We start from the raw sequence: 65,414 nt of genomic DNA on the forward strand, positions 1-65,414 counted from the left end.
GCATTCAGGTAGTATCAGAATTTAAATATCTTGGAATCACACTAGACTCAAACTAGTGTGATTTAAAAAACAGATTAAAAATGTAGCCAATAAAATCAAATTCAATCTATCTAACTTCAGACACATACGACCCTAACTCACAACAGACGCAGCTAAAACATGCATGCTATGATTTTTTTCACACATAACCTACTGTTTCACAACCTGGTCACAGACAAATCAGACAACGTTAAAACCCATAGAATCACTTTACAAACAGACAGATTAAAACTCATTCTTATTCTCATTTTTTATTAATCCATATTTTGAAAATTCCTCTAATCTGGTGTGCAGGTGATGATATGCACATTAAATGCACAATATAATTACATTTTCTTTAATTTATAATGGGCTTCAGTGGCAACCAAAACTGGTGTCCACCATGTGGGACTGAATGAGTAACACTGGACCAAAAGCACAACCGTTAACACCATTGCCATATAGTTAAAAGTACAACTTATTTACTTTTGACAGCTTCAATTGCAGATGCTTGTCTCATTTTTTTAATCTTAAATGGACCTCCACCACTGAAACAGTTCTTAGATCGAAGGGACAGTGGTGACAGAGCAACAAGGGCAACTACCAGAGGAGACTGAAGTGCCAATCAGACGTAGTGAGTTTGGTAAAACAGTCTTCTCTGTTAGAGCCTCCCATCACTGGAACAGTCTCCCTACAGAAGTAAGAGAGACCTCCAACTATTTGTAATCATGAGTAACTATCAGCACTATATAGTATTCATCACCGGTGTCAATTTTCACTTCACTTTGCAGTTGTTCTATCCCCTGTACCATGTTGATCTGTTCCTGTATTGTATTGTGTTTTTGTATGGATATAGTGTTGGGTGCTTGCACATATGCGCACATGGCATCAACGCATGGTGTTGTGTGCTGGCTATACACTGTCTTTCTTTTATCATTCATTTTTTAAGAGCCTGCTTAGGGACTACAGATGAAATGTAGCTTTGGCTAACTCTGGCTTATTTACATTGAGGTGAAAACTGACATGTTGATTAATGAGCTTTGTCCCTGTCAAATAAATAAATAAATAAATAATCATGGGTCCCATGGGTCGACAAAATAAGGTTTCTGATGTTATAAACCAGTCCCATTCAGGTATGCGGTTAGGCGCAAGCTTGGCTCAGGGAGGACGACGCCCCTGCCATGCAGAGTCCAAGGCACTTTGGATAATAACATCATATCATGTGTTTGTAAAACAGGCAACATAATTAATACCCGGCAATCAGTGTTAGTACAAAGTACAAAAACAAAGGAGGCAGGGAGACTTCTCACCGTTGTAGCACTGTGATCAACCCAGAGGGGCTTCTGCGCATGGGAGCCCAGTATCATCTTCCCAACACACCAGTTGTCGTGGAGAAGGTCTTCACATACGCCGATCATCCTGTGTCGATAGGAAAACCACCGAAACACGTCCGTGTTCATCTGGGGTGCAGCTATCAGAAGTCAAAGCCAAAAAGGAAACACATTTTATATACAATATATACTGTACATGTAATATACTTCAGAACATACAGAGCAATCTTCAAGGGGCATGCCCTCAAGCCTGTGTACAGTGTGTCTTTCTCAGCTGCAACAGGCATTGAGCACCGCCCCCTCCCAACTAGAAGTACATCCCTTCTTTCTCATTATTTTGAACCATGCGCATTATTTTGTCAAGTTGTATCCACGAGTGTTTCTATCTTTAAAAAAATTAAATAAGTCTCCTCTCTAATCTGTGGTATAAATTAGTCTTGGGCTAAAACATTGTGCATCCAGGGAACACATCAATAGCCATATTAAAGCGTCCCTTTGGAATAATCAGACGCAGGACAATGCAGCTAACGACACTGATATTGCAACACTTTTTGGATGCAATTTGTTTAACATTTGGCACTACTGGAATAGATTTTGCATAGAGAATAAGGCCTTCTGTGTGGCTTCATAGTATATTTCCAAATGCAATTAACGCATATACACATGGCACATGAGTGTACCAACAAACTAATTCAGCTAATAATAATAATATGTTTATGGAAACACTCGTAATCTGATTATATGCAAATTATTGTGTCACACACACACACACACACACACACACACACACACACACACACACACACACACACACACACACACACACACACTTCTGTTCCTTAAGTGTGAACATACCCTTGCAACTTTACGCTAAATGAAATCTTGTATTGGTAGTTAATTGCATCCATTATACAACAAAGCCATTTATATCACTTAAATAATAAGGTCAGGACATTGAATAACAATCACACATTTGCTTACTCTTCACAATGGCAGGCCAGCAGATGCTGAACCACTTGGTTAGGTTTTCCTCATCCCTGGCCTGCAGAGCCACCGGTGCAAGAGGAAACACACACAACTCTGTGGCAGACAAGGCTGAATGGATCACAGACAATGGGAGACCTGAAAGAAGCAAAACCGTGTTAAATGGCCTTTCCATTAGGCTATGCAATTATGTCAGAACTCAGAAGGTAGATACATGCATGTCTAGCAATTGTTTGACATGGTAGATAAATAAGTTAATTATTTTTTTACAATACTTAAAACGTACATGTATCCTCATAAGCTTCCAGTGCAATCATAGAGGATGGTCCACTTATGAAGCCTTGTACCCTGTGGGGAAGGAAGCAAAAAAATGTTTTCAATACACCAATTTACCATCCATGACATCATAACACAGCCCTGCACTTCTATGAAAAGATAATGTTGTGAAAGAGGGCGGAGACAAACTCAACTGCAGCATTTCTAAAAAGCTGTGCCAACCGTAATAGAGATTGACATATTCCCAGTTTTTTAAAATAGCGTTGCTACTACCTTATGACAAGCTCTACTCTGCACTGTCTGCAGTATGTATTGTGAGATTTCCAGTTTAACCCATTTTGGGCGGGAATCCCTTTTGGTGTTTCAAGCATTATGTTACACTTTAACAAATGAAAAATAGCAGATCTACAACTTGTAGGTCTACTATTTTTGAAAAATCATGAAAATGTGGCTCAAATCTTTGAATATATATTATTTCACAGCAAACTTTTTTAACTCAAATGTTTGCTTCTGGGGGGGTGGGGGGGGTCACTGGAACATATTTCCAGATGGTGGTCGGTGGCCAAATACAGATGTTTGGGGTACTTGACATGAAATATTGAGCACCACTGATACAGAAACATGAGGAATTTCAGAAAACTGTCCGAATTTAGAAGTCATTTTTAAAATTCAAGCCAGGCTGTACATCAGTGCAGCCTAGGGCACTAGGAGTCAGTTTGAGTTTGGCAAATATGGATCAGGCTTCGGGTCAGGCTGAACTTGTCAGGCTGGGTAATTTTTTTTAGGCCTGATTAAAGCTCTACTGTACAGTAGTATCTCTACCAAGACTATGCAAGTTTTAAAATATGCCATTTTCTACACAAGATGACCATTTCATTTCAACCATAACCCTTTTCACCAGAAAGTTCATCTTAGGGCAGCCTGCTGCAATCAAGGACGTGACTGAGAACAAGAAATGTTAGCGCAGGCAAGGTTATGAGCAAGAGACGCTTACTTGGCAAAGGAAACCGCCGAGGTGCTGTTTTGGAAGGAGTTGTTTTTGGAGGGCCCGCATTCTGCAGAGGTTTCTGTAATGTCTGTGGTAACAACGTCTACAGAAGGACACTCTCTGACAGCGAAGCCTGTCAGAGAAGCCTCTGACAGCGAAGCCTGCTCCTTCTGGACAGGGAATAATATTTTACCCTGTAATTTCGCATGTTTTTTTGTTGTTTTCTTCTTCCTGATTTTGGGGCTCTTGAAATTGGGTTTCTGCACTTGGATGGCTGGGATCTCAACATCATTCTCGGGCACTTCACTGACTACAGCTTTCTTTTTCGGGGTGTTCCGTGATTCAACATGATCTGGAATAGTTTTGGGCGCATTGGAGGCTTGCTTGTTGAAAAGGCAATCTCCTGTAAAGTATAACAAAAAATGAGTCATTAAATCAATTCTCCTGACGCCTCATGATAAATCTGTCAACATAAGAGTACAGTAAATCCAGTTCTAATCAAGTGATGAAATTTAAATAACTTGGATCTGACATTTAAAATGCTTGACAGTCTAAAAGACAGCCTCAATGAAAGGGTCACCTGTCGTGATGCTGGCCTCACCAAGTGGGCAACCCAAGGATTTAGACTGTACAGGGTCAAAGTTGAGATAGTCAGCATGCTGCTGCAGATCCTCCGGGTTCTGGTTCTGCTCCGATAAAGCTGCCATTGTCTTTCCTGTGGTACGAGGCTGCTTCTTCCTCACTTTGGTCGGAGCATCTTTCTTTTTGTTAGCTTTCTGCCCAGGCTCTGGTTGCTTCTTTTGTGTTCTCTCAATTTTCCCACGCTGACTGATCTTCATGGCGTCTATGTCCTGTGCTTTCACTGCGTTCCACCGAGTGTCCTCCAGACCATGGCTCAGCCACCATTCTCCAGGTGGTTTCCTCTGCCTTTTTCCTGCCACAACTGTGTCTGGAGATGAGGCCCATTTTCCTGCCACAACTGTGTCTGGAGATGAGGCCCTTTTTCCTGCCACAACTCTGTCTGGAGATGAGGCCCTTTTTCCTGACACAACTGTGTCTGGAGATGAGGCCCTTTTTCCTGCCACAACTTTGTCTGGAGATGAGGCCCTATTTCCTGCCACAAATCTGTCTGGAGATGTCGCATTTTCAACACGGTCTATTTTTCTCTTTTGGGTCCTTCCATTTTTTGTCTTTCCCGCAGCAACATCTTTGGACGTACGTTTTCGTCCCCCACCTGGATTCCAGATTTCCTCAGCTATGGGACAGAGGCAACAGAAAAAAGGCTTTATGTGATGTTATTCAACACCGCAAGGGTTATTTGGAACAATACAATTACATGAGACAGACAAACACAAATTAGAGCGTAACCTACCTAAACTGACATCAGTCTCTGTGTGCAGAGTCTCTCCATACTTGTTGCCAGGTGGCTCCTGGCTTTGCAACTCTACAGAATCATCAGGCTCCTGGATCCTTTCTCTGGCATCTTTTGTGGACTTGATTCTGGTCTGAACACCAGTCTCTTTTCCAGGTGGCTCCTGGATCCTTTCTCTGGCATAATTTGTGGACTTGACTCTGGTCGGACCACCATGCTCTTTTCCAGGTGGCTCCTGGCTTTGCAGCGCTACAGCATAGTCAGGCTCCTGGATGAATTCTCTGTCCTTGACCGGTCTGTCTTTGCCAGCTTTTGATTTTGGACCCCTCTTTTTCATTTCCAAGAACTCTTTTCCATTAGTGGTACGGTCTTTAGGTTGTTCCTCTGCTGCCGTGCGCTCTTTAGAAGGGATCTTGCGGTCTGTGCCTGCTTGACCAGACACTTGTCGTTTTTCTGCCTCCTCTGGTTGAGTCTTTTTTGAAAACTTGTCTGCTGATCCTTTGACTTCGGCATTTGAGGTTGTCCCCTGCTTTGGCCTACTCTGTTTTATTCTGGATAGCTGAATACGAGGGGGGGGCTCCGTTATCCAAAACTCGTCTTCCTCAAGAGGAGGTGTTGGAGCCCTTATTGGCAAACATACCTTCATTGGGCTGTGAAGACAAATAAGCAGATTAGGCCACCAAGTGGCGCGCTACGAGCTTGTAGGTCTGCTATTTATTTTTTTATCGTGAAAATGCGGCACAAATCTTTGAATATATATTCCTTCAGAAGACTTTTTTTCCCTTTTTTTACGTCATGCCTAAATGAGTTAAGCTCTCAACTATCAATGTTGATAATTTTCTGAAATTCAGGTGCCTTCTGAAATGTACATAAAACTACAATTGGCGCTTGGCTCGTGTACGGCCCCTGGTACGGCCATTTCAACTCACGGTGCAGGTTTAGACGGTCGAGCCTCTTTAAGCAGGACGGTGTAAAAGTTTGCTTCCCCACGGGAGCTCATCTCTACCAGTAGATCTTGAGTCTTCTGTCTTGGACCAGTTTCTTTACTGCAGAGGGACCGTCAACACAAAAATGAGCACCAATATTAATTCCTGAGAAGCAGTACATTTACTGTACAATTGAGGTATTTGTTACATTACTGGAGTGGTTCAAATTTAATACTTTTACTTCCACTCTACTACATTGTCAAATATTGTGCTTTTACCCCATTACAATTATTTGAACATTTTAAGTTGCTAGTTACTTTGTGGATTTTCATTATTAATAATACAAAACAACCAGCAACCAGTTCTGCCTTAACATATACCTCGGCTATTCAGGGGGAAATCTGTTCTACGAGCCCACAACACATTGTGAGCTTGTAGATCTGCTATTTTCAAAAAGATTTTCATGCATTTTGAAAACTTCTGTGAAAACAGTCTGTGAAATGGGACATTCTGCACAGTGAATAATTTTATTTTTGGTACTTTAAGTACAGTTTGATGCCACTACTTTTGTACTTTTAGTAAAGTACATTTTGAATAGGGAACTTTTACTTGTAAAAGAAAACCTGTATTTTTTACATTGTGGTATAGAGGGTATGCACGTGACTCATCATACCCGGAAGTTATGCAGGAACACCTACTGAGTGGCCTATCTGTTTGCGTTAAACTCACTTTGCCACTGACTTTATGCATGCTCTATTACTTTTCCTTAAAGGGATTGTGACATTTAAAACACATTTTTGTAGATTTTTTGGCTTTTCTTGACATCAATTTCACCAATTCACATTCACATGAATTCACATTCAGTGTATTCTCTGCCGTCTGGACTTTTGTGAATAATTATGCAAAAATGTCTCATCTGGTTGGACGGCAGGGATATACGTAGATCTCCGCTAAACCTCCGCCCCCTCCCCTCTGCCCCCTGCCTACCCTCTCTTCTCCGCCCCTCTCCTCTCCTCCCTACTTCCTCATTGTGACCGCGACTTTGTTTCTTTGTAATACTTACTAATAATGGCTTCTAGAGAAAAATCAATCTGCTCTGTTGTTGGCTGTGTCAATCAACACAAGTCATTACACTGGATACCAACTGGCCTAGATGACTCTTTTATTTTTCTCAGGATGCAGATTACACATACACAAAAACCCCTGGCAAGAAATACTGGAGTGGAGTTGAGTGTTCAAACTTTTTAGACACGTTTGAAGGACCATGGCCAAGACTTTTAATGTTGTTAAAATTATGTTATAAATAATGTCATAATACCTTTAAGTAAAAAATGTGAATACTTCATCCACCACTGCATAGATGACGCTTGGTTTGAGGAAAAATAAAACTTACTCCGATGCTGCCACATTCTTCGAGGTGGCAGGAGTTTCTTTTAACTTCTCCTGAGCAGTGTTTTGTGGCTTCTCAAGTCTTCCTGCCATTACTGGTGGGTGTCCATTCTCCTGCCTACAATCAAACATGCATGCTCTATTACTTTTCCTTAAAGGGATTGTGACATTTAAAACACATTTTTGTAGATTTTTTGGCTTTTCTTGACATCAATTTCACCAAAAAAAAAACGAAGTTTGAACATTCAGTGTATTCTCTGCCGTCTGGACTTTTGTGAATAATTATGCAAAAATGTCTCATCTGGTTGGACGGCAGGGATATACGTAGATCTCCGCTAAACCTCCCCTGCCTACCCTCTCTTCCCCGCCCCTCTCCTCTCCTCCCTACTTCCTCATTGTGACCGCGACTTTGTTTCTTTGTAATACTTACTAATAATGGCTTCTAGAGAAAAATCAATCTGCTCTGTTGTTGGCTGTGTCAATCAACACAAGTCCTTACACTGGATACCAACTGGCCTAGATGACTCTTTTATTTTTGACGGTGACGTTCCTACCACGTTGTCAAAGAAGTGCATCTTGGGTTGACAGGAAAGGTGGAATTACCGACATCTACAGGCTAAAATAATGTGTTTTTCCATGGCTTCTCAGGATGCAGATTACACATACACAAAAACCCCTGGCAAGAAATACTGGAGTGGAGTTGAGTGTTCAAACTTTTTAGACACGTTTGAAGGACCATGGCCAAGACTTTTAATGTTGTTAAAATTATGTTATAAATAATGTCATAATACCTTTAAGTAAAAAATGTGAATACTTCATCCACCACTGCATAGATGACGCTTGGTTTGAGGAAAAATAAAACTTACTCCGATGCTGCCACATTCTTCGAGGTGGCAGGAGTTTCTTTTAACTTCTCCTGAGCAGTGTTTTGTGGCTTCTCAAGTCTTCCTGCCATTACTGGTGGGTGTCCATTCTCCTGCCTACAATCAAACGTGGACATTACAATTAAGTTATGACAGTCAATTACAACATTCAGTCCTAAAAACAAATTGACCATACTTCAGTTTAAGGTTGCATTCACACCAGGATGCTTTACTGCGATTAAAACGAATCCTGCTGCGTATTGTCGGAAATTGCGCTTCCTTTGGCAGGTGTGAAGGCTCATTCGAATCTTGCTGCGAATTAAAAAAGCCGATTCTAGTTCGCCAAAAATAAACTGGGGTTTTGCTTCACTTCCAATCTCATGATCTATAAACTGTATAGCTAACATGGCATATGCATAATAATGTTATATCGGCTCATCAATGGGGCTCTGGGAGTACAGATTGTAAACTTCAGATCCACACACACACACAGCAACTTCTCCGGCCAATCGCATCAAGTCTACCGAGGTGAATGCGACCTAAATTAATAAAATTAATAAAACGTACTGTGGTGCTGCCACTTTCTTAAAGAGGGTAGGAATTTTAGATGGATTCTCTAGAGCAGGGGGTTGAGGCTCCCGACTTGGTGCCGACACTTGTTTGTCTCCATTATTCTGCCTACAAGCAAACATGGATAGAATTACTTCGCATTCAGAATTATTCAAGTGACTAGGCACTTGGCCCATTTTACAAAAAATGCCACAAGTCATGGGAGGGGTCTATATTAGTCTATTATTATTAAAAGATAGCAAGGAGGTCTCACTTTGTCTTTTCTCTTCGGATCTCCGCAGGCATTTTGGATTCTTTGAGTGTTTTTGATGCACCTGGACGAGTCTCTTCACTGAAAAGGGATCATCAAAATAAAACGTACAATACACCAAAGTTGGATTTATTTTCTTGAACAATATTATTAGGCTCCCAAGATACTGCTGACACTACTGGTATGAGTCCATTCCCCTTCCTACAATAATTTAACTTATTGCTATAATTGGAGAGGCCAAGACTTTTTTGTCAGGGGATGGCCAGCGTCAACACTCAAATTCAATGCAGTTTTCGCCCAAAATATCCCCCAGTGGTCTGGCCACGGGATAGGCTATCCCCCAGAGGTCTGGCCACGGGATAGTCTACCTTCCCTATCTTGAATGGACTTACATAATGTATAATTAAAAAAATTGCATAATTATTTTAGACCCATATCAAAATAATGGTCAAATTGTAGCAGTTAATTCAATGGACTTTCTGTAACCTTTTCTGACCCAGTTGTGATTGGCTGAAAAGTATCTTATGGGTAGGGAGTCGGACTCTTTTATGCCGGAAAACAAATCCCTGCACCCAGTAAGATGGCGACAACACCATATTCATTCCTGAAATCAATGATCATATGACATTTGGGATGAAAAAAAAAAAAGATTACTTTGGTTTTACCAACTTCTTAGAAGGGGCAGGATTTTCTTTTAACCCATTAGATTTCTTCTCTGGAACTTTCTTTTGAGGCTCCAGACTTACTACTGACACTGCTGGTACGTGTCCATTCCCTTTCCTACAATCAAACAATTGAATAGAGTTCCATAGCATGGTTAACAAGTCAACTTTGTTTTCCTTTTAATAATTAACTTATTACAACATTGTATTAATTGAACATGTTGGCAACAATATATAATTATGATATAACAGCAAGTGAGAAGCAGAAACACTTAATTGTAGGACAGTCAAAACACAAAACTCAGTGCAACAACTATAGATGAATACACAGGAGGTGCCCTAGCCCTGCAGCCTTGCCCTCAATGCCCTCATACCTTTTTAGAGATATTGTTTTTGGGGCTTTTTGCCTTTATTGATAGACTAACAGTAGTTTGACAGGGAGAGAGATGGGAAAACACAGCAAAAAATTATCCTTCTACAGCACTGCCACCCAACCGTGGTATGCCCTGACCCCCTCCCCAAAACAAAATAATGCGGTTCACTTGCATCTTTTAAAACAGGCCTGAAAAATTCACCTTTCAGCAGGCCCCATCCCGTCTAATAAACTATTCAATCAATCAAAAAAACAGGGCACTGCTCCCCAGATTTGTCTGTCTATATGTAAAACACTTCTGATAACGGCATTTAACATTCCCGAGTATTCCCTGGTAGAGGGGCCGTCGGATAAATATTCATTACTGAAAAAACAAATTCACAATAGGACACTAGTTTAAAAAGACTTACTGTGGTGGTGCTATCTTCATCAAGGGGGCAAGGTTTTTTTTTCTCCTTTCTGGAGAGGGCTCCACCTCAAATGTATGCATCCTATAGGAAACAAAGGCACTTAAGGAAAACATGGCACAGAAAAAAGGTACAGACTTCTGTCGACATTCTATGTAGTACATTTTACATTAGAATTTGGCTGCTTATCCAAAACAAGTCATCTTCGTGGTGTTAACAGAATCCTACATAAATTCTACCTAAAATAAAATACTTAATATTCCTTACAAGTCTGTGGGCTTCTGTGGCACCTGCTCTGGCTCTGCCTCCTCTTCAATGTTAAATGGAATTGGAGAAATTCTTTCCATGTCATGATGCACATCGCTCCCAGTATCATCATTATCTATGGGACTCGAGGTCTTAAATGATGCAGGGTTTTTAAATGGGCTGTTTAACACTACATTGAGAGAAGGGGGATAAAAAAAAGAAACACTTAAACAAAATAGAAAAAAAAGGGACAACAAGCAATTTTCCAATATTTCATAATGACAAAGGCATTGTGATTTTCATACCAATATCCAGATCTTTTCCTCTGGGCCGCTAAAAAAAAGGATTTAAAAACATTACTTTACAGTTACAGTTGATCCAAGAGAGCAAATATATCTAATTTCAAGGGACAACAACCCCTGTTGAGCCTTCATGAAATATTTGCCAATTGCTAAAAGCAAGGAGTAGACCCATAGTGGTCAAGTGATTTCTGCCATGGATAGAAAACAAGTTAAGCACAAAAACTGAATTAAGCATAAAGATAATCCAATCAGCTCAAATGTTCGCAAAACAAAACACCATAGACAAGGTGTGTTGCCGTTGGTAAAGAAAATATTCTGATCCGTCCATCTTCAACCGCTTATCCGTAGTCGGGTAGCGGGGGCAACAGCTCCACCAGAGAGCTCCAGACATTCCTCTCCAGAGCAACATTAGTAACTTCCTCCTGGGGGATCCCGAGGCGTTCCAAGGCCAGTGAGTCGATGTAACCCCTCCATCTGCGCCTTGGTCTGCTCCGAGGTCTCCTCCCAGTGGGACGTGCATCGAGGACCTTCCTAGGGAGACACTCGAGAGGCATCCTAACCAGATGCCCGAACCACCTAAACTGGCTACCTATATTGGCTCCAATATTCTGATGCACTGCATAATTCCACTTTAGCTAGGGCAGCAGTGAGTGGCTCAGAACTCAGGAGGTAGAGTGGGGTTGTCTGGGCCCAAGAGTTCAAAACATTTCCAAAACAGCTCAAGGATCAATTTGAAATTGGATCTTTGCAAGTTTTTGTATGTGATAATGTTATAAAGGGTCAATACTCATAACGTGCATGTCTCTCTCTCTCGCTCGCATGGAGGCACAACGCTGAGCGCACTGAGAACAGACAGACGCAAAATGTTTACAAGTTTATCGAGATGAAAGTCCCTACTCCCCAGTCCCCACACAGTGACAGCACTCCATGTTTACGCACAGACAGAATATTCTGTAGCCTCATTAGACCACGTCTATCCACGGGACATCTTTGCGCTGCGTAAAATATACCTTCTCCATTCTCTGTCTCCAACTGTGTTTAGCTCCTCACCCGCCACATTGTTTGCTTCATTTCCTTTATTTGCTGCGGATTGCATTCACACCTGCACCGAATCGTAATCAAGTGCAATTGGAAGCGAAGCGAAACACACGTTTTTGGTCGGAGTAGAATGCGGTTCTTTGATGCGCATTAGGATTCGAATGATGTTTTACACCTGCCAAACGAAGCGCACTTTCTGACAATGTGCAGCAGGATTCGTTTTAATCGCAGTAAAGCTTTCTGGTGTGAATGTCACCTAAATCAGCTGCGGGGGATGTCATGTGGCTCACTCTTACTCATCAAGCTAATTCAACTGAGGAGAACACTGTCTGTCTTGACTTTTTAGCCTTTATGAAACAGCATATCTATTACTGTATGCATAAGTTGTACTTTGTTCAAATAAGTGTTCTTGGCTCTATATTCTGATATGTTAAAAATCACCAGGGGTCTCCCTGGTACAGTACCTGTGCAGCCCTTGTCTTTTCCGTCTCTTCTACCGGAGAGGGGGGAATTAGGTCTTCATCATCATACGAGGAGTCTGAGTTTTAAATGAAAGCATAAGTCAATGATATCATGGAAAACTTAAAGTATGATAAAAAAAAGTAACAATTCTAGTGAATAGTGATACAAATTCATCTCACTTACCAAAGATTTCATCAAGATCTTCCATACTCAGCTTTGCTGCCCTTTGTATATATGGGCTGAGAAGAAAATGGCATGTCATTTGACTAATTTCTCAATAAGTCAAGTGGCTGAAAGGCAACTTTAATGTACAGAATACTTTGGGAACGACTATGCGTGTGTTAGCTGTGAGCGACAGACAGAGCGAGTAGGGGAGGGGCTGCATGCAGGGATTCTGAGGGCAGCGCTGCTCCTGTGTACGTTTTGAAATATCTTTGCACCACTGCACACCGCACGAAAATATATTTTGGGGGTCCTCAATGGTGGTCTGGTTAGTCTGCTGAGCCTCACATATTCAAATTGAATAGTACTCCCTAGGTCTGCAACAGTTACACAAATCAATATAAACTATCGTTTAAAATTATAAAATATGAAATGAATGAATCCCTATTTTCAATCAATCAATGGGTGAAAATTTGCAAACAAGAAGAATTCACACTTCACAGTAGTGACAATTATAGGCAATCTACAAGCACAAAACACATCTTTTGTACACTTGTAGAATGGCCATTTTCTCTCATAAAATAGTGGTTAATCAATGTATTAAAAGGGAAAATGCACTTCTCGGTTCATGGAAAAGGTTAATAGATAGAAAATACAAGCCATAGTATTCCGCAAGTAATGTTGCCATTTTTATAGCATACCTTTTCTTGTGAAGGACATAATGGCGGTTCTGAGGCCTCTTCTGCAAATAAACAATAGACATTGGACAGTTAGTACTACAGAACACGTTTTAATGAGTTAATTTGTTTTGGGGAATAATTAGTTAAACAAAAAAACATCATGACTTAAATCCTGATTTAGAAAAGCAGAGTGCATTGCTATAGCCAAAGAGAAGGAAAAGAATATAGCTGCAGAAGACAATAAGCAATAAGAACAATATGCACAAACAAGATTTCAAACTTATTTAGCCCAATAATTAGTGTTTTTTTGTGCAAAACTAATGCTTGGAATGGATTCAGAATCATGAAAACCCCCTAGTTTGACATGTCACATGCTACTTAAAGCATAATGAAATTTGGGAAATGTAAATGTTGCCATATATATGTCGTCTATGGTGTGGTTAGTGGTATACAAAAATGGCCATAACTTTTTTTAGCGATGTTTCTGGCAGAGCAGGCCTCTTAAGCGTTATTCATAGTCTAATATTTTCGGTGGTGAGGTTATCATCGAACTAGGAGCCGCGGTGAAGAGCAAACCACCGCTCTCCCCAGCCCTTCCCTCTGTTTTACTCACCACCGCTCAGCGTTATTACAGCTCCGGTGGTCACCTCACCACTGGAGCGGTGGTCACCTCACCACCGAAAATCCAGACTATGAATAGGCCTTTATTCTGTGGACCCTAATGACCCAATGAGTGTCCTCATCTCCCCAAATGAGTGCAACTGGCTGCGCAACCCTGGCCGCCAGGGGCGCAGTTGCAATGGAGGACAGATCAAGATGGATCACAGATTCCAAGACACTTAAAACACTTTTTTATTGACTACAGAAGTCCGGGTTATAAACGCATTGCGGACCGTAATCGGACAGGTGGGGCAGTCAGGTAAGCACCTTAGATTTAGCATTTGTACATGTTCAGAGTATCTACGGAGACAGGCGATTTCAGGCTCAAAATCATGGGCAATGAGTCTTTAGACTCTCGTAGATTGAAAATGTCAGAATCGATAAATACATATCTACGACCATCTACATTACATCATCTACCCATAGCCCTCCTATGAGACAGACTGAGTAGAAAAATGGTTCGTAACGTATATTATCATGAAAATTAGTGACCAATTATATGAAGATATTGAAAAGTGGTCCTTTAACGCTACGGCCAGAGCTAATTAAAACATGGCAACATTGGCAAGCTAATAAACGACAGTTGAAGACATCAAATGAATATCGGTTGGGTTGCCAATTGCAATTAACACAACCCAACAATAATTGCCGATTAGCTGCAGCTGTGAAACAATGTCACTGATCAGTTCTAGCCCAAAATGTAGACTCTGGTAGATGTATTACTATTTATTTATAGATTGACATTTTATTGAAAATGTCAGAATCGACAAATACATCTACGAGAGTCTAAATTGTGGGCAAGGTCAGTTCTGTAGTTTCTGTGATGATTGAAAACAAGACAAAATCGAAGTGCCCCCGCCCTAAACGCTGTTATTTATATTTGTAAATTGCAGGCCATTAAATGTTCCTATTAATTGAATATGAAGGATAGGATCCGGTTTTAATTAAATCCTCTTAGCATACCTTGTATTGTATTGAACACCAGGTGGTGATCATTACTCAATTCACACAACATGAAACAATAAACATACACGGCAAACTATGGCGGCTCGTCAAACTGTTAATGTGCATGTACTCACGGCAAACATCTTTTTATAATATTATTTTAAATTAACGAAATGAACGCCCCCGTTGTGCAAGGAACCTTACCAGAGTAGGGGTAGAGGGGAATTTCTGCGGCTCAATTGTCCCTTTATTCGGCAGTTTCATGTTTTCCTCCAAGCTACAAGTAAAACAAACGCGATTCGTTCATTTACGGTTCTGGCGACGAATCCGACGAGTCAACTAAAAAAAGCAATTACACACTTCAGCAACTCGTTAAGAATGTGAACATGAACGTAAAAAGCACCAAGAAACCAAATAGCTAGAAGCTAGCGATAGTAAACAACCCTTTCATGACGTACTAAATCTGAAGAGCCCGCCGACAGGACGGAACCCCGGAACCAGAGTTCTTAACTTAAATAGCATAATGGCTTGACTTCTCAACCTTACCGCCACCTACTGGATGACCCCTGCCTAACTCCCTGGTCCAAGTACAGTATCTGTTTGAAGGGAAAATGATATCAAAACAGTTTTGTTAGAATCTAAAACGTATTCTTTATTTAAAATACATTATGTAAAGACCAGGATATATTTTTTACATTGTTCATTTGCAAATTAAATAAAGCTAGCATTGAAAAAAGTTGAGATTTTAGAATCAAGAATCAAGAGAATCAAGAAAGTTGTACACAAGTGTGGCAAAATGAATAACAGAATAGGATATGCCTGAAATACTGAATAAATACAAACACTGACATGGTACTTGATAAAAATGTATAGTGATCTAATGGGTAATTCTTCCAATACGCCACACTCTTAGTTGTGTTGTAAGTTGTAACAGTGCTTTACACTTATCTATGCCTTGAGTTGAGGGTTGTTGTTAGCTATTAAATATGCTGGGAAACAGCCATAAAATGTTCACAGGTTTAAAAGTATGTTGCTGATTAGATGATAAGAACCCTCACATGATTGAAAGTGTCAAAGAAATTCCTTAGTGTAATCAACAAAACAGTTTCAAACAATTGCATAAGAATATATATATATATTATTATTATTATTATTATTATTATTATTATTATTATTATTATTATTATTGTTTTTTTAATGATCATGATATATTAGGCTAAATAAACATGAGTTAGGCTATTTGTATTGCTACATGTCTATTAAAAATAGACATATTTAGCGAAATATCTTTTTCTGCTTCTCGGCTATCTCCATCGGTGACATGGATTCGAGGCTGACGTCCTCGTACAGTGGCTGTTTGACGTGCCTCCAAATGACCAATACGATCCTTATGGCAAACAGGAGGCAGGCAAAAGCCAACAACACAACTAGGAGAGAGAAAAATACACCAGCCAATACATTTACACATAGGTCTACTCTGTGGACATAAAGATTGACACTGAAATTACAGTAGTTTGGTGGTCCTACAGTATGCCTATAGCTACATCAGTGGCTCTCAAAGTGGTGTCTGGGACCCCCAGGGGTCCAGTGCAGGGGCTCCAGGGAGTCCCCACCAAAATCAGCTAATATAGCATAAAAATCTGTTTTAACCACTTTAACCCTACTTTGGCTATTCAAATAGCTGATATACAAGCTCCCAACGTGTCACAATGTGAACTTGTAGATCTGCTATTTTTGGAATAATCAGAAGTATCAGAAATATTCTCTGTATATATATGTATAGTATCCCTGGCATAAAATCTAAAATTTTGTTTATCAAATAAAAAAATGTTTCTCAGTTTCTTACCAATGAAAATGGCTGAGCGACTGGGTGATGTAGCATCATAGTTTTTGACCACGTTCCCAGTCAGTGCCCAGATCACCACAGGGTAGATTGTGAGAATGTACCGTACATGTTTTTCAATAACAAAGTTCTCCAGGATAAACCTGCGAGACATTAAACACATCCCCATCACATTGAACACAGAGAGACAGAGTGTTCTGCTAGACTTTGCAAACATTTTTCCCATAGAAAAGACTGCTGCATATTTAGTGATTCGTACCGAGCTGGATATCGAACCCCATTTTCCCACTCTGCAACCTGACACACAACCCACTGTCGCAAATGAGCTGTTAAGCCCAAACCACCGGGTTGGGACAAAACGGTTTAAAGGTAAACCACACCAATGCAACTCATTGAAGTTGCATTGGTGTGGTCCACCTTAAAAAACGTTTTGTCCCAACCCAACCCTTTGGTGTGGTTTGGGCTTTAGATGAGGTGTAGTGACTCTACTGGCATGGTGGGTTGTGTGTCGTTTTGCCAAGTCGGAGATTGGGGTTCGATTGCCACTTGGTGCGAATCACTACACAAGTACACATACTTACCACACAAGCAACACTACAGACAAAATAGAGAGTGTGATGGTGGCAGCATCCGTCGGAGGCATTTTTACCTCATAGATCAGTACAATGGCAATGTTAATATGGGTTGCAATTGTTGTCCATGTTGTGTACAAAGCCACACCATTCTGAACCTTCAGATATAAGAATATGAAAATAAAATACACTCATATGAACATAATACTGTTGGCAGATAAGGGTTAGATTGTTTACCTTGAAATCGTCTTAACCAAGTCAAGTGGATGTTTCATTGATCACACACTAATTATAATCAACTAAAATACTTGCACAGTACATAAACTAGTTTTACTGTCAGTAAATGTCAATATAAGTGTCATACTAACCAACACACGTATGATCCAGAGTTCAGCTTTGTGGTATTTGTTGAGCCATGCTCCATACACATGCAGCCCATGACATGAGAAACCTATCACAGCATAGTTTGAGCAAATGACCAGAACAAGAAAAACCATTGCGGCAATCTGCACCCTTTAGACATGACAAAAGAAAAGGACATTTCATTATTTCTGTTGAAAAGATTTTCAGGTTGTATAAACCTGTCACAAATTATGCAATTGTTGACAATACATTTCTAGAAACACAGAGAGCCCCATGTCAGAAATGGAATGGAATTAAATTAATATTACATGTAATAAAAGTGACCCATGTAAGTCCCTTACCCTCTGTCCCAAACAAACAGCCAGCCACAGTTAAAACACATATTTATGCTCCAGCTCACAAATAATCCATAAGGCAACACCGCAGGACTGCAGTAAACATAACCATTGCCATTCCTAAAGAAAGGAAAAACGATTTATAACATTTAGTGACAGGTGTCCTTTGCTATGCCACATTATAAAATTTGAGCCTGGAAGTTTAGACAACCATGGGGAAATAAAGATATTTTCCCAATTTCTGCAATTGACACTTTCTGAATTTACCTGATAGACTAACTTAAGTAGTATTACCCCAAGGAAGTTAGAACAAACGCAATTATTTTGTATAGCATTCTTTTAGTGACCCTTGCAAACATTTACGTTTTTTTGATAGTTTTAGTATCTTATATATCAAACGGTAAAACACCTTACTTTCTGCAAATGGTAGAGAGGATGTAGCCATGCATCACAATAAGCCAGGTGTAAATGAGTGCCCAGATTTGAAATGTCCATCCTATAGGAGTGATTGGGGTGTCAAACATAGCGGACACATTGGCTGTGTCGGTCGTAAATATTGGAGCTAGGGGAGAAAACAAAGTATATGCTCAAGTATTCAAGTACAAAATACATTTTCAAAAACGTACTGAAACTTGACTGAAATTGTCTGAAATGTGAAAAATGCAGATCTACAAGCTCACATCGTGACTGTTGTGAGCTTGTAGATAAGCTATGTTCATTATACTATTCCTATATTGCACTGATCAGAGCATGGTCACCACGTTATGGCCATTTGAAATGTTGGACACTGCTGTAATACTGCTGTAGTGCCACATAGGATTTGAAATAGGACTCAAGTGGTTTGATCATTAGGCTATATATTTGTGTATAATTAGGTAGGTCTATATATGGTGTATTTACAATAATCAATCAAAATACCCAGAAACAAAATAATCCAACTTTTTCAATGTTTAGTATTCAAGGGTAAATTTGAGCTTATACTGTAGGTAAAATACAATTTAGGACACTTCAAATAAAGACATAAACGTACAAATTCCAGGTACAGCTAGCGCGTTGATTCCTATGCTGAGGAGGAAGAGAAAAACTGCAACTAGTATAACAGCCAGACGTCCACCATCATGTTTCCCCATTCTGGTGAACTATTAAAAAAAGGATATAGGACAATGTATTAAATGAATACCTTATTGATTATTACAATATTTAAATATATATTTTTAATGGAAAGAGAGGACACTACTGGATCTATTACACATGCTTTTGCATTATCTCCCAAACATAACATTTAAGTAATGTTGTCTTGGAAGTGTGAAGGTGTTTTTATTTGTGAATGTGAACACTCTGCAGACTGCATGACAATGAATAAGGTAAGACCATTCCATTCATCCCGAAGCAGAAGTTAACAGAACATAATGTCTTCAGATTTTAGAGTAGAGTATAGAGTAGACCTAATGAATTTCTAAGCTGAAAGAAACTGACAAAGTCAAACAATAACTGTTCCACATCCATACATTAACTCACGCACATGTCAGAGTATGCTTGTTGTCAGAGTATGCTTTCTAGTAATTAGTAAGTGTTCCAAGAAAATATCAGACATACCTTTTTTTGACAATTCCTTGGTGTGCGTATAGTGGACAGCAGAGTGAGACCGAATGTATGGGGGGGGGGGGGTTACCTATTTTATAGATTATAGTTATAGAATAAGTTGTGCAAGAGGAAGGTTTATGGCGTGGTCAAGTTGGTCAACATATCACATGGACCTCTTATCTGGCATGTGTTTCTATCGAGGCATATGTAACTATGGTATAAATGTTTCTCTTGTCAACAGGTTATGAAATATATTTTTATTAGACTATGATAATAATAATAATAATTAAAAACATTTATTTATTGCAAAACCCGATTGTACAGCCAACTATCAGTGTTTCCAAACCACAATGTAAACGCACAGACCATAAAACTCTGTTGAGACCTCAGTCAAGATGAGCAGAGTATAGCCTTCGCTTTCCAGGAGAAACAGGACTCCATTCACAATGTAAACGCACAGACCATAAAACTCTGTTGAGACCTCCCTCAGTCAATATGAGCAGCGTATAGCCTTCGCTTTCCAGGGAAAAACAGGACTGTCAAGTCTTTCTTGAACTATGAATATGCTCCCATATGTCTTACTTTCTCTTCTTATTTAATGTTAATGATATAATACATAATAAATAGCCCATACGCCTTTAAAAATCACACCTGTGTGAAGTGAGTGGTGCAACTCTGTGTGGGGGTCCCTGGGGGGGGGTAACAGAGTTTCCGTGTGGGGGTCCCTCTACTGTACTGTCACTGTACTGTACTGGCACACCCGAAATCACGATATACAGTTAATATGTGCGTGTGTGTTTGTGTGTGTGTTAGGTTGCGCACATGTGGTGAAAAACAACCATGCTGTGCTCAGACGCACCCAGCCACCCACCCACACACATAGCTCCGTAAGGGAGTGGTTGCACCACTCAAAGAATACTGTGAGTCTTAGCCCAAATCAGTATAAGCTAGCCGCTACTGCATAGGCATTATTTTAGCATAGTCGTAATAATAGCCGTATGTTATTACCACTATGCTAAAATCATGGCTTTGATAAGTTAAAAATAATCTATCTAAATACCGCTAGCTGGATCAAAATTTCACTCAGACCTCTGAAGATTTTTCATGTTAATGTCCAGTTGTGTCTCTTGCAGCCTATATGCTTGCAGCATAGAGTCTAGCCCATTTTAATACACTGTGTGAGAATGGTTAATTAGATGAATTTCTGTTCCTGCACTGTTTTGCAGTGTTGGGCAGTAACAAGTTACTTTTAGTAATATCTGTCTCTCTGTCTGTTTGTATACAGCATGACCTGCAACTGACGATAGTGTGTGTGTGTGTGTGTGTGTGTGTGTGTGTGTGTGTGTGTGTGTGCGTGTGTGTGTGCATGTGTTTTTTGGCGTTACTGGAAGAAATAAATAACATTACAGTGTTTATAGTGTATGACAAATAACAATGTAAACAACGCAATCAGTGGAGAAACCAAAAATATTTATTTTCTTATCAGTACACAATATGCATTCATATACAGTATACAACATTACACATAATAATAATATACATTATGATGATTACACAGACATTGTCCCAGATGCAGTGAGTTGCATTTTAAACTGGCTCCTCATTGCCTAGTAACAAACATACACTCAAAAGGCATTTGACTGTAAATGTACAAATTAATGTTGTTGGCGTATGGGTTACTAAAAACACAAGAAGGGAGTTCACAACTCACTTTAACCCATTTTGGGCGGGAACCCCTTTTGGTGTTAGCTATAGAAAAATTGCAGATCTACAAGCTCATAGCGCGCCACCGAGTGGCGCGCTATGAGCTTCTTTTTTTTTTTTGCGGCTTACGCCTTTTATTGATTTTTGAAGGGACAGACAGTAGGCTGACAGGAAACGGGAGAGAGATGGGGGGATGACATGCAGTAAAGGCCGTGTCGGGTCCGGGAGTCGAACCCGCGGCACACTGCGACTGGATTACCAGTCCGGTGCCCAGACCGTTACGCTACGGCCTGGGCCTGTGATTTTTGTCTTAAAATAAAAAACATTTGATAACAAAGAAAAAAAGAATGTGCTCAGGTACACAACCACACATCAAAGTACATTACAATTATGAAGGAAGACATTCTGAGAGGTAAGTTGAACTCAATATTAAAGGAGCATTCAGTGCACTACAGTGGGGGGGGACACGACAGGTCAACAGCACACACACCGAGGCCCGCCCCCGCTCGATCATGATTGGCGGAAGGCCTCTTTGCCACCTAGCCAAAAACTAAACCTAGGTTTTTTTGACCCCCAGGGGTTAACTGGGGACAGGGAGGAACTCCTTATATGGTCAGCACACTCTATAGTAGGGAGGATTATCACAACAAAACAAAAAGTGATATTTGAATTAAGTGAAATCACAAACACGCGAAAGAGACATAGGTCGACAGCGGCGTCAACTCCGGGGGTGCTCAGGCGCAGAAGCACCCACGGGCAAAATAATAAGCGGCGCCAATATCAATATGCAGAAGCAGAATATGCACCCATTGTCCTGACTGAAATGTCCCTTCCCCAGGCCAGTGGTCATGTTTTCATGCACGTAGTCACATACCTTTACGGGGGGTTGTGGGCGCTTGGGCCAGATAGGTGTTGGGCCGCCGCCCATGGGCATTCAAATGCTAATAAGGTGGCTTTTGTTCTGCTGCCAGGTAGAGCGTATAAATGTTGCATACCGTACAGTACAGGATTTATTTCCATTTGACTACGATGATGAAGCACCCTCCAGCCAAGAAGAGATTTGTCCAGTCCATGCTACAATTCGGTGCCGCCGCCGCCGGCTAAAACACACCCTAACAGTCCTTAATATCTCTGGAAAACCCACCAATAAGCCCTTATCCAACACAAATTTAAAAAAAAATCTCAAGCCGCACAATTTCACTGGAGCGCAGCACTTATATGTACGCAGACAGCACATGATACAGGCCTACGCATGTCCCGTCCCAAACACTGAGGACAATGAGGAGGTAAAGTAAACTTGTTTATGTGTCAAGAAAAATATATTCCAATTGCTTTTCGGTGGCACTCACCATGAATCCAAGCAGAGGTCCTCACAAGTATAGCCGCCACAGTCCCAATGACCCGGGCCGTGAGCAAAAAGTTGATATCTAACTTTGGCTATAATCAGCCAAATCTCAACCGATTGGTATAATTCCAAATGGTATACACTCAATGAAATTTATATTTTCCATTTTTCATGGGTGTATAAGTCATAGAGCCAGAGAAAGGAGAGATATGGTAGGGGAAGCACTAACCCCTGTTAGCCATGCAGCCTATATGTTTCATGAGCTGTGGTGGCTTGCACTCTCTCAATTAGGGATTTAGTGGTTAATTTCACTGATGTGTACAACCTTTATTCAAATAGTTGCAAATGTATTAATTAAAAGACTGAGCATGTATGTTTGATATAAGGCCAAACCTCAAAGAATATATTCAGAGTATACTCTTCCTTTGCAAACTGTAAATAAAGTACCAAACGAAAAGAAAAAAACCCGTTTTTCCCCACGGGGGGGGGGGGGGGGGGGGGGGCGTGGCTGGGGGGCTGCACCCACCACCGTTATAGGAACCTGACGCCTCTGTAGGTCGACATTGTGGTATTCGTTGAGCCACGCTCCATAAGTATGGAGCCCAATGCCCATGACAGGAGAATGCTATCATGATGTAGTTTGTGCAAGGCGATCATCAGAAAGAAACACACAGCAGGGATCATTAACCTTTGATTAAAAATATTAAATAAAACACACATAATTAATTATGTTTTTCTTTGCAATTATAACGGCAAAGAAATGCAATCCAAAACACTATTATCCAAAAAGTAATGAATGAATACACTCAGACCTTTACCCCAGTTCCAATAGCAAACCACACAAAATATTATGTTACATTATTGTCATTATTACAAACTGCTATTGTCATAAACGCACCTCACACTTGATGTTGATGGATGTCAAGTTGATTACATCCATACATTACATTTATATTTAGAATAGATACATTATAATACATGCCAAAGAAATCATATACAGTATCCAGTGGTTCCCAAACCTTAGCTCATGACCTAAAAGAGAAATTAGACGTTTGCCTGGAACCAAAACTACTGAAAATATGTACAAGCTCCCAATGTGTCGCTTTGTGGCTGCTTTGTGAGCTTGTAGATCTTCTATTTTCACTACATAAACGTTTTATTTATTTATTAAATACTTTTGAAAAATTGGAATAGTTTTTAATTGATTAACTTGTGCGCGTGAGTGAGTGTATTGTGTGTATTGTTGTATGTGTGTATTGTGTGTGTGTGTATTTTTTTATGTAGGAAAGTTTTTTTTAAATATATATATTTACTAGTCGTGACCGATACAAATTGGTCCGCAACGTTTGGGAAACAGTGCAGTACACAGAACAGTGGAAAAGCACCCTCTGTCGAAGAGAAACAGCCATCCTACATTGAAGCCCATGTTCAAACAATGATAATAAAGAATGGTAATAAAGAATCCATGTGACAGAACTGGAGGACTGCAGTAAACATAACCATATGCATTCCTGGAGAAAAATAGAGAATAGAGAATATCAGTATATAATATTGCCTCACCACACCATATAAGACAAAACATATACATTTGTAATTATCAAGGCATGAATAGGGCTGGGCGAAACTTATATACTGTTTTTATTTCTTATATAATCAATGAATCAACACTATTTTATTTTATAATATACTAAATCTAACCACTTGATCCTATACTATACTCCATTAGTTACTGTGGTTAGGTAGTCTGCCACAGTATACTGTCTGTTTAGAGCCAAATATGTTTCTAGTTTGTGTTGTGATTGTGTGAGTTCGTTCCAATATGTGATGTATTTATCTTTTTCTTTAGTTATAATTTGGTTGGGTCTAATCTTCTGAGTGATAGTGTAGCTGCACTCTCTCTCTCTCTCTCTCATTAGCAGGCAGCAGGCACAGCATACCCCTCTCTCTGTTTCTGGTGCCCCCTACTGGTATAAATAAGTCACATACTCGTGCTCACACAGGTACACAAACAAACAGGTACACGGACATTGCTTGTTGTAGGAGTGGTTGCACCACTCAAAAATAACAGCTCACTGTCTGTTTTTAATTAAACCAATTAAGAGATGCAAATTCCTCCATTAAAAGTTAATTATGAAAGGGTTTATTCTGAGAAAATATCTTACAAGCATCAGTTTTCTGACGTACGGAAACTACAGAGATTTATACACAGAACGTTGGTTTCCGCCACCGTCATTGGTCAACTATGGTGCCAAACTGTAAGCGTCTCCTAGGGAACTAATGTCATCTCCTTGGAGACCAGGGTCACCAAGCCTTCAATACTGTGAACAATTGTCAATTGTGAGTCTATCCCGCTATCTAAAACACACACAGGTAGTTTTATAACACAATGGGCTAATCATAATCGAAGCAAAAGTTAGAAATAGAAATAATCGTGATTTTGATTTGAAGTCATATTGCCCAGCCCTAGGCATGAATATATTGTAAGTGTTTAAATAGCCTATGCATGCAGGTTCTTACTTTCTGAGGCCAGAGAGAAAGTAAAGTAACATTAAAGTGAGCCAGATGTAGATGTTAGACCAAATGGAGAAGGTCCACCCTGCAGGTGTGAACTCTGTGACAAATGTATCTGATATGTTCCCACTTCCCAGTGGTTTTCAAAAAGGGATCTAAAGAAACAAATTATACAAATTGCAATTGTAATAATACAATTTACCTTAATAACTTAGGCATTTAGCAGACTAGACCAGACCAGAGCCTAGAGACTAGACCAAGAGCAACTTACAGACTTTACAGTAAGCAAGCACATTACATGGTAATACCTCAAATACATCAAAATAGTAATAAAAAATTATAAGTAAGCTAAGAACGTAACATCTGTCTAACATTAGAATATCTGTACAATGAAACTATGAGTATACATGATAGAGTGCTATGTCTACGTCCAGTAGTTGGGATAGTTTAGTCAAGAAAAGCATTATCAACAGTAACAAAACTCGTACTTACATATTCCACCTCCTGCCAGTGCGTTGAATGCCACAGTATTGATAAAGAGTAGAACTGACACAACTGTGACTGTCAGACGGCTAATATCGTGTTTTCCCATTGTGGTCAACTACAACAAAAGTCATGAAATTAATACATTATGTGAGTTTACTTATAGCGTTGTAGACATGACCTTTTTATGGACATGAGGTTGTTAAGTGTCAACAAAATAACATGATGAAAATCAACAGACTTACCTTATAACAGTGCAAGGACAAGAGCAAGAATGGTGTAGACGACAATGACCTTTTTATCAAATGCATAGTTAGTTGTGCAAGAGCAAGACTTTATATGGGCTTTCAGCACGTCACAACTGTCATATAGTCAAAAGCAAAGCAAAGCAAAGTTTACCATGTTTACCCAGGGTAACTGGACTAAGCTCAAGAACTTGTTTACAGCCAGGCCCTGCTCATAGAACATTTCATGGTAGGGGTTCAATGCCTTGCTCAAGGGCACTTCAACGGTGGTAATTTTAACGTGCCGGTCCGGGGATACGAACTAGCAACCTTCCGATATCAAGACCACCTCCGCTGCCCAAAGTTATATATATCAGCTGGTCATATTAACCTGTTCAATCAAGAGATAAACAGCACACAGCAGGAGCATAATGCTGTGCCAGTGCCACCCAAGCTTGTCATCATCATAGTGTGTGTAGTACTGTACATCAATCCATCCATTTGGTAAAGAAGGCTTTCACCTCATACAATTGGTTGGATAGTCTGCCATAGTTACCCAGTAAATAGTTGTGAGTCCTAGTCGTTAAGGTTACCACTGTGAGTGAGACCATATCATTAATTACCTGGTAGACTCCAAACTCTACTATCTATCTATCACAGACAGATTTGGAAAATGAAATAATTGTGATAATTTTCATGTCCATTAGGGGGCACTAACATGTAGGTAGGGAGAACCATAGATATGTCTATCAGTCTATGGGGAGAACTGGGGACAGTGGGGAGTGGGGAAGCACCGGCTAGTATATATAAGGGAAGCACGTGAGAGTGAGACAGTGAAGCAATTTTGGCACAGCTTATTAGAACAAACCCACTTCCTTGCGGTCCCCCTCGTCCTCGGGCTGAATGGTATGGTCCAAAACAGGGTCACATGATCCACGCTCGCCACTGAAGTGAAAACTGAAAAATCAGCTGGCACTGTCAAACACATTTTACATTCCGTAGTTGTTGTTGTCCGCTGTTGCATACATTGTCACAATGCCTATGTGTGGAGGAATCGGGGATGTGAAGAATGCAGATGAAGATGTTCAAAAGATTTGTGACGATGTGAGTATAGATATAATAAATATTAACAGAATATTTCATTAGAATGACATGGCCAAATGAGGCTAGGCTACAAAGGTTTTGTTTTGACCCAGTGTATTGTTTACATCGTACAGATGAAGTCGCACGTACAGGGGAAAACGGGGAAGACCTACGACGTTTTCCAAGCCAAGACCTACAAGACCCAGCTTGTAGCTGGAACGAACTACTTCATCAAGGTAATAATCAGAATCAGTCAGATATAGTGGTTCGTGAAAAAGTACTTTTTCTCCCCCTTTTAAAAATCAAATCAAATCAAATAAGCATTTACTTGAGTAAAAGTACCAAAAGTACAATCTTTTGAAAATAGCATATAAAGAGTAACTAGTAATGAGTTTTCAAATAATTGTAGTGGAGTAAAAGTAATTTTCCTACTACTTACTTACTTTCCACCATTGTAATTCTTTAGTTGAGAATATATTGTATTAGTCCTGTCCATTCATGTTGATGTTCCCATTAGGACACACACAGACATGGCCCATGTCTCATCACGTTAAGGCTAATCTTACCCATGTCATGGGTAAGATTAGCCATTAAATTGCCTTAAAATGGAGAAAGACCTGGAGCCCAACCACATGGGATCTTTGTTCTATAGGGATACATTGTTAATATAATCGTTTGTATTGTCCTCTTATCTCTCCTGTAGGTTCATGTTGGTGAAGAAGATCACGTTCATATCCGTGTGTATAAAACGCTCCCGCATGCAGGAGAAAAACTGAGTTTACACAGTGTCCAGGAGTCCAAGGCCCACCATGACGACATTGAATATTTTTAAACTCCAGTGCCTATAAGTCACTTCTCAATTCTCATAATCCTGGATCGTTGTACTACACTATTCAGCCATGTTAACTTTGAATCTCATTCCATACAAGGTTTTACTGTCACTGATAAATGTCATCAATATAGTTTGGGAATGAGATGAGTGGGATAAACCGGTTTTGTTACTGATTTAATAAAAAAAATAAAAAAGCATCCTATGAAAGAAATGTCATACGTTTCAAAACAATGTTTGTTGTTTTTTATAGTTGCCTGGGATACAAAATATGAGTGGGGGCATACTGTATCCAGTGTGTGGCTGGGTGTGTCAACCATTCAAAGTGAAAGATGAAGTGTCAGCTAAATCTAAAAGTCTCAAGTCATTCATTGTGTATTCATGTGACCTGCAGTGAATTACTCACTACCACACCCGTTAACGGGTAAATTGTGATTATCAGCAGCCAAAAATGTACTATATTAATCCCTCCAACATACATATACCATTGATGGGTGAACCTGTTCATGTGAACTGTTTAGCATGGCTACTCAAATCAAAGGCAGCTGACAGATGAGTCATCAGGCCAGACCTGATGACTCATGCCCCTTTTCTTGTTTAGCGGAAGCTCAAAAACTGGAAATTACACTGTGGTATTCTCACCAAATCAGCTGACTGAAACAAACAGCAATGTAACTTGTTATTGGATATTTTATCAACTCACCAGCTTTGGCACATCTTAGCAACTTGATCCGAAATGTCCACTGTAAGCCACATGTATACAAACTAGTGACAAATTAAAGGACACCCAATAGTGTTTTAGTAAAGTGTTAGGATGCATGAGCTGCCTGAGAGAGTTCTTGTTTGGAGTAGTCTGCAATATTTTAAGCCAATTGTTCTTTTGTCTAAGTTTAGGCAAATAGCTGTTTGAAGGCATAAAAAACTATGCCAATGAAATGACAGTAGGCATTGTTAACAGTAACACATTTATAACCAGAACAGTGTCTCTAGAGTTTGCACCACTGAGTGAACCCTCAAATGTTTGTAATGGGGAGTTTATACACTTTAAGTATTGTTGAGTCGTTGACGGACTGTTCTTGCTGACAATGTCTGATCACATCCTGCATTTACATTAGTCACTTGAGGAAGAGTTAAGGCTCATACAGTGGTTAGGTGACCACCGAACTACAACATGACGTCACAAGCCGCAGTGAAGAGCAAACCACCTCCACCGCTCCAGCCCTTCTCTGTTTTTACTCATCACCGCTCAACGTTATTTCAGCTCTGGTCGTCAGCTCACCACCGGAGCGGTGGTCACCTCACCACCGAAAATCCAGACTATGAATAGGCCTTAACTCTTCCTACCGCACCGATGCTCGAGCATCAGTCATCAAAAGTGCACTTTTGCCCCATTTTTACTTGCGCAAGCAGAGCGCGCAAGTAATATTTTCGCCCGGTCCGTATGCACCGTCCCAGCCAACCCGCCACTTTTGATGCGTATGAAAATAAAACAGCAAATTGTGCCTGATTTGCTGGGACCAGATTACATTCATGACCATCATTGAGAGCAAGTCATACATATATATGTAATTTGTAAAATAAAATAGCAAATTGTGCCTGATTTGCTGGGACCAGAGTACATGGTGTGTATATGTATAACTAGCTCTCAATGATGACGTAAGAAATATGTGGATTAAAGGACCCAATGCCAGAGTGCAATTGGTCTTCGATTGTGACGTAATGACGATATGTTTTAGTGTTGGGAGGATTAAAGGTAAATGTTCCTGTGTATACATTTATGTAACCTGGACCTGGTCCCAGCAAATCAGGCACAATTTGCTGTTTTATTTGCATACACATCAAAAGTGGCGGGTTGGCTGGGACGGGTTTTGGCGCAAAGTAACCACAGTATACCGCTAATCAACTTACAAATTACATATGTATGACTAGCTCTCAATGACTAGCTCTCAATGGTTGGCTAGGACGGGTTTTTGGCGCAAAGTAACCACAGTATACCGCTAATCAACTTACAAATTAAATATCAAAGAGCGTGGAGTTATAGAACAGAAGATATAGTTACATGCTAAACATAGTTAAAACAATGGAACTATCTACAGATATACCTTCAAATAAAAGGATTAAGAAGAACCCCGTAATTACCATCTCAGAATTAAGTTCAGTATCAGATCGTGAAAGTTGGACAATTTTAGCACAATTAATAATTACTAAAAGTGAAGAACGTAAATACGGTAACGGAGTATACTTCTTCTTTCAAGTTTCAGACAGTACAGCAACAATTAAGGTAGTAGGATTTAATTAAGAATCAGTAAAGTATTTTAATTTGATTAAAGTAAACAAGAGTTTACTGACGGGCAATTTAAAGAAATAAATCCAAATTTTCGTACAAATTCCACTGAAACCAAAGACAGAAATTACTCTATTTGGTGGGTTTGCATTCATTTCTCAGAAGTAGAGGATGTTGTTACACAAATTGGACCACGTAAAAAAAGGGAATTACAATTAGTGGATTCATCGAATACAAAAATTATATATACAGCTTGGGGAGATTCCACTAACATGGATACCATGTCTCTTTTCCCTATTTTAGTTTTAGGAGGAACCGCCGTAACCAACTATAGAGAGAAGCAGTTGACTAGTAATATAGTACTATATTATATAGGGAGCTTAATATACCAGAAGTTCAGGAATTAAGATTATGGTTTGAAACAGAAGGAAAAAAGAATATTAAGTGAGGAACCAACAAAACAGCTTTCTTTTAATATGAACAATGTAAATAACTTAGAGATCAGGCACAATTAGCTGTTTTATTTGCATACGCATAAAAAGTGGCGGGTTGGCTGGGACGGTTTTTGGCGCAAAGTAACCACAGTATACCGCTAATCAATTTACAACTACATATATATATAGTATATGTATAACTAGCTCTCAATGATGACGTAAGAAATATGTGTATTAAAGGACCCAATGCCAGAGTGTAATTGGTCTTCGATGGTGACGTAATGACGATATGTTTTAGTGTTGGGAGGATTAAAGGTAATGCTCCTGTGTATACATGTATGTAATCTGGTCCCAGCAAATCAGGCACAATTTGCTGTTTTATTTGCATACGCATAAAAAGTGGCGGGTTGGCTGGGACGGTTTTTGGCGCAAAGTAACCACAGTATACCGCTAATCAACTTACAAATTACATATATATATAGTATATGTATAACTAGCTCTCAATGATGACGTAAGAAATATGTGTATTAAAGGACCCAATGCCAGAGTGTAATTGGTCTTCGATGGTGACGTAATGACGATATGTTTTAGTGTTGGGAGGATTAAAGGTAATGTTCCTGTGTATACATGTATGTAATCTGGTCCCAGCAAATCAGGAACAATTTGCTGTTTTATTTGCATACGCATAAAAAGTGGCGGGTTGGCTGGGACGGTTTTTGGCGCAAAGTAACCACAGTATACCGCTAATCAACTTACAAATTACATATATATATAGTATATGTATAACTAGCTCTCAATGATGACGTAAGAAATATGTGTATTAAAGGACCCAATGCCAGAGTGTAATTGGTTTTCGATGGTGACGTAATGACGATATGTTTTAGTGTTGGGAGGATTAAAGGTAATGCTCCTGTGTATACATGTATGTAATCTGGCACCACTGCCGTATCAGGCACAATTTGCTGGGACGGTGCATACGCATAAAAAGTGGCGGGTTGGCTAGGACGGACAAATTACATATACATACTAGTATATGTATATGTAATTGGTTGACAGTTTGTAGCGGTCGAAAGTACTTGCGCGCTCTGCTTGCGCACTAGTTGGCCATTTATGGCCTACTAGTGTGCAACAAGCAAGTATGCACTCGATAGAGTGCAGTTCTAGTTTAAAATGGGGTTGATAGAAAATGCAGATTTAGTTTTAATCTGCAACATTAGTCAGTTGAGCACTCTTTGTGGCTGAATCTCTCTGCAATAATAAACCAGGGCTGCAACTATCGATTACTTTCTTGGCGATTATTCTATCGGTTACGTTTTTGATTAATCGGATAATCGAGAAGCATCAACGAATTGACGCGCAAAAAGGCGAATAGATAAAAAATAAATGAATATACTAAATAGATTAGTATGCTTTACCACTTAAACACAATTTTATACTTTGTTATACAATGCTGCACACAAATAGCCAATCCAGTTATTGTCTCCACCAGGCCGAAGGCATGGGGAAAGAGTATGTTTTGCACACCGTCCGTGTGTGTGTCCGTCCGTCTGTTACCAGCTAATCTCCGGCACCATTAATCCGGTCGATGCTAGATTTTGCACTCTCCCTGGATGCCAATGCTGAACCTCTGCCCCAAATTTTCCAGAACGGCCTGTTATAGCGCCACCAGGCCGACTTTTGAAAAACACATTTTTTGCTATTACTCCTGATCCAGATTGTCCACAAATCCCACAAATGATTACACACCATCTATATAGTCATGTGTTCAAGACAGATCTGTCCAATATTTCATATTCCATCCTCATTGGCTAACATTGGCTTTCAAAGTTTGCAGGATTGGCCTGTTTTGAACAAAAAGCCTCAAATCATTAACGCAGCATGCAATTTATGCAAATCTTTCACACACACTTTCCTACTAGGCTGAGGAATATATCCCAGCCTTTTCACATTGGCCTGTTATAGCACCACCAATAGGTGGATTTTTGTAAAAAATTTTGGAACAAAATGCCTCAAATCATCCAATTGCCATCCAAGGCGTAAGAAAAAATGGCACCCTTTTCACATTGGCCTATTATAGCACCACCAGGAGGCCACAACCTGACCTGCCCAGGTGGAGACCTGTGCCCTGACAGGCACTTTTTATCTAGTTTTAGCTGCAGTGCACAGTAAACTAAAGTCTGTGTAGTTGAGAGATTTTGTTATCCTTACCTTAACTCTTAACATCAGGTGATTATGACTCTCTTGGAAGACAAATCAAGTAAAGTTTAGCATGCGTTTGGATAGTAATGGCAAAATTAAGGAACAACATATATAAAATGGCAAACAAAGTGCAAACTCGCCTCATACGAAACTAAAAGCAGTGATGTGGATGAAACCCTACCATGATGCTTGTATTTTCTGTTGGGAATATAATATGGATTTACTTTTAATCAACTTAATACATTTAAACCACAGACAAGAGCCACTGAAAAACACTTCATTATACTTTTCTTTTTAAAATGCAGTCTTTTTTTTATACAATTTCAGAAAGGAAACACAGAAATGACTGTTCTACAGGGGTGGTCTCACATTAACGCGCTAACACCACACACTGGTCAAAATGGTTTGAGTGTGGGCCCTGGGAAAGCTTACAGTTGGCTGGCTGACAAATGTCCTGGTGTCAGAGCACAGAGGCAAGTCACAGTTTCATGATATGTCATGATACAGCTTCCTGATGGAAGCACTTCTTCTTATCAGCCACAACAGACAACAGTTCAATTCACCTTAGGAGGCGTATAGTGGATACGGCACCTTTCACTGAACACCTGGATGAAAATAAATACAATCAATGTCTGATCACAAATCAATGTTACCCAGCTAAAATAGCTGAGCTACAACCTCACAACGTGTCAAATTGTGATGTGCAGTGGGCTTGTAGATCTGCTATTTAAAAAAAAATGTTTAAGACTTTTGACTACCGGTGTAATGACATGCCCAAAATGGGGACGAACAGGTGGAAATTAGTTATCGCAATCCACGATCCATCTCCTTGTGCACACTGCTACCCAAACGTTTGATTTTGCAACAATGACCAAAGAATCAGAATCTTCTGAGCAGCCTACTGATAATTCTCACCAACTTTCATGACAATCTGACCATTCGGTAGAGTTATTTTGATAACAGACAAATGGAATGGAGCTAAAACATAATCCCTGTCCAACACTATTGGTGGAGGCAAGAAAATGCTAGTCTATCTACAGTATAATGAAAGTATTACAATATTATTACAAGCTTGGTCAAAAGGTTATCAAGAGGTGGATACTGTATCCTCCTCACGGCCTCAATTCGATGTCAAACCTTTCCTGGGTTAGTTCTTTGTTTTTAATTCCATTATATATTTTTCCTGTATGTGTATGCACTGGTTTCCGTTTTGTGCCATTGATTTGGTCCTTTCATGCCGTGTCCTTTATATATTTTACTGCAATTGCTGTACCTTATTATACATTTATTATTTTATGGTCGCTACATTCATTTGTTAAGTTTTTTTTATTATTATTGGTTTGCAGTTAATTTACTTCTCTGCACCTAGTATTGACTATTGTACCAGCCCTCCCTCGACTTCCTTATTTGAAGAATTGTGTCTGATCATAACTACTCCACTAGTCCTTGGCTTGACATTATCCAATGCAGCCTGTAGATCGGGTGGTGTGAAAGTCATTTTGTCCATGCATTGCAAAACAGCTGTTGTTCATTGTGACTTGCCCTATGCTGTTGCATGTAACGTGCCTACTTTGTGTATGTTGACCATACCTCATGAAGACTCACGCGGGTCAAAACGTTGTACCTCTAAATAAAGTGCTTCTGGGAGCTACAGACCAGTGCGCGTCTGTAGGAACTGCCTTCCTTCTTCTAGTCTGTCATTACCGGTTTGTGACAATTACAGGATTGTGCAGGTTTTCCCTCACTTTGATATTAGGGACTTTAAGCAACGACTGTTTTCAGTACGGCGGCTGTGACGCAATCGCCGTAGCTGTCAAAATCGTTAAGCAAACAGCCGTCGGCGACGGCGACATTGGTTCCCATGGTGACCAGCATGTGTCAAACAAACACTTTTTTTTGTGTCAGCTAACTTGCCCGTTATTGCTTAATTATTACATGCGCTGGACATGATCAGCAGTGGAAAGAGGAAGGTGCTGGAGCAATCCGTGTTATTCTAAAACCGTTTTAATAAACATGGTTAATATTAGCCTATTAGTGTTATTTCTTCATTCAGAGCATGCCAACACATTACACAGCATAAGAGAGGTGATGGAGCAATCGGTGTAAATGTATGATTTAATTTCAATAAACATGGTTATGACATGGCGTTGTAGACACTATGGCCCCTTTTCCACCAAAAGAACTTCGGTTCAGAACCAGTGCCGTTCCGAACCTTGGTGCTTTTTGCGAACCGGTCGCGAACCGGCTGCATTTCCACCAGATTGACGGCCGGTTCATTTGGTGGCGCTATTATGCGCCCGAGGGCGTTGCACAACACAAACCGATGTAAACAGTATCCACGAGGTTGTGATGTCAAGGTTACAAGTTATTATAACGCCCCGCAAGTCTCTGGATTCTGGATCGCGATGCATCCGTATACGTTTGGATCGTTTCATGTTTGCGTTGGCAATTAATGTAAACGTATTTTTGTTCAAAGATATCTGTTGCGTGTGTCACTGTGTCTGCGACGTCCTCCCAAGTTCCAACCCACTGACAAGTTCCAACCTACTGACACACCCACTTATATCGTCTCGGTTCACAAAGCGCTGCGTGCAATTACAAAGCTGAACCACCGTTTTGTGGTTCACATTGGGAACGAACGTTTATGGTTCGGAACCCACTCATTTTCAGTGGAAACACTCTGAACTGGTTCAATATTTAGCGGGAAGAAAGAACCGAACCGGTTCAACCCCGGTGGAAAAGGGGTCTATGTGTAAGTGTAGGTTCTGCTGTAGTAGAAAGGGCTGCGACGGAGAGCAGGTTTATGTATCGAGCACTGATTCATTTCCATTTGCCGGAGCCGACTGCCGTAGCAGTCGTTGCTTAAAGTCGCTAATGAGCAACATGTACAGTATATCTTCAACAGATACTATGCTCTTACCTTCAGGCTCCTGTCATTGACAACTTCTTCAACATTCAGCTCTGACTGCATGAGTTTTAACTGGAGGAACAGATTATATATCACATAATTTGTTACTCCCACTAAAAGCAAAACTATGATATATAATATATATATATAAAATACATTTTATTTTAGGCAAATGTTTTATTTCAGTTAAGTGTAATAAGACAGGAAACCAAGGAGAGAAATGTGAGACAAGACAAGACAAAGTGTATTCAAACCCACATCCTCACTGTGCAACTTGGCTGAGCCACCAGACAACCTTTATTATTTTTTTAATGAAAATGCCAAAATACCCCTCTGTTATGTGATGTGGAATTGGATTAGGTCAATAATTTGTGGAATTTCAGGATTGCTTAAACATGCCATGTAGAGCAAGCAAAGGATTGCGTGAATTGCGCCCCAATCCATAGCTACCAATGAGCCCCAGAAAATTGTCCTTTCTCTCTACTGTCTTAAATCTTAGATGTGTGGTGTTTGGTGCCCTCTAGTGTGAAGACGATGAATTACCTTGGTCTGCTCTTTCCTGAGTTGTTTGTTAAGTGCAAGATTTTCGTTGTCTTTTGCTCTTTTTTCACGCAGCTGCCCCACCACCTCTGATGTTTGGGCTATGCACGTCTTGATAGCTTTGTCTCTGCTCAGATGTGCCTCCATCATCTGCAAGGTACATGGAAAACAATCCTTATCCACTTGAGCGTCCTAGTTCCCTAGTATACTCTGGGGTGAACATTTGGCAAAGTTAGCAGATCAACGAGCTTGTGATGACTGAGCTTATAAAACGACTAAGATATTTAGTGTAGGGTGAATAGGGAGTATAGAGCGTCGCAGTCCCGCCCCCTACCAGGGCCCAGGAAATGATTCCCGTTCATTTTTCTCATAGACTTTTCAAAAAGTATTTATTTAAAGACCTTTTAAGCGTCGTACAAAGCCAACTCGACAACAAACACAATTTTTTGGGCCGAACAAACAATTAGAAAGAAGAAAAAACGGCAGGTTAAAACACCTTTTTTGTTGTTTTTCTTCTTTGTAATTTTTTTTTGTTCAAAATATTGTGTTTATTGTCATGAGTCGTCACAACTCGAGTTGGCTTTGTCCGCGGCGTATCCGTCTTTAAATAAATACTTCCCATAGACTTAATGTCTATGGGAAAAATGCATTGGGAATCAATTTCCTGGGCCTGGCGTCGTCATGAAAGGGGGCGGGACTGTGATGCTCTACACTCTACAGTGTGTGGGTAACCGGAATGCCCGCCCCAAAACATACTCGCCTCCAGCGGTTCTTGTAATCTTGTGTTTGTTTAACTGAGGTTAAGGTTAGGAATAAGGTTAGGTTTAGGCATAGTTTTACTGAGGTTACATTTAGGAATAAGGTTAGGTTCAGTGGCATATGCTGGAATGACATTTTAGGGAGGCAAAAATACCCCCTGCCACCATGGACCACCCACGGCCACGGGGGGACAAAAACACAACAAACTGACAAACATAATTAAATAAAGAGAATATGCAAGTAAAATTCAATGTATGTATATCTGTAATGGAGCATTACAGATAAGGCAAACATGACATCCTGCACAAATTTGTGACTCATTTCAACATTGCATTGGAAGTAATGACACTATGCTTAAATTGAGTGGGAACAAAGCATTGTCAGACTGCATTAACTTCATTTGCATCCCACTTTTCAAATGCATTTTGTCCGTTACACAATCAGAAACAACAGGTTTTCAAAGAGATTGTTCCTGAAGTGAAGTTAGGGAGGCAGCTGCCTGCCTGCCTCTATGATAAATAGTAAATACACCTCTGGTTAGGTTTAGTTTAGACATAACATACATAACCAGTAGTTTTGCTGAGGTTACGTTTAGGAAAAGCTGGTGGCGACCGCTCCGAGGTTGCCAGATTTGACCCGGGGCGAGCGCGTTTTGGGGGCGAGCATTCTTGAATTAGAGGAGTGTTTCCCAAAACTTTTTGGTCATGCACCCCCTGTTACCTCCCGACCTAGCTGATGCACCCCCCACAAGGAAATATAAATTGCATAAGCTATATAGACATATATTTCCTTTTTATCCACATATATGCACATATATGATCCTGAATATGGCATAATATATAGGCTATATTCTGCATATACTTGCCATAAATTGGCATAATATGTTTATTTTATTTAAAATAAAACCATAGAACCACCATTAGCCTTTTCATGTTGTGCACCCCCTAGAAGGCACTCGTGCACCACAAGGGGTGCACGCACCACAGTTTGGGAACCAGAATCCCGGGATACTGTGGTCAACTCAGCAGGTTCAGTGCTCAACGCAGCACGGCGTGAACGGAGGCTATGTACATCTGTCTCCCATGGAGAGTGGAAGAACTACTCAGGGACCCTACTGTCAGCCAAACTTCAGAAACGGTAAGGGTCCCAAAAGGGGCTACATATTGTGCTGGAAGGCAGCAGCAACAATATAAGAACTCAGACATAATATACAACATCCTAGAAGACAAATCAATCCTGATGACATAAATCATACATACCGATTCATAGAGTTGTTTGCATGTCTGCATGGCATCCACTTTGCCCGAGAAGGAGACTGTGGGCACTGTGGTGTTAAGGGAATAGACAATGCGGTCATCTATGGTACGCATCACCTTCAGGACCTCCTTATGGAAGCATAGATGGACAGAATGACAATCAGCATACAAATTGAACCAGTTATGAAACCTACAAAAAGTTAATCATTAATGACTGCCAACTGCCAAGACTCAAGTCAAACTAATCTTTCAAAGAGTAAACTCAGGTTACGAGAAGCTTTCTTTCTTGTGTGAAAAATAAGATAAATGTCCCTCCATAAAACATGTACAGGTGTAGAATTATTTTTAACCCATTTAGGACTGATGCCGATTCTAAAAAGGCCTTCTAAATCCTTCTAAAAGTTTTCTGAAAACCTTCAAATAATTATTCAAAAATGACAACAAAAGAATACTGTACATAGTATAGCAACATTAACAAGTTCAACTACCCCAAAGGGGGTTCCCGTCCTAAAAGGTAGTTAGAAAATAATGGGGAGCCTGCCCTGTTCCTTTTTACAATTTTCACAGCCATACATTTATAGTGGTAACAGATTTTAAACATGATGAGACGACTAAAGTATGCGTGAGAGACTGTTTTATGATACTGAGTTTAGTGAGTTATGCAATATTTTTTTTAACTCTTCATTCTGTCACGTGTCATGGTGGTCGGTAGCCATTGGCCAACTTACAAAAAAAAACTACTATGGTCTACTATTAATTAAAACGTTGCCATTATAGACCATAAAGGAAGGTTACAACCATTCCCTAGCTAAACATAAGACCTTATTATACAACTCGTACATTGAAGTTGAACTCGATGGGTGTGAGACAGAAGGGGTCACTCATTCAGTTCATTGCCCTCAACAAGTCAAGAAAGGATTACATTCCCAATACAATCCCGTCATGTTTCGAATCGGATGAGTGTCATCTCAAAGAACATTTACTCCGATGGAAACGCAAATATACTGCGACGCAATTTACCTGAAACATTGAAAAGTCCTCACAGTTTAAAGTTCCACTGGGCGCCGCCATAGTGGACTGCGAGCCGAGGTCCTCTCTCTGCGGTCTGCGCAAGTTGTTCGACAATTTAATTTATTTGTTTATATTAGGCTTTTAAATATAAATACGTCATCTTAACTTGAATTATGTTACGATTTTCCTCAAGTTAAGATGACGTATTTATATTTAAAACCCTAATATAAACAAATAAATTAAATTGTCGAATTAATTAATAAAAAAAAACAGAGCAATAATAGCAAAAAAAATAAACAAATGAATGAATATGATAATATCATACAATTTCTTATAATATGCAGCAAGCTAACAGTATGGGGGTTGATAGTTTAGGTAAAAATAGCAATGTCTTCATGCATTTTGATCAGGCACATGGTTCGGCCTGGCTGCCTTGCTTTATTCCAGGGGGTCCTGTTCGTTATGTATTATGGTAAGTGCCCTCTATGGGTAAGTGTCGGAAGCACAGCAGCAGCAGCAGCTTGACTTTCAACAGAACACACATAACACTGGTCTGATCCTCTCCAGTGGTTCCAACTTCCACACGGCTTTGTTTCATGGCATCGTAAAAAAACTACTTGGCTGAGATTATAACCTCCACAAACATGAATTTCTTCAAATCTCGGAATGTCATTGGCAACTTGATGGGTTCGTATTGCCTAGTTCTTTATTTTCAGCGTTCTGTTTTGGTATGTGGCATGGGGGGCTTGGCACAGTGTTTACACTTGACTACATACTGTACACGATGTGCCAACTGTATCTTTTAATAGCAGCGTGGCACATGGTTTTGTTTGGAATCATGGATAATGTAATGGTACACTGCCAGTGCCAAATAAATACACCTGACCTGATTGTTGTTCTCTAGTGGATTGTTCTTTCACTCTCTAGATTCTAGAAGACTGGCGTTCATAGTTTTAATGTTGGGAGGATGTGGCTAGAAACTGTTGCCTGTTCTCGCCACTTCCTTAAATTTAGTGTTTGTTTGTTTATCTATCTATCTATCTATCTATCTATCTATCTATCTATCTATCTATCAAATCAAATCAAACTTTATTTATAAAGCACATTAAAAACGTGTTGTACAAGTCAAGAAAAAACATATAGCAACAGCAATACAATCAAATAAAAACAATACATAAATGTCAAGTGGGTACATATGAATATAATAGGCACTAAGGTAAGAGGTGCTCAAAATAAAAGGTTGGAAATTAAACTGGGTTGTGATTAAAAGCTAGGTCGAAAAAAATGGGTTTTAAGCAGAGACTTAAAAGTCTATCTATCTATCTATCTATCTATCTATCTATCTATATCTATCTATATATGTCTGTCGAATTTCAACTATTGTAAGGTGGTATGTCAGGGATATTAGTTTTTTGGCATCTGCAAACGTTTACAGTACTTACACAAATATTCTCTTCTTCTTTTTTTCACAGGTCAATGGCGCAAACAGGTTGTGGAGACAGGAGGAATCCGTAGAAATTTGTGCAATAAACCCACCGAGGCTAAACCAGAGCCCCCACCTGCTGTCCCGGCACACGGTACGAACACTTACTGGATGAGGGATGAAACCTTCCTTGACTTTAATAATTATTCTTCGCATCCAATCACAGAAATTACACTTGGTGGTCAAGACACTGTTTTACTTTGTACAGTAATAGAACATAGATTTGTATTTGAAAGACATTGGGCATAACACTTTTTGTCTCCACCAGGCCGAAGGCATGTAGTACGGAAGCTTAGCAAAAAAATGTGGACACGGCTGACAAAAGCGCCAAATTTTTTCCACATGTTCTCCATAACCATACGTTTCATTTTGGAAGGGGAGCCACGTCATCAAGATGTCAGAAGGCGGCCATCTTGGCGTTCAAAGATGGCCGCCACCTTTTGTGGTGGTTCTGGACAACCGTGGGTCCGACCGACTCGACACCGGGCACTGCACTCCCTGTGGGGGTGTGGAATGTGTGTGTCGAATTTGAAGTCGGTGGGGCAAACGGTTCTCGAGTTACGTGGATTACAGATGTACAGACACACACAGACTTGAATATATGTCAATGGGCAATGCCCATTGGGTTTTCTTTAGATGATGGGTAAGAAGAGAGAGATGTGATGTCAGGTGGTGTGGGCTAAGAAGTGGTCAGGGCTAAGATAAAGTATATGAGATGTACAGTAAGTGCAAAGAGAGATGGTGAGGGAGGGAGAAAATGATTTGTACCAATTGACCAGACAGTAGACAGTAGTGTAACAGGTTAAGGTGAGTATAGAGATGGAAATGTTCTAGCAAGCGAAGCCAGTGTATTGAGAATATGGGACATATGTGTCAGGAGTTATTTGTGAGAGGGAAGATGTATACGATGGTAGTGAGACCAGCCATGCCGTACCGTTGGAAACGGTGGCACTGATGAAAAGGAGGCACAGCTGGAGGTGGCAGAATTAAGGATGCTATGGTTGTGAAAAGGAGTGAAAAGGAAGGACATTATCAGAAATGACTAAATTAGAGGATCAGCCCAGGTTAGAAGGTTTGGGGATAAAGCAAGAGAGGTGAGGTTGAGATGGTTTAGACATGTGAAAAGGAGGGATGAGGGTACATTGGGAGAAGGATGCTGAAGATGTAGCTGCCAGGTAAGAGGATGGCCAAAGACGAGGTTTAAGGATGCTGTGAGAGATGACATGAAGGTGGCAGGTCACAGAGGAAGATGCAGAAAACAAAACCAAATGGAGTCCATGTGTGGTCCAGCCCTATGGAATGTAAAATTCAAGCATGTGCTAATGAAAAGTATTTAAAATATATAGTTTTGATGCTCATCCTAGATCCTACTACTATAGGGGATGCAAAGCAATATGTCTGTTTATCCGTCCGACTTCTCCTACCAAATCACTCCGTTAGCACACATCTCTCTATGCACAAAAAATGATGCATGCAACAGAAAACCATCTGCACTACATTGCATCCATGTCATATTTACTGTACAAATATTGCTTTTGTATGACATACTGTTATTGCGCAACATTTCACTGTGACGCAAATTACATTACAATTTCCACATTAACCGACCCCTCCCTTTTCCCTGCGTGTGCACACACACACACACACACACGGTACTGTACAGTACACTACAGTATGGTAAAGTACAGCACAGTATGGTACAGTAACGTGCGGTACGGCACTGTACAGTACAGTAGAGTATGGTACAGTATGATACCATAAAGTATGGTACAGTACGATGCAGTACAGTACGGTACAGTGCAGTACAGTGTGGTACAGTACGGTACAGTATGGTACTGTACGGTACGGTACGGTACAGTACGGTACAGTATGGTACAGTATGATACCGTACAGTACAGTACAGTACAGTACAGTACAGTACAGTACAGTACAGTACAGTACAGTACAGTACAGTACAGTACAGTACAGTATGATACCGTACAGTACAGTACAGTACAGTACAGTACAGTATGATACCATACAGTAAGGTACAGTACAGTACAGTACAGTATGGTACAGTATGATACAGTACAGTACAGTATAGTACAGTATGATACCGTACAGTAGAGTACAGTACAGTACAGTACAGTACGATACCGTACAGTACAGTACAGTACGATACCGTACAGTAAGGTACAGTACAGTACAGTACAGTACAGTACAGTACAGTACAGTACTGTACGGTACAGTACAGTATGATACCATACAGTAAGGTACAGTATGGTACAGTATGATGCCCTGCAGTGCCGTACAGTATTATACAGTATGGTACAGTACATCACAAAGGTATAGCCAAATATATGCTGAAATGCAAAATCAGTCTAATATTGGTGGCCATCTTGAAATTAATGGCCGCCATCTTCTCTCACAATATGGCTGTTAGCCACTGTAGTAATATGAGTATTGTGAGACAGAAGGAAGCTTCTTAGAAATTACAAAGTTCCTAATTCAAATTCTGCACAAGAATACTGTATAATTCTGAAAAATGGCGGCCATTTTGAATTTTCATTGAAAATGTTATATTATCCAAAAGAAACATTTACCAAGTACTATGCATGGAAATATGTCCAAATATGTCTCGAATATCATATTATATCCATCACTCATAAGAAAACGGTTGTTGCTGGTGGCCATTTTGAAAAATGGCTGCTATGGGCGCCATGTTGAAAATTCAAGTTGGGTCCACATCCAAATCTTTTTAGAATGCCTTTGGCTATAAGTGTACCAAATTTCATGCTTTTATCACAAACTGAACGATTCATTGATATAGTGGAGCTAAGCTGCTGTACTAATAGTGTTATACCGATGAAGTCTAGACTGTGTCGGAGTTAACATGCTCTTCTCCTGGTTGATTTGAGACCCGAGAGAGGTTGGTGGCAGACGCGGGTCCCTCTTTAATCTGTCCACCATCACTTGCATGAGCACCAAAACCAAACAGAATAGGAATACATCAAAGTAAAGTCCAAAAACGAACCATAATTGTGTACATATATTGCCAGAATGAACGAAATTATCTATTATTGGCAGATTTAGTCACTTATTGATATTCCCTATAGTTATATTGCATTCCTTGACAAGGAAAATGTATATATTGACACCAAGTTTGACCTTTTAGGTGGCTTAGAAGCTGAGATAGCTGCACTTATAGATATTACATGGCGGCCATCTTTGAACGCCAAGATGGCCGCCTTCTGACATCTTGATGACGTGGCTCCCCTTCCAAAATGAAACGTATGGTTATGGAGAACATGTGGAAAAAATTTGGCGCTTTTGTCAGCCGTGTCCACATTTCTCTAAAATATGGCCCTAAGCTACCGTACTAATGGGGGGAGAGTATGTTTTGCACTCCGTCCGTCCGTGTGTCCGTCCGTCCGTGTGTCCGTGAGAAGCTAATCTCGGCCACTGTTAACCCGGTCGATGCCAAATTTTGCACACACACTCCCTGGATGCCAACGATGAACCTCTGCCCCAAACTTTCCAGAACGGCCTGTTATAGCGCCACCAGGAGGCCGCTTTGTTCAAAACAAGTTTTTGCACAGTACACCTACAGATTTTGTCCAAACATCACGCAAATTGGTACACAGTCTCTCTAGAGCCATTCAACGAAACGGCTCTTTCAGATTTCTCACACTCCATCCTGATTGGTTAACATTGGCTTCCAAAGTTCACAGGAGTGCTCAGTTTCAAACAAAATGCTGCAAATCATGAACACATCGCGTGATTTCCCTGAAATTGTGCACCCACATTCCCACTAGGCCGAGGACGAAATGCCACATGAACAATTTCAACTCAGCCTCAAGGTGGCGCTATAACTGGCCGAAAAGTGTTTTTACCTCTAACTGCACGGATCTGTGGATAACTTTGTATGCCAACTCCCTAGAGGCCAAGGAAAAACCTTTGTCTGGAATTTTTCACATCTGCTCTTTATAGCGCCACCAGGAGGCCGACATATGTCAAACACATTTTCTATTATTACTCCTTTTTTTTTATCCACATATCCACATTTCACGCAAATCGGTACACATGATCTCCATAGTCATGTGATCAAGACAGGTTTGTTTGATTTCTCATATTCCATCCTGATTGGCCACGATTGGCTCCTACAGTTTTCAGGAGTAGACCGCTTTGTACGAATCGCCAAAACTCCTCAACGCAGCGTCCCATTGCGATGAAACTGTGCACGCATATTCCCACTAGGCTGAGGAAGAATCCTGGTGGAGACCTGTGCCCAGAAGGGCACTTTTTCTAGTTTATTTTATTTATCTAGTTTATTCCTAATAAAGTTTTTTATTTCGCTTTAAGCAAATTGGGTACTCAAAAAAGCGTATTATGTATTATTATAATTTATATTGCAGAGGATTTCCCCCCCTCCTCAACCTAGCTTTTGTACGTCAGACCGTGCTATACTGTATAGCTGTACAAACTGGGGTAAAGTTCTTCTGTATAATAATTACAAAGAAGAAAAACAACAAAAAAAAGTGTCGTTTTTTTCTACTTTCTAATTATTTGTTTGGCCCGAAATATTGTGTGTGTTGTCATGATTTGTCACGACAAGAGTTGGCTTCGTACGACGCTTAAAAGGTCTTTAAATAAATTAAATAAAAACTGCCTATGGGGAAATGCATTGCGTTTTCATTTCCTGGGCCGTTCGTTGTTCTGAAAGGGGGAGGGACTGCGCCGCTATATATCCCCCAAGGATAAGGAACACAGGAAGTGGAGTCGCAGTGCAGTCACTACTGAACTGATGGCTTAGTAGAGCCTATCAAATTAAACATATCTTCAATCAGTTTGGTTAGGAATTTGTATGTAATTGTTTGTTTGTACTGGATTTGTATGTTCATCAATTGTTTTTGTTTTTTTAAACATTTTTATTCCAGCACCCCACCCAGGGTTCAAGCTCCCAGGCTATAAACCATCAAATTTAGATAGGAAGATGTTGCTTTGGTCTGGACGCTTCAAGACAGTAGACCAGATCCCAGAGTTTGTGTCGTAAGTAGCTACTTCCTGTTGACACCAGACCTCCCATGAGCACTTGCATCTGATTGGCTCTTTACAAATTGTATTAAGTCACATCATAGGCACAGTGCTAGGTAATTGAATGGTGTATCTGGGCCTGGGGGCAGCTGGTGTTTGAAGACAAACAACCATATTTCAAACGAGTTCTGTTTGGACTCATATTATCGACAGACCATAATCTCAATGACTCTTGAATGAAGCCTAAAGCATACAGATATGGCACTTGGCTTTTCGTTGATTCTGAATTAACACTCATATATTGTTGCTGTCGGGTAGATGCATATCTCTTTTTATGTTTATGCATAAATTAATGCCCTACTTAGTAATTCTAGTGTCACACAAAAGGAGCAAAAAACAGCCAATCTACAAGCTCACAACGCGGCTCATTGTGAGATTGTACTATCTTTTACATGAATGTAGTTCATAAAAAAAGACAAAAAGACCTATGGCACGCTGGGTGCTTTATCAGCAGATACAAACAATCAGCAGATGGAAACAAATAATGGGTGCAGTACTTAGATTAGAGTTTAGACAGTACTTGGTTTAGACCAGTCAACTGCCCACGGGGCAGCACACCTAAACCTAACCTTAACCCATGTCTAACCAATGACTAGTCTACTAGTCTAACTAAGTATGTACCCCTATGAAAATATATAAAATAAATAATATATATACAATATATTATTGGAGCTATTGATAATGTTATCGGGACAATAATTATGTCATAATGCCTGATATCGGGCCAATAATTATTGTGCATCCCTATATTGATAATGAAAATAATTAATAAGAGCTTGTGGCTACTAACTGGATCCATTGGAACACAGGTCCTTTTTTGCCATTTCCTGAAAAGCTGTGAAAACATAAAAGGTTTCCACCCAACAGTGACGAAATGTAAAACTGCTAGCAGAATAAGCTATTCATATTCATAATATTGAAACGTATTAGTGTTTGTTACCAGGGGAATCATATTCCCTGAAGAAGGCAACCTGCTTGCCGAAACGTTGGTGTAATAAAGTTTCTAGCATTGTGAATACTGTGATGGTTTTTAATGTATTTGAGAAGATATTGACTTTTGTTTGTACATTGTGCAGGTTTGAAATGATTGATGCTGCTAGAAACAAAATTCGAGTGAAAGCCTGCTATGCGATGATGGTGGCCACATTAGCAGGTTGTCTGTTAATGGTGGTCCTGGGCAAACGGGTGAGTTTCAACCGTAGACGGCAAGGCATTAGACAATGCATTTTGTGTGTGCACAATGTCATTGATTGATTGATTGGATACTTTATTGGCAGAGATATAATCAGTACCGGGTACAGTCAAACAAATGTAATCAGTACAGGGTACAGTCAAACACACTTCCAAAGGGATCACCGAAAAACGTCCTTGCGGTCTTGGTTGGGGAACAAAGAAGGAGATTATAAGGTGATGGGGGTAGTCACTAGACTAAGGGGGGGGGGGGGGGTAATAATTTCCTCTCCCTTTGGCATGCTGAAAGGTGGATTTTCAGGCCTGTTTTAAAGGACGCATTGTTTGAGTGGATGGAGTCAGGGCATTCCACACTTGGGTGGCAGTGCTATAGAAGGAGAATTTGCCCATTTTACTCAATGTTTTGAATACAGAGATATTCTTGGGTCATTTGATTAGGGCTGTGCTCATAATATCAATATTATGTTGTATCGAATTGATAGACTATCTCATTATATATATTTCTTTTTACTCCCATACTAAAAAAAACAATATATTTCCCCCTCTAGACCAAATATCTTTTCTGAAAATTCAAGCGTATTTATAAGAGCGTGGTCCCGTGAAATTGTCACACACGTGCTCGTTTCGTGCACACGCCCTGGATTATGTTGAGCTTTTTCTTCCCGCTTGCGTTGTCGTGCCCCATAATTTAACACCTGTGGGGGTTTTGACAGCGCTCCCCACTACCATCATAACACCAAATGAGAATGGTGTTCCATTTCATCCCTCTAGCTGCCCCTCTGGAACTGCTAGAGTCTAGCAGTTCCAGAAACTTGTACAATTATACCAAGGTGCACTAAAACAGTGTGATTGTAAAATATGTAGCATTAATGCAACATTGATTGTGCAAGACACTCTAGTCTAGAGCATCCATTTCATTCAGGTGCTCATCTCACCTCAAATGTGTCTGTCATCCTTTGGTCCAGGCTGCAGGCAGGCACGAGTCTCTTACAGGCCAGAACATGGAGAAGAAAGCCAAGTGGAGAGAGGATTATCAGAGACAGAAAGAGGCTGATGCTGCTGCAACAGCTACTCTGGCTGAGAAGTCTCAATAACCGGCACCGCCATTCAACATACCCCCACAAAGCAGGACCCTCAGTCCCTCTTCCTCTGTGCATCAGCCAGGTTCATCCGATCTCACCCTATGTGGGCATGTAGAAGCACCAGAACATAGATCACTTTTTGCACAATAGTGCTCCTACAGAGTACAGACCTACAACCTTGAGATCAGCATAGATCACTTTTTGCACAATAGTGCTCCTACAGACCTACAACCTTGAGATCAGCATAGATCAATTTTTGCACAATAGTGCTCCTACAGACCTACAACCTTGAGATCAGCATTGAATACAGTTAATATAATTAACATGGATAATTTAATAAATCAGCAATTTTGAGGATTTGTGTTATCCAGTAAACCCTGGACGGTCTTTGCAAACATCCCTCAACATGTGTCAATCTGTTCAAATGTTGCCTTTGGTTATAAAGGTAAACTTCCATGAAGATTTTACAGTTGACATTGCAGTATGGGTATTAAACAATCATGGCTTTTTTTTTACTTCCAAGTTTTTAGTACAATTGATAAATTAGCGGGAAGCTGCTGACCATTTGGTTGCTCTATGAATGTTTGTGCCCCCGATGAGAGCACCGCGTTCCTCATGCAGATCAGCTACTTTTGCCCTTTGATAACTTTGATTTGTCCTAATGTTGATGCGAAATAACACTTAAACTCACTGCTAGACCGGGTGGGGTGCTTCAGCTCTGAGCAGATACACATGCAACTCGAGGACGCACGCACAGGAGCTCGTTATTAAGTAGCGGACCCGGAGAAAAGTACGAGGATTGGCTTTGTGCATTTTGTTGCCCCCCTCGGCGTGTTGCCCTAGTGGCGGTTCTGATAATTATTTATTTTATAGGAGAGGATACACTTTATTTTCTGGCAGACTTTTACATCCTTTTCACCAGCTATAGTTCTATAGGTTCAACTACCAGTAACCTGTCATGCCATACCTCTCTCAGGATGTCCTATACAAATGCCTCGAGTGTCTCTCTGACGGCCCGTCCCCTTCTCAGCTGTGTGTAAGGAACAGATATCCACAGTGTACTATGTTTTCATATGAGAACGATAAGAAGTGAATCAGAAGCGATCCTGTTCACTTTGTCTTCTCATTTGGCCTCATTGCTGTAACATTGTGCATCTACTGTATGTAACTACACGTTGTAATAAACAGTAATGTAATCACAAAAACATAGACTAATAAAATGATTACTTGAATTACAATATGCTGTTGATCTTTTATGATAACACACCTGAAGTCACAGTCACCTGTAAGGAATAGATACACTAATGTTTGGAAATAACATTTGACTATGAATATGAGAACTGGTAGATAACTGTCTTCAGTGCTGTTGTAATATTGAATACACTACAAATACTTTCAACCCGGCATCCCACTTTTGAGTTATGTCACCAGTGAAAACCTTTCCTATATAGACAATATTCACACGGCAATCCTGCCATTATCTGCCTGGGTGCCTCATATAGACCAGACCATGCTCCTAGCGAGCATGAGGACACTGGTCACGTTTTAAGTGCCTGGACCCCATCATGGGGTCTTATCTTGCATGGCTCTCCTCTCTCCCCCCTTGGTTTCCTGTCTCTACACAGATCTGTCTCAAATTAGACAGAAAAAGCCAAAAAGAAATGACTATGCTTATAAGAATTTCACAAATGAAGCCAAAAATAAACCTCCCAATTAGCCAATGTATTTGCAACTGTGCTTATGGCTCTAACCACAATAAAGCATTTCACAAATAGTAGGTCATGAAACAGCATTTATGCAAATGGCATAACAGAGGACAGTTACACAAACTCAATACAACAGCAGTATTGAGCTGGTCATCTCGAGCAGAGATGTTTTGACAAAAGAAAGAAATGTAAAGAGGACTTGGTAAACAATAATTCAGGATTGTTAACTTATGTAATCACCAGTATTTTCAAGTTTAATCTGGATTTAAATTTCCTTTATATTACCCGGCTGGATTTCTGAATACGGATTATGGCACCATCAGAAAAATGAGATTCTGCCTCCCCAAATAAAAAGTATCTTTCAATATTTTTACAACACTCTAGGGTAGACCTTCCCCCCAAAATAGGTTTGTGGCATTGATTTAGAAAGATCAAACAAAAAAAACAATTACATTGGGAAGACATATTTTGTTCCTTGCTAAAAAGCCAATTCCAAGAGATATAATTTACTTGTCAGGGTAACGTTCTTAGAGTTTTATGAGGCATCATGATCTGCTGACTACAATTAGTCCGTCGTGAACAGTTTTCAGTCCTCAATATGCTGGACCCCATCATGGGGCGGGTAAACAGTAAGCTGCATTGTCGTCCTTGCCATACCAACAGGAGACTGAGGATGTAGAAAACACCCCTTTACGCCTCACTTCCTGAGGAGGGAAGAGCTGTCCCATTAAACACAAAATTAATCATTCAAAAATGGCGAGCGTTAAAAACTACTGTATGAGCTGGCGTCGGTCCCGAACTAAAGTGCTGCAAATAAAATGGAATTATGGTAGGATCTAGGATTATAATAAAATTCCTACGGGTCTGCTGTCGGACAGGCTCCAGGGTTAAGTCTTATTTGTCTCGTCTACGTCTGTCCATTAAGTCTCAGTGCGAGGGAAGACTCCAATTCCCATGGTTCCGAGGGGTTTCTTATGGATGGAGGGCTGTATGAGGATGGACAGAGTCCCCCTGTCCTCCCTCTCTGGAGGAAGGAATGCATGATATGGTATCCAGGGAGGGTGCACACGCAGCCCGGTAAATCACATAACGAGCTCCACCCCTCACCAATGCTGTCGCGCTCCTGTTTCGTTGATCCCTGGCTGGAGAGAGGAGGTAGTGTAAGGTACCTCCGAGTCACATTAAGTGCCTTCAGTAGAAGTCAGTTCAGCCCATAAGGGTAGGACTGGCCACGCCACGCCATTGACCACAGTCGTGTGGTCAGTCCAACGGTCAGTCCAGTGTTTAGGATTGACCATTATTCTCTGGGGATGTGAGTGTGTGTATGCGCGTTTGTGAGTGAGAGCGAGAGGGGGGATTGGGTAATATCACATCCACAGTTGTCTGTCTTGAGAGTCACTAATGCAGTTCCATCAGACAAGCAGCACGGTTCAACAAACTCCCATTTGCTCGCAAGAGACGGGATCGTCAAATCGTTACGGGGAATGTAGATGATGGGAAGCGAACATTTTGACGTGGGATAAGTTCAAGAGGAAAGTCCATAAACGTAGAGGGCTCAGCGCGAGTCAGGAAAAGGGAAGTGAATCCTTCACAAACTAAGACTGCATGACTTGAACCTGCATTGCACATACACGCACACAGATGTTCTCCGGTAATATTACACGTTTTTTATAATCATGATAAAGATGATTAAATCGATCTCTCTTGAGATGGGATGGGGAGGGGCAGGGTTCGAAGCACGGTTTTTTTCCCACCCGTGGTTGTGGGTAGAGAGAAAGAGGAGGGCAAAGGACAATGGTTTCAGTGGGGATGAAGGTGGCGCATGGAGGGGAGAGTTGACATTATAGCTGAAAGCCCTCCATCGGGCCCTCACACTGCTGGAAGAGGAACTGCTGCTGCGTCAAGTCGACAGCTGGAGCCAGGGATGGGTCCTCGTCCTCAGGGCTGAAGTAGCGCTCGATCAGGTCAAATGCCTTCTGATAGATCTCCTGGTTCTCGTGACTCTGGAGGAACTCCAGCTTGTCCAGGCCTGCGGAGAAAGTTGGACCGATAAGCGTTAAAAAAAGCTCTGCAACAAAATTAGGCATTAGAGTTGCCGTTTTGAGTAAGTGAACTGCAAGCCGGTGACCTTTGTAACACAACTATGACAACGTAAAACTATGACAACTTTAAACCTACCATAGGCCTCCTCTATGAGAGCACAGTAGGGGTTAATACCGCCACCCCTCTTGGCCTCCAGCTCTCCCAGTCGCAGGATGTTCTCCAGACCGTTCAGTGCCACCTGTACGATCTTAGAGTCCATCAGTGTCAGCAGGTCACACAGTGGCTTTATACAGCCCAGTTCCACCAGACATCTGCAGGGGGGCAGAACGCACGCACACACACTCGGATGTCAGAACCAATTTCAGGGGTTATGGTTTGGGTCTATCATTTAGAACCTGTGAATTATAATAGCTCCATGTGTATACTATAACTATAGCCTATAATTTATTATCTATAATATGTTCATTTCTGACTCCCTTATTACTAAGTGATGTTTATGCAACCCCCCCCCCCCCCCCCCCCCCCCCTCCGATAAATAAAAATTGTCAAGATCCTGACGGCGCCCCTGCCAGTAAGGGTCCATTTGTAAGATCCCAGTAAACTGCATTAGGAAGGACTGAATGGGACTCAATATTCAATTTAAATACTGTATCCTACAGCTAGTGCTGTGACCAATAAATCAGTGACCATTTACTGTACAGAAGTATAACTTATTAACCAATCCACAAATTTGTTTTACCCATCCCGAGATTCAAACGGCAGGTGAATGCAATTAACCACCTGGTTAGGATAAGATAAGATTCTTCCATGGTTGGTGACAAATTCTATAGGTTATCTTATGGATCTGTCAAGAGAGGCACACTCTGATCATAGTTTGCATCTCACCTGATCTGCTCTGTGGAGCCTCCGGACGTGGCGTTGGTGATGGCCCAGGCCGCCTCCTTCCGTGTGCGAAACTCCGCCACTTGCAGAATATTAATGAGAGGAGGCAACAGTCCTGCATCCATTACCATCTAACGACACAGGGAGAGAAACCGTAAGCAAAGATAAACCATATCATGTGCACAGTAAACACTCTTCAGGTTAACTGCAACAAGCCTGCACACGCACCTGTATCTGTGCCCGGTTCCCTGCAGTGATGTTTGAGATGGTCCAGCAGGCTTCCTTCTTGATCGACTCCTTGGGGCTGCTGAGGAGGTGGAGCAGGGACTGCAGGGCCGAGCAGTTCAGAATCACCTGGAAAATACAACAAAAACACAGAAACACACACCCAAAGTCAAAACTAGTTCAGTTGCAGTCTGGATAAAGCCGGCCGACCTTTGGGAACTAATTCCGTTTCGGTGGCAGAACTGGTAATCTGGAATTGAGTCATTCTTTGTATTTCTTGCCAATGCTAACAGGGTACTTTCCTGTTTAACTTGACTTCTCCTTGAATGCAATTACACAGTTGGATTTACAATGTTCTGTGCTTTACAGCACAGAACAAGCACCAATTAGTTTACTACTTAAACCCTCTATACTTAGTAAACGAATACTTAGTTGACCTGAGTCGGCTCTGTACCTGGTGCGCTCTTTCTTCCCCTCTAGACCAAATACCTCAAACAGCCAATCCCATTGCTATTTGCTACCCACACATACATACAGTACAACCTACCTTCCTCTTAACCCAAATGTTAGGGCACTTTGAAATATGGGAATCAAATAGATCTGTCCGTCCGTCCCCAAACATTACCTGTGTCTGTAGGTCATCTCCTGTGACTATATTTCCAACGGCCCGCAATGCCGGGGACACCACTTTATAATCCGAGTGCCTGGAACAACACACAGAATTCCAATGATTAGTGTGAAAATGTAAAAGTTAAGACACATGAACACAACTCACCGACTATAGACGACTGTTAAGATGATAAAAGTACACCACATGTCTCTCTGCAACAGTGAGGGAAAGTCGTCAGATTTCCCACAGCTGTTTGTGTTATAACACATGCAGGATTGCAGGTTAATAATTAATATGGTCTAATACACATTACAGTTTATAAAACAGTGTTGTCAGTCAGTCACTCACTATATTTCAAATTATAAATCGATAGTAAAAGATGCATACAAAGTGGCTGGATATTGGATTTTCTTTCTCCTTTTGAGTGGTAATGCAAATAATACAACAGGGCTGGCTGTAGTAAACATGCATATGGTGCTGCAGTATATTCTGCTAGTATCTTATTCACAATTTATGTACTCAAATTGCTGCAGAATGACTGAAAGGTCAAATTTAACAGTTTTTTAATACAAGCTCAGTGTCAGCAGGTGGTGTAGGTCTGCACTTTCACTCCCTACAGTAGAATAGGCGATGACAAGCCCAATACACACTCCTTCCGGCATCAAACGTTTCCCCCGGAAAGGGAGGTGATATTAATTACATTTATGTCATTCCGAATTTCTAAACTTCTGATGGCCGGTCTCAGAACTAATGCACCCACAGATCATGTCCTGACGCTCCAATCTTTTTTTGGAAACAGTAAACTTTTTAGACGTCCGAAGGACATGCATAATTGAGTGTGATCTTGTGGCCTTACAACAGTAGCTCCACCAGCCTGCGGCAGACTCCAGAGTCGATGACGGCCTGGATTTTGTCATTGGGTCCATCAGACAGGTAGGAAAGTGCCCAGCAAGCGTCGGCCAGGATGTCTGTGTCATTGACAAACAGCAGCCAAGCCAGGACACTGAGACACGGCGACACCTGGAGGGAACAGGTATAAACGTGGGGATTTAAACAATATTACACGAGAGGGAGTGGTTTAACGTCATTAATGCCTGCGATGCTACAGCAAGCAACGCAGAAGTGCAGCATTCATGACGTTAAACCACCCCCTCGAATGTAATATTGCAATTATACAACAGTTACCCTTAAAACTAAGAAAAATAAACATATTTCTTTAATGACGACCACAAATGTCCCAAGAAACTAGCTAGCCTAACCACCGAGTTTCCTGCGCTCTGGGAGAACAGAGCAGCTGAATTCTTTGTTTTGATTAGGTGTGGAGTGGTGCTTGTTTGAACCACGGCTAGAAGGCTGCTTCAACCAATCAGATTGCTTCCTCGAAACAACCTGTTATAATGGGGCTTATGGCACAAGCATCAATTCTGTTACGCTGTAATCACACCAAAAGAGGTCATCCGCTTCTGCGCCAATTTCTAAAAAAGGCGGAGGCAGCAAAACATGGTGCGACAAAGTACCGTTCAACCTCTGCTGCCACTTTGCGAGAGACAAACTGGTAGCCATTCAGAGGCTTGCTGTGGACTGACTAGGCTTAAACACAAAAGGTAATGTGGATGTTTAAGACATTTTTTAGCAGAAATGTCGCTGCTGATGCGAATTGGGTGGTATTGCACTCAGATCAGCTGACTGTCATCTCTATTTACAACAACAAACAGCCTGTGACCTTGAGTTATGGTGGGCAATGTGGTATGCACATGCACAGTGAATGTATCTGGTCCAATTACCTTGGTGAAATCTGGAGGCGGGTTCTTCCCTCTGCACAGGTTTGAGAGAGCCCAAACTGCGTTCCTCATCATTGTCAGACGATTCTGCCTGGCCAGCAACCTTAGAGAGGAATGGCGCTCTTTCAGTTAAAGAGCAAAGTCACTGCTTTATCAGTATGAGAATCAGTGAAATATGCTGAGCTGCCACTCACTGCACCAGGGAGGGTAGGATGTTGCAGTCCACTACATAGTCTCTGCATTCTGTGCTGTCGCCTGCTATGTTCCCAAGGGCCCACACCGCCTGGTGGAGATAGTCATGGAAGATTCAAACGGTGATCACAATGGCTACAGGCATGAGTTCCGAGTCCGACATGCTAACAGTCCGACAGTCATTAGTCCGATACCCTACCCCAAACCCTAACCTAACCCTAACTGCAAGCACGACGCAACACATGTCAGAGCAATGCATGTCAGGAGCAACGGGTGATTTGCGTGTGTCGGATAGATCACAGATCACAATTAGTCAGACATGAACCATTTAAGCCCTATATACTTTGTCATACGACAAATAGCAAAAATACCTTATAAACAAGCTTGTAGATCGGCTAAAAATAATACCTAACAATAATGATAAAAGTGAAACAATGTAACACCCCACATACACACACAAGTGTGATGTCAGAGTGAAAGCACTGGGGTCAAATATAATACCTGTTCCTGGACGTCTTCAAAGTCGGAGCAGAGCATTTCTATGAAAATGGGCACAGCTCCTGCCTGGATGACCACACGGGTCTGGTGAGACGTACCCGATGCAATGTTTGTCAGCACCCATGCAGCCTCAAACTGAAAAGAACAAATACACGTTTCACTGTATTGTGGGTTGACACCTTTGTTTGCAAAAACGACCACAGTGGAAAGACATTCTTGACTTTATTGTTTTATCCTGGAATTTTTTTTAACATGATACGATTTGTATAAATAAAATAAAAATCAACCTTCAATTGACCTTGTTGTGAAGTTGAATCTAGGCTGATCTAGGCGTTGCTCTAGTGCCAGAGCACCCTTGGTAACTTCAAAGCACCCTTGACTGGTGACTAGCTGAAGTAGCTTAATGTAGCCAAAACACTCTCGAAGCGATCGACAACGGGAGGTACTGTATGATTAATTCTAACGCGACTAGCGACGGGACCGCGGTGGGCCGTCTAACACATAATCTTTGCTTAGAATTGGACGGAATGATTTAGATCAAGAGTTATTCACCTTTTAAGATTTTCGATCTGATCGGCTAAAATGGGGGGGGAACATTTACGATGACGTCTCAACTGGAAATGACATTGAATGTTGCCCAACAGACGCTCCCAGCCTGTGGAGCAATGTTATCGGTTTTGATATCCATAAATCTCAGTTTTTTTATTAATCTCCGTCCTGAGTGCTGGGTGTTACAATTTGATAGGACGGAGAACTCCGTTTATGCCACTCGGGGTGTTAGGACAAAAGTCCTGCACACCACTGCCACAATACCAGATGAAGTGTGTACCTGTAATGTGCAATTTTCTCTCCTCTTCAGGAATTCCACAAAGCGATCTACCACCCCAGGAGTGGCAATGACCTCATCTATAGGGGGGTTGGGTTCTGTGTGACACCAGGCAGAGCAGTGTGTGAATGCAGACTCGGTCAGAACACACAGACAACAAGGTATCTAATGAGGAAAAGCATGTTGAAGGGTGAGGCTGTGGCTGTTACCTTTAGACAGGAGCTTCCTGAAGCGCTGGGTGCCTACCAGCTGCTGTTCAGGAGAGTCGGAGAAGATCATCTGAGTCATATCCTCAGAGATGGCCGCGCCCTGTGAACAGAGCGGTTTGACATTAGGACAGGCTGCTGATTATTTTCTTGATCAAGAAGCTTCAAGCTTAAATTCTGTTTATTGTTAATGGCAATTGTTTGTGTTAGGGTAGAGATGACGTAACATTTCCCTTCATTGTCAATGGCATTTTTAAAACAAACATTGAACTAAAAACAAACATTAAACCTGTATATAGGAGCCCCTCAAAAATATATTTATTATATTTTAAACATAATAAATATCAATATCAATAATCCAATTAATATTTGTTCAATAATATATTTTAAACCCCCCTGCATGTGAAGCTGAAGTGAGAAGCAACTGACATTTGAGTTTCTCCAGAAGCACTTGAACATAGGATGGAAGACAGTCAATTGTGTAATTAAAACTAAACAATGATTGTGTTTATATGATATGCTTACATTCATTACACACCATATACAGTCCTGTAACTTTCACCATCAAAAAATAGCACTGACGAAGTAGTAGCATTTGCTACTTTTAACTGCACTATAGCACAGAGCACTTTTAAAAGCATGTTAAAAGAAAAGAAAATATGTTTTCTTAAGTCTCTAAGGAGTTCTCCTTTGTTTTTATACAGTATGTCAGTTTTCCACCATCAAAAAATAAGAAATTAAATCCAAGCTTTTGTTTCATAATCGATTATTCCTTAAAAATCACACCCGTGTGAACCGAGTGGTGCAAATACAGACATACTGATCGGGTTATCGGCCATAACAGCAATTAATTATATCGGATATATATATTGGCCAGAAATGTCATATCGCCCATCTCAATAATAGGCTAAGTCCTCTTTAAAATCAATCTAATCCTTACCGTGAGTGGATCCATATTGTTGGCCTGAGACTCCAGATAGCCGCCATCAGCCATTCCATCATCCTCCAGGGCTCCATCCTCATCCACTGTAGCAACATTCCTCCGTTTGAAGAGCTGCGACAGCAGAGAACAGTTTAGTTGATTTACAGCGATTTGCAGCTTCAGAGCCTATTTCAAGGTTTCTCCGTGCCATTTTGGAAGTAGTTAGAAGTAGCTAGATGTAGCCAAAACACCCCAGAGGGGTGTATGATTACTTCTAACGCCGACGGGACCGCGATGGGCCATCAAAAACACAATCTTTGGTTAGAATTGGAAGCATTGATTTAGATCAAGAGTTATTCATGTTTTAAGATTTTTCCTCCCAAATTGTACAATGAATGCTAAAACAATAACAAAAAAGCCCTTGTTTCCATTGTGGTCCTATGTATTCAAGACATTTAAAGACATAATAAAATAAAGTAAATCATCAAACTGTAAACACTAGTAGCAAATACAATAAATGTATGGATGCATGAATGTCATTATAAAGGCTAACATGTCATTAGAAAAGGCAGAGGGTTCATTAATTATCATTCCTCCCACGTGGCTTACCTGCTCATCCTTCTTCTGTTTGCGTAGCTGTAGACCTTCCTCTTCCCTCCTCCTCCTCATCTCATCTGTGTTGAGCGACTTGTTCTTGTAGCTCTTGAGTCGTGCATTGTCCTTACTCTGGCTCATTGTGTAGCCTAGTAAAACGGAAGTGTGTAGCAGTCAAACTCAATGAAATTTGGGCGACATTAGCTTAAAGATGGAGTGCCGTGATTAGTTTTCATGTGTTTATGAGGTAAGAGTACTTCATTAGACCCCTTGGTGTGGTTGTTAGGGGCAAAGATGTTTTCCCTTTGTATTTAGGGTTTCTTCCTTGGCAGTTGAAACCTTGACAGTCAAACGTGCCAATGAAAGAAAATAGTGATATAGTGACATCACAATATCATCCCCTCCCATAACCCCTCCCCCTTTATCATACAACAACAGCTGTGGGTGCAGCTTCAGATCAGGTGAAATCACGGCACTCCATCTTTAAAATATACAGGTTGGTAAGACTGGCTAGTGTGGACCTGAATCCCTGGTCAGGACAGTTTCTACATCAGCAAAAAGAACATAGTCATATACAGAATGCAGATAGATAAGATATATCAGTGTGCATGGCATTGATCAACCCAGGCTAAAGCAGTGGTTCTCAAATAGGGATGGGACGATATGAAAATTACACTTCACAATTACTGTGGCAAAGATAATTGTGATTAACGATATCACAATAATCAAAATATGCTTAAAACTTAAAATGCAACTTTTTTTAAACACTTGAACCCCCAGCATCCCTAATACGGGGGGGGAAATAGCAGATCTACAAGTTGCAACGGGTTGTCGTGAGCTTGTAGATCTGCTGTTTTTGCCAAATTGATTTGTGTAGAATGAAATAAGAGTGCACCAAATGTGCTCCTCCTCACAGGTCCGATTTATCAAGTATAGAGTTTAAGTGGTACTAAATGCATGTGTATAATGGAGAACAATTTCCCGATAAATTTAAATCTCTGTGACAAAATTATCAATTATTGTGAGTGGGTTTTTTTTTATCACAACGATAATAAATATGATCGTCCCATTCCTATTCTCAAAGTCGGGTCTGGGGGTCTTTGAGGGAGTCCGGAGTCGCCACCAAAAGTTAATATAGCAAAAATACAACCCATCTAAAAGCCAATCTAAAAAGTACAACACATTGTGAGCTTGTTATTATTTTGTATAAATCTCTTTAGGGGGCTCCTGGCAGAAAATATTTTTAGATGGGTCTGACTGTGGCCAATAATTACCCAATAATATATGAAGTTGGGGTTCCTTGACATTGAGAATCCCTGGGCAAAAGTACAAACCTTACACCACATTTATTATTAACTTAAGAAATGTGCCATTATGTAGCATGCACCAAAGACTCACAATCCTAGCAACAGAGAGCATCACCCACTTAAGAACTTGTCTCATTCCAATATACAATCTAAAATACTATGGATACAATTCAGCGATAATCATAACATTTTGGGTTTCAGTTTCATCAGTTGTGAGTGAGTCCTCAGTCCTCACACACACTAGGAGCCAAGACTAATAGATTGATGAATAAACTGATGACAAAACCAAACCAATCTGATATCCCCAGAGTCCCCGAATTGGACCACGAATGATGATCATATCAACTAAATAAAGAAATGTGACCATATTATCTTGGCGATTAATCAACATCTTACTTAAATAATTTAAGTTAGGTAATACTTGAGATACAATAACCAGGCATTCATCATTTGACAATATCAGTTGTTGACAAGGGGGGCATCTGAGGATAGCTAGCTACGTAAGCTAACGTTAGCTTGGTATTACTCTCGTTTATAAAAGCGGTGACCTTCAGTGATTCTCAAGCTATCAACATTCAACAACACGAGGAAATTCAAATTATGAATTAGTAATGATTATGAATAAATAATCTCCCCACAGCATGCACGTTTTAGAGAAGGCTACCACTGCTAGCATGCTAGCTAATGTTAGTAAAGCCGCTGATATGTCTGGTTGTTTAGCTAGAGCTAGCACCTTGACAGTGAGAGATCTAACCTATTAATGTTGGCTCAAATCACAGCGTCAAACCCTTATGAGAGGTCGCTAAATGTCTGCTGGCACTGAAAGGCTAACCAACCCCTGCATTGAACCAGAGCGCTACCAAACTACGCGACAAAGCAGTGTATTTGTATGAATATCTGACCTGTCAGATCGGGCTCTCTAATCCCCTTATTCGCTACTAGGCCACAGTTTCTGCCGGTATGGATCTGCGCATGCGTGACGTAATCTTTCCTCTGTGTGAATAGAAAGAGCGATGGTGCGCTGCCGGTGCTCATTCAATCACATAATTTATTTATTCACTAGCAATTTGTAACAAACCAAACCGCTTTTGGAGCGTGTTTTATTACATTTTAAATTGTGGACACTGGCTTAAGTGGCTTTATTGCTTGCATGTTGCTTCACGGTTTCACAATATTCACAAAGAGTGATTCCCTTAGTGCCCCCTAATGGACAATCATGGTCAATTATCACAGTAGAATATTAGTATTCAATTTTCCAAATACGGTAAATCTGTCTGTGTCTGTCTGTTTGTCTGTCTGTCTGTGATGTCTGTGATGTCTGTGATGTCTGTCTGTCTGTCTGTCTGTCTGTCTGTCTGTCTGTCTGTCTGTCTGTCTGTCTGTCTGTCTGATCACACACACACACACACACACACACACACACACACACACACACACACACACACACTCTCTCTCTCTCTCTTTCTCTCTCTCTCTCTCTCTCTCTCTCTCTCTCTCTCTCTCTCTCTCTCTCTCTCTCGTTACTGTATTATCTAATTTCTAACCAATACCTTACTTGCCACTAGCTCTGGTCCATAGCCAATGCTTCTATGATTCTGCCCTGCATTAGAAGCATTGGCTATATGGACCAGAGCTAACTTGCCACCTATGCTTGCCACACAGTCCAGGTAATAATAGTCCACTGACTCCACTGCTTTAAGCAGAGTTAGACTAAGAGATAATGCTTATCTACTACACCATGGCAGTTGCAAGGAGTTGCACTGGTCTGGTGTGGACTGTTTCTCCTCCCCTCTGACACTTTCAAAATGCTGTCCTGTGTGTCAAGTCGTGTTTGTCAGACTTTTGTGAGCCGCCGGTTCATCTATGGTTCTCTTGTTTTACGGAATGTCACATCATCAGCATCAAAGCCTGGCCAGGCTGGCCAGCCAATTGACAACGGTAAAGATCATGTAGTTTTATCACCTGTTTTGGCTTGGATTGTAGCCTACTTGAATAGTAACCTCGCTTCACCAGGCTTTCCACCTCGGAGGAAAGCCTGGTGACGCGAGGTATACCTGAATAGCATTGATTGATTGATTGATTGATTGATTGATTGAAGTATATTTATTAACAGTTTGCAGAATTACAGTACATTTCAAGCACAACTCAATACAAAAACTGTTAACTGTGAGTGGACGACACAAAGCATTACACTTGTTTACAAGAGGGTCCACCGTTTTAAATTCATCATAACATTTATTAGAGATGTACAAATATACACTTCTATATAGCCAAAAACAGGATATCATCATAAAGGAGGTAAAAAGGGTGGGAAAGGGGTGGGTGGGGGATTCAGATGTTACAGGCCAGGGGCCAGTTTGAGTTTCGAATTGCAGCCGTCCGTAGGTGCCCTTTGAGAGCGGTTTTGAAGGAGTCAAGGGATTCACATCATGTCTTAATGACAGTTGGTAGGGCATTCCATATTTTATAAAAATCTGGGGTTTTTTTCACCTAAACATCATCATTGATGTTCATTGTTTAGTCTTGCAATGCTGTAGGTACATGGGTATCTGGTGTTGATCGAATCTTGTGGATTCAAGGCTAACTGTATCTGAAGGCCGGCCTATAACCTACTTGTTATAACATTGAATTAGGTGTAGCCTACCAGACTACCAGTTACCAGCATTGACAGGCCTACTCACAGTTAACAGTCTTTGTATTGAGTTGTGCTTGAATTGTACTGTAATTCTGCAAACTGTTAATAAATATTTCAATCAATCAATCCTATTGACAATTGTCAATGTTTGCTCTTGGCATATACCTAAAATCGAATGAATTTCATTCACTGCAGCCGTCTTTACCCTGCTAGTGCTATGACAAGGCTTATTAGAAATGCCATGGTCCCTTTCCTTTCATTAAAATGGTCCATATTATCTTTGAAGCCTCATGCATCTCTTTTATTGATGGAAAGGTCCAGTTTAATAGTTAAACCGGTTCAACTTTAACCTCTCAGGACAATCGTCACACCATCAGCAAGCTATTTGTGTTTAGTGTAGACACAAACTGCACAGTGTCATTTTTAAACTAAGTTGTATAAAAGCAATTTAGTTTCCGATGGGCTCCTTTTTTATTTCAGATTGTAATAACTTTGCTTTTATTGCTCTTATTTATTGTTTTAACTGTTTTATTATCCATTCTGTGATATACTGCATGGTGCCATTCCTGTTAATGGCAGCCGCTGCGTGAAGCTAACATCGCTTTTAAATATGTGCTTCATAGAGAAAGGTTATATTATTATCATTATTCTGTATTATTTGTATTATTATGTAACCTCATGTTTTTTGTCCATATCAGATTCAGAGGTGACCTATGAGCAACTGAAAACCATGTTGTCAGACGATAATATTCAGCTGTTTGATGTCCGGAATCTTGATGAATTCCTGAATGGACATATTCCAGATGCCATTAACATCCCATGTAAGTTTCAAGACGTCTGAACCTATTTTCTTTGCTTATAATGTGACCAGTTACTCTGTCAGATCTTGCACTTGTAAGTCGCTCAGGATAGGAGCATCTGTTCAAATTAGATCATTGCATCTATAGATGCAATGATCTAATTTGAACAGATACAGATACTTCATACAATGAAGGGCATACAATGAAGGGCATACAAATATATTTGTATTCCCTTTTTCTTTTTTGTTTCTTTATTGTAACATGGTTTACCAGTAAAAACAGTGGGTGAAATTAGTTTTTGTGCAAGCTCCATTGTTTTTGTTATTTCCATTAAAGAAAGGGAAGAAAAAGAGGGGCAAGGGGGAAGAGAGATCAATAAAAAACGAATTATCTACAATTCTACATATTACACACGATATACCGGATATCTATCCATTAAGGTAAGACATTGTTTACTTTGTATGCTTCTATTTTTCAGTGGGTCACCTGGAGGAATCCTTGAAACTGTCCTCAGAGAACTTTGAGCAGCTGTTTGAGGTGAAAGTTCCCACGAAACATGATGACAACATGGTGTTCCACTGCCAACGAGGGCACAGGAGTATGAAAGCCCTGGATATTGCTCGTCAGCTAGGTTTTAGTAGGTAAAGAAGACTTGATTAATCTATTGCTAATAATAATATTGTTGTTGTTGTTGCTGTAATACAGAGGTTCTCAAACGTTTTCATGTCAATGACCCCCAAATTGAGATGTATTTGTTTTGTTTTTTAAATAGCAGATGTACAAGTTCACAAATCGTTGAGCTTGTAGATATAGAAGAACTATCCAAATAGTCAATGGGATAACGTGTTTTAACTGATATTTATGCTTTGTTAACTCATTTTGCTGGGGACCCCCTGGGATCGCACTGCGAGGCGTTGTAAGCTTTAATTATAGATCAGCTATTTTCACAATGTTTCACAATATTTGTCAATTTGGCCAATTTTGTATTAAAAATGTCTTAAAAGTTAGTACAATTTTACTTTACAAATATGGTTTGAAAACCATTGCAACAGCAACCTTTCACAATTCACAGAATGGCTGGCATACTGTAATGGTGAGCCTGGCAGCTACAGTAGCAACACCTCTGTGTTTTCAACCAGCTCCCTCTGAATGCTGTTAAAGTTATCAATACAATCTTAAAATCTATATTCTTAACCTGATGACCACTGCAAGTCATTCGCTTGTGATGGTATGACCCTGTGTAGAGAATGGAGATACTGCAGAATAAATCACTCATTTCCAATCCAGAGGACATGTATTGACCAAAGAGCAAATAAATGAGCTGGGCTACAGTCCAACTAAAGTGGATTTCAATCAAATTAGCAAGGCTATTGAACGTTGCAAACTGCACAGACAGTTTTTAATGCACCGTCTGACCGGTGACAGGACAAGCGCCCAAGTCAATGTGACACGAAAGACATGAATGCTGGACACAGGGCACATGAGAACCATTCAACCATTAAAATGATCCATCAGATGAAATCATGATTCATGATTATATTCATGAGGCGTTGATGTAGCCTATAATCACACATTACATTTTGGTTTGACCAGAAGTAATTAATATTGGACTTTCAGGTACTTTTGATGAAAAAAATAAATACGCTAACATGTGTTTTTCATTTTCAATTTCTACATTATGACTGGTTATGTCTAAAAGTGTGAAATATATTTCATTATTCATTTCATTATATCTTTAAACTGGATTATGTGGTACTTTCAATGACTTTTAATTAGGAAAAGAGCAATATTTTATATGTTATTGCCTTATTTAAATTAATTTAAACATATTCCCTGCTCTCTGTCTATTATTCCATTATCTCTCGTTTCTCAGGGCAAGACATTACAAAGGAGGTTACGTTGAGTGGGCAGCCCGTGAAGGAAAGTGAATCTGCTCCCTTGATCCAGAGGACTGAAATCTGATAATATCATATGATCTAAAATTACTGCACCAATTTAATAGTAAAAATAAAGATCAGACAATTTATTGAATATTATTATTGCAAAATAATAAGCATCAGCCTATATGTATTTGTTCAGCTACTACATATTGAATGTTTACCCTATAGACTAATGATGGCATGTATATCTTTATCGTGCTGCATGTCTAATCATTAACATTAAATGTGACTGTAAAGAGAAGGGAAT

The 65,414-nt window shown here is 40.4% G+C and overlaps 6 protein-coding genes across 8 annotated transcripts in view; 3 read left to right on the forward strand and 3 right to left on the reverse strand.

The window, feature by feature from the left end:
* LOC310867659 (uncharacterized protein) overlaps positions 1-15,245 on the reverse strand; it is a 17,293-nt gene extending 2,048 nt beyond the window's left edge. Inside the window, exons 1-19 of the mRNA XM_083777777.1 lie at positions 15,109-15,245; positions 13,321-13,361; positions 12,641-12,696; positions 12,460-12,533; positions 10,961-10,988; positions 10,677-10,845; positions 10,413-10,493; positions 9,622-9,747; positions 8,971-9,048; positions 8,715-8,825; positions 8,151-8,264; positions 7,289-7,402; positions 5,899-6,015; positions 4,970-5,619; positions 4,178-4,852; positions 3,604-4,000; positions 2,620-2,681; positions 2,331-2,471; positions 1,329-1,489 (exon numbers count right to left, since the gene is read on the reverse strand). Coding sequence (XP_083633903.1) covers positions 1,329-1,489; positions 2,331-2,471; positions 2,620-2,681; positions 3,604-4,000; positions 4,178-4,852; positions 4,970-5,619; positions 5,899-6,015; positions 7,289-7,402; positions 8,151-8,264; positions 8,715-8,825; positions 8,971-9,048; positions 9,622-9,747; positions 10,413-10,493; positions 10,677-10,845; positions 10,961-10,988; positions 12,460-12,533; positions 12,641-12,696; positions 13,321-13,361; positions 15,109-15,168 — 3,255 coding nt within the window. The 5' untranslated portion in view covers positions 15,169-15,245. The remainder of the gene's footprint in view (positions 1-1,328; positions 1,490-2,330; positions 2,472-2,619; positions 2,682-3,603; positions 4,001-4,177; positions 4,853-4,969; positions 5,620-5,898; positions 6,016-7,288; positions 7,403-8,150; positions 8,265-8,714; positions 8,826-8,970; positions 9,049-9,621; positions 9,748-10,412; positions 10,494-10,676; positions 10,846-10,960; positions 10,989-12,459; positions 12,534-12,640; positions 12,697-13,320; positions 13,362-15,108) is intronic.
* An 11,562-nt stretch (positions 15,246-26,807) lies between these two features.
* LOC310867899 (cystatin-B-like) lies at positions 26,808-27,981 on the forward strand. Its single transcript, XM_083778069.1, has 3 exons — positions 26,808-26,972; positions 27,086-27,187; positions 27,655-27,981. Exons 1-3 carry the CDS (start codon positions 26,904-26,906, stop codon positions 27,781-27,783), a joined length of 300 nt encoding a protein of 99 aa, XP_083634195.1. The 5' UTR covers positions 26,808-26,903; the 3' UTR covers positions 27,784-27,981.
* A 4,659-nt stretch (positions 27,982-32,640) lies between these two features.
* mix23 (mitochondrial matrix import factor 23) lies at positions 32,641-39,257 on the reverse strand. Its single transcript, XM_083777993.1, has 5 exons — positions 39,181-39,257; positions 38,164-38,289; positions 36,149-36,295; positions 35,618-35,677; positions 32,641-33,302 (listed from the first exon to the last, which is right to left on the reverse strand). The coding sequence occupies exons 1-5, from the start codon at positions 39,229-39,231 to the stop codon at positions 33,252-33,254; spliced, it is 435 nt and encodes a 144-aa protein (XP_083634119.1). The 5' UTR covers positions 39,232-39,257; the 3' UTR covers positions 32,641-33,251.
* A 428-nt stretch (positions 39,258-39,685) lies between these two features.
* On the forward strand, positions 39,686-48,200 carry fam162a (family with sequence similarity 162 member A). 2 transcript variants are annotated; one of them, XM_083778216.1, is made up of 5 exons: positions 39,686-39,858; positions 40,644-40,748; positions 45,571-45,682; positions 46,804-46,912; positions 47,884-48,200. In XM_083778216.1, exons 1-5 carry the CDS (start codon positions 39,816-39,818, stop codon positions 48,010-48,012), a joined length of 498 nt encoding a protein of 165 aa, XP_083634342.1. In that variant the 5' UTR covers positions 39,686-39,815; the 3' UTR covers positions 48,013-48,200. The 2 variants fall into 2 exon arrangements, with proteins under 2 accessions (XP_083634342.1, XP_083634343.1); XM_083778217.1 differs by lacking the exon at positions 46,804-46,912.
* Positions 48,201-49,725: 1,525 nt separating this feature from the next.
* kpna1 (karyopherin alpha 1 (importin alpha 5)) lies at positions 49,726-60,739 on the reverse strand. 2 transcript variants are annotated; one of them, XM_083778455.1, is made up of 14 exons: positions 60,695-60,739; positions 58,501-58,634; positions 57,910-58,023; positions 56,973-57,072; positions 56,767-56,861; positions 55,941-56,072; positions 55,442-55,530; positions 55,251-55,350; positions 54,323-54,486; positions 53,482-53,560; positions 52,860-52,985; positions 52,635-52,762; positions 51,885-52,060; positions 49,726-51,735 (listed from the first exon to the last, which is right to left on the reverse strand). In XM_083778455.1, exons 2-14 carry the CDS (start codon positions 58,624-58,626, stop codon positions 51,548-51,550), a joined length of 1,617 nt encoding a protein of 538 aa, XP_083634581.1. In that variant the 5' UTR covers positions 58,627-58,634; positions 60,695-60,739; the 3' UTR covers positions 49,726-51,547. The 2 variants fall into 2 exon arrangements, with proteins under 2 accessions (XP_083634581.1, XP_083634582.1); XM_083778456.1 differs by lacking the exon at positions 60,695-60,739 and adding an exon at positions 60,547-60,671.
* A 1,388-nt stretch (positions 60,740-62,127) lies between these two features.
* Positions 62,128-65,189, forward strand: LOC310867660 (thiosulfate:glutathione sulfurtransferase; the record flags this gene model as incomplete). Its single annotated transcript, XM_083777778.1, has 4 exons — positions 62,128-62,173; positions 63,126-63,248; positions 63,706-63,864; positions 65,101-65,189. The coding sequence occupies 4 exons, from the start codon at positions 62,128-62,130 to the stop codon at positions 65,187-65,189; spliced, it is 417 nt and encodes a 138-aa protein (XP_083633904.1).
* Positions 65,190-65,414: the final 225 nt, after the last annotated feature.

This window comes from Protomyctophum parallelum (genome assembly GCF_964188405.1).
Source record: "Protomyctophum parallelum genome assembly, chromosome: 12".
Lineage (NCBI taxonomy): Eukaryota > Metazoa > Chordata > Actinopteri > Myctophiformes > Myctophidae > Protomyctophum > Protomyctophum parallelum.

What these genes read in the sequence shown, in the direction of transcription:
- LOC310867899 (XM_083778069.1), top strand. Translation starts at nt 26,904, where the DNA reads ATGCCTATGTGTGGAGGAATCGGGGATGTGAAGAATGCAGATGAAGAT. An exon ending in TTCAAAAGATTTGTGACGAT is followed by an intron (nt 26,973 to 27,085) that starts GTGAGTATAGAT and finishes TACATCGTACAG; the next exon opens with ATGAAGTCGCACGTACAGGG. An exon ending in GAACGAACTACTTCATCAAG is followed by an intron (nt 27,188 to 27,654) that starts GTAATAATCAGA and finishes TCTCTCCTGTAG; the next exon opens with GTTCATGTTGGTGAAGAAGA.
- mix23 (XM_083777993.1), bottom strand. Translation starts at nt 39,231, where the DNA reads ATGGCGGCGCCCAGTGGAACTTTAAACTGTGAGGACTTTTCAATGTTT. An exon ending in TCAGGAAAGAGCAGACCAAG is followed by an intron (nt 35,678 to 36,148) that starts GTAATTCATCGT and finishes CTGTTCCTCCAG; the next exon opens with TTAAAACTCATGCAGTCAGA. An exon ending in TCAATGACAGGAGCCTGAAG is followed by an intron (nt 33,303 to 35,617) that starts GTAAGAGCATAG and finishes ATTTTCATCCAG; the next exon opens with GTGTTCAGTGAAAGGTGCCG.
- fam162a (XM_083778216.1), top strand. Translation starts at nt 39,816, where the DNA reads ATGAATTTCTTCAAATCTCGGAATGTCATTGGCAACTTGATGG. An exon ending in CAGATCCCAGAGTTTGTGTC is followed by an intron (nt 45,683 to 46,803) that starts GTAAGTAGCTAC and finishes TACATTGTGCAG; the next exon opens with GTTTGAAATGATTGATGCTG. An exon ending in TGGTGGTCCTGGGCAAACGG is followed by an intron (nt 46,913 to 47,883) that starts GTGAGTTTCAAC and finishes CCTTTGGTCCAG; the next exon opens with GCTGCAGGCAGGCACGAGTC.
- kpna1 (XM_083778455.1), bottom strand. Translation starts at nt 58,626, where the DNA reads ATGAGCCAGAGTAAGGACAATGCACGACTCAAGAGCTACAAGAACAAG. An exon ending in CGCCTCCAGATTTCACCAAG is followed by an intron (nt 54,487 to 55,250) that starts GTAATTGGACCA and finishes TGTTCCCTCCAG; the next exon opens with GTGTCGCCGTGTCTCAGTGT. An exon ending in AGGCTGGTGGAGCTACTGTT is followed by an intron (nt 53,561 to 54,322) that starts GTAAGGCCACAA and finishes GTGTTGTTCCAG; the next exon opens with GCACTCGGATTATAAAGTGG.